This window comes from Emys orbicularis, chromosome 6, assembly GCF_028017835.1.
Source record: "Emys orbicularis isolate rEmyOrb1 chromosome 6, rEmyOrb1.hap1, whole genome shotgun sequence".
Taxonomy (NCBI): Eukaryota; Metazoa; Chordata; order Testudines; family Emydidae; genus Emys; species Emys orbicularis.
Genome location: NC_088688.1, coordinates 72,647,037 through 72,719,125, shown reverse-complemented (window position 1 = coordinate 72,719,125; position 72,089 = coordinate 72,647,037). Strand labels below are relative to the sequence as shown.

Here is a 72,089-nt window from a genome sequence, read left to right as displayed (position 1 = left end):
GCATTAAAACAAGTCCTAATCATTTGATACTTAGCCAAATTAGTTGTAGCTCTTTGGTAGTAATTGAATCTCCCACTTGTAGTTAAAGATTGTTGATCTAACGTGCAATTTCTGAGGCTGCTTGCATCTAAAGAAACTAAATGATTTCTTTGAATAGTGACACTGAAATATTTCAGTCATCTGTATTTTGTTGAGAAGAATTTTCCACAAAAACTGGGCTGCTTCTTTCCGCTATCTGAGCTATTTTAATTTGTATGAGTGGAAGTCTGTCCTAAAACATTTATCTTTAATTTGTTTAAATGTAATATCTTTGGGTTAAACCTTTCAAACTGATGCACCCATTTGTATCTGAATTGTGGAAGTTGGAGATAAGACCTGTTGGGGCTAATCTATCCTCTGCAGAATTGTTGTTTTCTAGTGCTTTGTTTAATCTGTTTTAATATTTAAGTGTTGTTTCTATCTTCTCCAATCGTAGGCTTTTGAACAATCTGTTATAGACATTGCTAGTCAGATGAGCTTGTTGTCTGTAGATGCACTCAAAATGTTCGTTTCAAAAGGGGGTAAAATGCTTGCTCACATTTAAATTTGTACCTCATTGTTTATCCAGATATAAATCAGTGGTTTCTAAATTCGCCAAAGGCTTTCTTTTACATTGCTTATAGGTTTGTCAATGTGATTTCAGGTGCTGTGAAAATATTTTGTTTTATATATTTTTACTTTGAGTTTCACTCAATCACATGAGGGTTTGGGACAGTTCTAAGCTTTGACTAACTTAATTCAGTGTTGGGAGAAGACACAAGCTCTGCTCGAGGGAGGCAACAGTATTCCTAAGTCTGCATTAAAATCCCCTAAATGCAACTGCAACAAAAAAATTTCTATAAAGTTGTGCTGAAATCAAACCTATCTGACTTGTTTCCACTGAAATTTAGAAACTAGGTTTACTATGAAGACTCTGTCTAAAACCTATAAAGAATTCTTAAATGCATAGTGTCTGTATCATAAGGATACAGCTTTTTTTAATTTAAACCTAGTACAGTGGAGTCGCATCTTACGCGGGGGTTAGGTTCTAAAGTCAGCGCGTAAGGCGAAAATCGTGTATAGTCAAAATTACCCTTGAAAATCCCTTAAATCGCCCATAAAGTACAGTACTGTATACTCAGAGGTGAAAGTAAGTCAGTATGGAGCCCTGGGCCCTTTAAATCACGACCCCGGGGCTCTGGCAGCGGGGCTTGGGAGGTGATTTAAAGGGCCCAGGGCTCCAGCTGCTGCAGGAAGCCCCGGGCCCTTTAAATCGCCAGCCTGGGGAAGCCAGTCTGGCACGGTGTACTGGCTCTTGCCGGTAAGCCGTACAGGCTTACTTTCACCTCTGACAGTATCTTTAAACACTAGAATCACACTCAGCGCCGCGAGATGCTCACACTATGAGAGGCATGTAGGAACTGAGACAGACTGAGGGAACAGCAGATTCACGTCTCCCATCTCATGCTCACTCCGGGGCATATGCTCATTGACTGGAATGGTGGGCGGAATCGTTATTTTTCTTTTTTTTTTTTTGCCGAGCGCGTATAATTGAATTCGCGTAAGTTAAATGCACGTCTGATGCGACTCCACTGTATGCTTTTCTCTCATTTCCAAAACTATGCTGATAAAGATTTGGAGGGGGGGGGGAAAAGGGTGGGGGGACATATCCAGTCCCCATTCTTATGCCACTCTGCAGCACAAAGCAGGAAGAAAGCTGGCTTAACGTGTCTGTGTGCAACACCCTTCCAGTCACATCGGAAGCAGGTGTAGGCTGGGACATTGTTGCATTCTGGCAATTCCAACCTGCTGGAACAGCTCCAGCCTGTTTAATGCTGTATTGGTTTTTCTGGACTTGAAAAGTGGGCCTAAAATACAGTAAATCTTACTGTTCTAACACAGTATTACTTTAATTTTATTGTCTCCTTGTCAGGTTCTTGTACTGTACCTATCACTGAAGTATCTGAGAAACTTAAGTAAAATAACTTAATTGAAATGAAACTTTCTCTCATGTATTTATATAAATTAATATGTTTGAAAAAACTTATCAATCTTCTACAACTGAGTGGATGTACAGTATTTTATTCTGAGTTATTCTTGTTTTGTTAGTGTGTAAAATCCAAGTTCATTCCTGTAGGCCAATATAAATTAATACTCTTGAATTGAACAACTTCACTGGTGAACTCCGGTTTATTACAGCTCTCTGTATCTTCTCTAGTTCTGGTTTAGTGAATTAGTTAAATTAAATTAAATACATCAGATCGAATGACTTGTAGAGGTGCTTAGATAACTGTAATACTAAGAATAACTTTCTACTCTGTTAAAGTGCCAATAATCTTTCACACTCCACAGGTGATCACTGGAGGGCATTATGATGTTGATTGTCGGCTGGAAGATCCTGATGGCATTGTGTTGTACAAAGAGATGAAAAAACAGTATGATAGCTTTACCTTCACTGCATCTAGGAATGGAACATACAAATTCTGCTTCAGCAATGAATTTTCTACTTTCACGCACAAAACTGTGTACTTCGACTTCCAGGTTGGAGAAGATCCACCTCTGTTTCCTAGTGAGAACAGAGTCACTGCACTTACCCAGGTAAAGGGCTGATTTAAAGTGACTTGATGGAAAACAAAAGATGGAGCAGATAAGGCTTGGATTTTCAAAGGAGCCTAAGGGGGTTAGGTACCTACATTGCATTGAAAGTCAATAAGACTGGGCATCTAACTTCCTCAGACTTCTTTGAAAATCCCAACCTGAGTTAACTAGGGAGCTCTATTAAATCAAAGACTTAATGTTGTTAACAATGAAATTTTGTCTGCTTAAAAGTTTGGATGTAAAACTGAGCTGCTGCAAACTGGAGTAGCAGTCATTAATCATAGAAGTAGAACTAAGATTTAGGGATTTACCTCCCAGTTAGCAAAGAGCAAAGTCATTCACAACAGGACATTGTTTAAGGAAATGATTAGGATGAGACGATGTTGGAGGAATACTACGTTGCAGGGTCAGGAAGGAATTCAACAGCAGACATAGTTTCTAGACATTGTTCTGGAAGGAAGTGGCAGGTAGGCAAGAGATGGCAAGGAAGCCTCTTTCACTATTTTTGTGCCTCTTTCTTATAGGCTGTGGGTCAAAGTAGAGTTTAATTGGACCTTAGTATTATATTGAATTTTGCATAATCTACTGTTTTGGCAACAGTGGTATGTGAATCTGTCTGTAGCCACAAGAGGTCCCTGTCTCAGCATGATTTGTGGAGATGAATGGGATTGCTGGAAAGAAATGTAGTGTGGATGAATAAAATGCACTTGAAAGGTTACAGAGTAAATATATTTAAATTCACAATATCTTAGTAATGGCAACTCATATTTTTATACCATCATGGTAAAATCTTGAGATTTTATACTAAAAGCTTATCTGCTTTTCCTCGACGATACTAACTGTTTAACTAAAAATAGCTACATATGATAAGATTAATAATTCTCTGAATTGTTTATATCACAGACAGGTATATTTTCTTAAGGAAGCTGCTGTGACTTCACTCATGTCTGAAAGTTGAAGTGTTGGTGCTTTGAACTTTTCAAACAGTTTGTTTCTAAATTCTGCCTTTCTGTAGAAACATCAAGAAACATCTGTAGAAACATCAAGTAGTAAAAAAAAATAAAAATAGGCATTTACATTTCATGCCTCTTTTTAAGGAAAGTAAAACTGAATAAGATAATTAGGAAATGCCCAATTTAATATTTAGATTAGAAATCTGTCCAGTAAGTCAAAATTATGAGAAGCAAAGAAAAGGCTAGCAAAACAAATTAACTAACTAAACGTGAAACATGTTTTATTTTCAATGTTATAGATGTTTAGGTTTTTTTTTATTTATGTACAGTAGGGCAGGAACACTGCTTCCCCATAAAAAAGGCTTCAACTGTGTGAAGTTTTATTCTTAAACCTTAGGTCTTATTTCTGATTTTGTTTTTTACATGTCTTTCTGTGAGCCTCACTTCGTTTCTCCTAAACACAAACCCATTAAATGTGTTCAGTACATTACCCACAGACACCTTGTGTGCTGCCAACTGGCAGCAAACTCACTCCAAAACTGCTATTTAGGTGAGTGTGCTCACCATTTCAGTACTTTGGAACCAAGGATATAAACACCATCCCCTAGCTATCTTTCTACTGGTCTGAGTGGACCCAAAGATCTCTCTTCCAGTGCGTTTCACAATCTTTGCTGTTGTCAAATGAATGTAGGAACTTGAGGACTCCTGAGTTCAATTCCAGGTTTTGTAGAGGAGTTTGCTCTAGTAATTAGAGCTGTCTGTCTCTCTGTCCCTCTTCTGCTCCTATCTACCCTGCCTCTTTCTGGTTCCTGTCCCCCACCCTCTCTCTATTTTTCCCTACTCTCTGGCTCCTGCAACTCCCTTTCCTCCTGACCCATCTAATGCTGCTATGGTCTCTTTCTCTCCTCATCCCTGTGTGTTCCAGTGTGGTTGCTTCCTCAATGTTGCCTGGGCACCAGCAGTGGGAGTATTGAGAACACTTGGTTCTTGTCCTGCACCATAGTGTCCCTTTGCTGCCAGAAGGAGCAACTACAGGGGAAGTCCTATTCAGTGCAGGTAGACTTTTCAGAGAATTTAGGGAACTGAGCATGTATGAATTGCGACTTGGACAAATTTTCACAGGAATGGCAAAAGGCATATCTCTGATACCCAGGTAGCCCCTGTCAAATATTAAGTCCTTGCTTCAAAGGCTCGAGGGTTTCTCAACAAATCACTGAAATACATTGTTTTGCCCATATTTTAAAAAAAATGTTTCCCTAATCTTGTTCTCTGAAATGGCTGACCCATTTTAGTTGAAACAAAACAAAAGAACAAAACACAAAACCTGAGGCAGACACTTGGCATAGAACATTTCAGCCTGAACAGTTAGTTTGGCCAAGTTCTAAGTAGCTGAAAATGGGGCCATATAATGGGAAATGTGAGGCAACTTTAATGATATATTTATGTGGCTGAGGGGGAAAATATTTAGTATATTGGTTAATGTGGGTTAGATGTGACAGAGCTTAAAAGCATATTAGTTGAGAGAATAAACATACTTGCATCTAAAATTACAGAAGTCCTGGCTATATATGCTCAGATACAGCACAAAAATAGAATTCTTCCAATGCTTTTCTAATTCAGAAATATTTTTTTTGTCTAGATGGAGTCTGCTTGTGTTTCAATTCATGAAGCTTTGAAGTCTGTTATCGATTATCAGACTCACTTCCGCTTGAGAGAAGCACAAGGTCGCAGCAGAGCAGAAGATCTAAACACCAGAGTAGCCTATTGGTCAATAGGGGAAGCCATCATTCTTCTAGTAGTTAGTATTGGGCAGGTATTTCTCCTGAAAAGCTTCTTCTCCGATAAAAGAACCACCACAACCCGTGTTGGATCATAACTAGTAGTGAAATGATGCTTCAGATCCACTGTACACTGTTCATCTGTAAACTTACTGTTTTCCAATTAATTGTAGATACAAAAGAACTAAAGATGGGCAACAGTTTTAATACCGTTTTACCCCTTCCCATTCATTAAAAATTACAAAAAGTAGTCAAAGTGAAAGGGACACCTTTTTATTTGAAATATTTGGAAAAGTTGAGAACTTACTATTTGATGTTTGTGTTAAGCATCCAGCAGTGATCTGTTTTTCCTTTATTTGTATTCACTGATTAATCTGTGGTATGCTTTGAAAAAAACCCAAATAGTTGATATGGAAGACAGTACATGTGAAAAATTGATATTTTAGCTTTTCAGGCTGAAGGTGTTGGATTAAAACCAAAAGCAAATGTGATGAACTGTAGTCACAAAGCATTGAACTGCATTGTTTTGATTTGCTCTGAAAAATCCAATCCATATATCTTTCTTTGCTGTAAAACTTGCAAGTTAACACTACATCATGGCACAAATACTGTTCTTCTATAGAATGGTAAGTCTCCACCTTTCACACTTGTTAAGTTTTATTTTTAAACAAGTTTGTTTAAAAAAAAAAGACAGACATTCTTCCTATATTAAAATATAATGAATTTCCTGTTTTATAATATTTTTTTTTATTGAACAAATTGTAAACTGAGACTACTCAGGAAGCCAATTTTCTATATTCTATTAAAATCAAAATTTCCAAGGCTTTTTTTTTTTTTTAAATAAAATGCAATAAGATAGGGAGAATCCTGTAACTTTGTCACTGAAGTTGTGTAGTCTCTGTAGTCATGTATGCTGCTGTGGCTCTTCAAAATTAGGCAACAGAGGTAAACTGGCTTGTTAGGTAGCACAGCACTGACACTGGACATGGTTGTGTGACATCTGTGTGAGGCACATACAAAGCTTTCTAGTAAATCATTATCCAGTCCAATTTGTTATTTATACTGCATTGTATCTCCATGGTTGTGATGCATTGATACATTGTTGCCTTGTGCATCTAACTGCCACTTCTGGTTTGCTAGTGGTCATGCAATGTTTCAAAAGTTTCAGGGTGTCTTTTTTGGTAGGTTTGCAGTCTACATTGTTATCATTGCTTGTGTTTTTAATAGATGCTGTATTGTGTACTCTGAAAAGTCTTGTTTTATTAGAACGTGGAAGTTGGCAAACGTACATAAATTGTTTGAACGAAGGTATTAAAAAATAAGGTTAAAAGCTAGTACAGACTAGTCGGGAAGGACTAAGGTAATCTTACCAATTCTCAAGTGCACAGGAGAAACAACAACTAACCTAAAAACACAAGAAAATGTAGGGTTTTTCACTGATTTTCCTCTTAATTCAAAAGAGGTTGTTAACTTAAACTGTTAAGCTAGCGCGCAGTAAAAGGAGTGTAATTCTGATTTGTTGCCAGTGTTGATCAGATATTTCCAACTCTGGAGAAACTAAAGTTTGTTATATATATATAAAATGTCATACTTGGGCACATGGCAAAAAACTCAGGGCCATCAACTTAAAACAATTTAAAATGCAGTGGTTGTAATAAAAGGAGGTTCTAGATTTATTCTTACTGTGATTAAATCAATTACCTGTAGTCTGGGACATCCAAGAAAAATTTGAGCTAATTCCTATTTTAGGGGTCACTGAGGTTGGTAGGTGAAAAACAGGATCTTAGTTTAAGGAATCTAGTTGATATTCTCAGACCTTGTATTGAATTTTTTTAAAGCACCTACAACTTCCTTTATTTGGAGGGGTAAAAACAATGCCAGTGCCTGGTTACAACTTTGCAAAAATAAACTAGTGCACAGACTCGTTTCCTGAATGCCACAAGCCTGTGCCTGCATGTGATACTCTTCCCTGATTGTGCTTGGCTGCTTTATTCTTGTGTGGCAACAAGCTGATCTTCTGCAGGATTCTTACAAACTTAATTGCATGCAGTAATAAAGCAAATGGGTTCAGTTAGGGCAAGTGTTGCACGTTTGCCATTATAACCATTTGATGAAAATGTGATCTAATTTTGACAGTGTCCCATTGTAATCTTCTGAAGCTTGAACTATCACTTGTAAGTAGATCAGTTAATGAGTAGCTTTAATTGCAATGAAAACATTTGTTTTAAAGATGTGAAATAATTTTTTTTCTACATCAGTTGCTTCATGTTACTGTTAAAATTGCTAAATGGTGTAGGCCAAATATTGGTTTATATCGTCACAGATTCTGTCTCTCTCGGTTTCTTTCGTGTCTTTTTATTTTTTCCTGTTTGAATGTGTAAAGTGGAACTGTATAGCTCAGTATACTTCCCACTACAGAGGTCTTGTGGAATTGACTGTTAAATTGAAGTTGGGTATTCAAACCAATCCTCCTGTATCTTAAAAAAAAAGCCTTTATTTTTCTGTTCTAAAAACATGGCACAAACCACATGTTTAAACATAGCTGTATATATTTTTTAGAATAAGTGACTGAATAAAATTAATAGGATATAATAGACACATGCTAACAAATCAACAGTGGGTGAAAAAACATTTTAAGGTGTGTGACAATTAAAGCTTCATCCTTTTTTATATTAAGGACATGGTTCAAATAAGAGGTGTATGGTACACAGCTAAATCATCCAGTGTTTGATAAAATACAATTTTATTATATACTGCAAAAGACACCAGTTTTTTACTATTCTTTGGATGTTTATGTTTACAGAATCTCTTCTTTTTTGTGGCCTGAAATGTCAATTCCTGTTTTAGTTTGAAAACATTTGTTAGTTTGAATAAGACAAAAGGCAGACCCTGTGAACATTGTATGGGAAAATAAAAATTAATATATGAACATGGTCTGAATGGATTTTTATTTTGAGACTGGATGGGAAAGGAGCTTTCTCAAAAGAAAACAAGTGAGATTGAGCCAGTTAACCTATATTTTAGAATAAGTATTTTTTAAAGTACTTATCCATTCATTAATTTATTAGATGCCACTTGATTGCTTGTTATCCACATTTCTTTAAATTTGAGATTGGATTACTGCAAGGCACTCCATATGAGGCTATACTTTAAGGCAATTTAGAGACTTGAGTTAGTGCAATACGGTTGCTTGCTTGTTAGCAAAGCATCATGAGTGCACTGCACCAGTGCTTTGTAACCTGCATCTATTGGATTGAGTGGAGTTTAAGGTGTAGTTTTGTCTTACAAAGAGACTTCCCTTTTGTGATACTGCCACAAGTATGAGGTTTAGAGAATAGTATAGTTATCTAAATGTAATTATCTAGTTACATATTTAATCTGTACATATCAAAGGGGATCTAGGGGTTATAGTGGGTCACAAATTGAATGAGATAACAATGTGATGCTGTTACGAAACATGTCATTCTGGGAAGTTTTAACAGGAGTGTCTTGTATAAGGAAATAGGTAATTGTTTAGAAAATGACCCACGAAGAAAGGTTGAAAGAATTGGGCATGTTTAGTCTAGAGAAGAGAAGGCTGAGAGGGGACAACAGTCTTTAAAATATATAATAGGCTCTTATAAAGAGGATGGCAATCAGTTGTTCATCTTCACCAAGGGTAGGACAAGAAGTAAAGGACTTAGTTTGCAGAAAGGGTGAGTTTTAGGTTAGATATTTAAAAAAAAAAATTAACTATAAGGATAGTTAAGCACTGCAACAGGTTACCTAGGGAGGTTGTGAGTCACCATCATTGGTGGTTTTTAAGAACCAGATAGACAAACATCTGTCAGGGATGGTCTAGGTACACGTAATCCTGTCTCAGTGGAGCCATGGGGAAAGGAAGGACTAACTAGTTGACTCTCTAGATCCCTTTCAGCCCTACATGTCTGTGTCTAAGGCTTTGTCTACCCTGGAACCTGAATGACAAAAGTTTTGTCGTTCAGGAGTGTGAAAAAAACACCCCCGAACGACACACGTTTTGCTGACAGAAAGCGCCGGTGTGAACAGAGCTCTTCTGCTGACAAAACTACTGCCGCTCATTGGGAGTGAAAGTTTTTTGTTGGCGGGAGAACTCTCCTGCTGACAAACAGCGGCTATACGGTGCGCCTTTTAGTGGCACAGCTGTAGCGGCACAGCTGTGTCGCTAAAAGTTGCGTAGGGTAGACATAGCCTAAGTGCCTAAGGCTGTAGGCTAAGAATTCTTACAAATTTGCTTTTCTTATACAGTATGTGGAGTTCTGATTATTATTATACCAGACTGCTGCTAAGAAGATAAATATTTAGTAAATGAAGCAAATCAAAAATACGTTGAAAACTATTCTATTCAGCATTTTATGTTACCAATCCCCTTGGTATGTGGGCACCTTCCAGAATTGTGTTTAAAAATAAATAATTTATGCCCTTCCATTTCTTCTTCTTCCCCATCTATATAGTATTCTTTATTGGTTTTTATACTGTGCTCATTACCACCATATCCCTTTAGGAGTTTGTTACATATTTTTGTCCAGCAAGTAATTAGTTGAAATGCTTTTAGGGAAGAGCAAGATTCAAGAGGTGGTTTGTGGTCATCCTTTGTTCATGGAATGAATTCCACAGACTCAACCCAGCTGTCAAGAAAGTTGTTTCCTGTATACCTAAGTGTTGGCTTTGAGATAGGACCAATGGAATCATCTAAGGAGACGAGGTGGTAGTAGGGTGAGGTAGCTCTTTGGTCCCTGTCTGTTGAGGTTGTTGAAGGACTGAGACATTAAACTTAACCTGATGTTGAATAAGGGAGTCATTACAATAGTAGCATATATGAGTAATATATCTTCAGTGTTGTATGCTGCTGAAAGTGTGAAGCTGCTCTTTTCCTGCACCAGTTAGTCTTTTCAGAGCCAGTGCTTCAGTCCAAGGCATTGCAGTAATCCCATCTGGAGGTAAAAAATGGTATCTGTGATCAATCAGGTTGTTGTTGGAAAGGATGGGATGAAGTCTAACAAACTGATGCTATGACTCCGTCAGGAATCTAAGACCGACTGCCTGGATAATTTGGAGAGAGCAGGGTAGTAGCCATCTCTTCACTATTTCATTATACCTACCAGTTAAATAGCTTTTTTAACTAGCAGTTTGCTTAGGAATGGGGGATTTGACACTAGGTGATAGCTAGCAAATTCCAGTGCAACCAGTGAAGGGTTGGCTAGGATTGGCCAGTTCAGAGTGCTTAGTAACAAGGAATGCTGAATTCCTTCTCTGAAGGTGGGGTTCACTTAGAGAAGGAGGTCCTATTTATTCTTGACTCACTAAATTTCACCTGCCTTTTTGGTGCCCATTCCTTGGTAACTCTTTACAGTCAGCTTTAGACTTAACTGTCTTGAATAATTTTGTATCATCTGCAAACATTGCCACCTCACTGTTTACTCCTTTTTCTAGATCATTTATGAAGATGTTGAACAGCACTGATCCCAGTACAGATCCTTGGGGGACACTATTTACCTCTCTTCATTCTGAAAACTGACCATTTATTCCTACCCTTTGTTTCCTATCTTTTAACCAGTTACTGATCCAGGAGACCTTCTTTCTTATCCCACAACTTCTTACTTGCTTAAGAGCCTTGGTTAGGGATCTTGTCAAAGGCTTTCTGGAAATCCAAGTTCACTACATAAGAACAGCCATACTGGGTCAGACCAAAGGTCTATCTAGCCCAGTATCTTGTCTTCCGACAGTGGCCAATGCCAGGTGCCCCAGAGGGAATGAAAAGAACAGGTAATCATCAAGTGATCCATCCCCTGTCGCCCATTCCCAGCTTCTGGCAAACAGAGGCTAGGGACACCATCCCTGCCCATCCTGGCTGATAGCCATTGATGGACCTATCCTCCATGAACTTACTTGGTTCTTTATTGAACCCTGTTATAGTCTTGGCCTTCACAACATCATGCTGTATCAGTTGATCCCTTCAGAAAATTCTAATAGATTGGTGAGGCATGATTTCCCTTTACAACACCTATGTTGACTCTTCCCCAACAAATCGTGTTCATCTATGGGTCTGGTAATTCTGTTCTTGATGATAGTTTCAACAAATTTGCCTGATACTAGTTAGGCTTACTGGCCTGTAATTGCTGGGAGCACCTTTGGAGTCTTTTTATTAAAAAAATAGGTGTCACATTGGCTATTCCCCATCATCTGGTACAGAAGCTGATTTAAGTGATAGGTTACATACCAGGTTAGTAGTTCTGCAATTTCATATTTGTTCCGTCAGAATTCTTGGGTGAATATCATCTGTCCTAGTGACTTATTACTGTTTAATTTATCAATTTGTTCCAAATCTCCTCCATTCACATCTTGGTCTGGGACAGTTTCTCAGATGTGTCCTCCAAAAAGAATGGCTCAGGTGTGGGAATCTCCCCCTCATCCTCTGCAGTGAAGACAGATGCAAAGAATTCATTTAGCTTCTCTGCAATGGCCTGGTCTTCCTTAAGTGCTCTTTTTGCACCTTGATTGTCCAAGGGGGCCCCACTGATTGTTTGGCAGGCTTCCTGCTTCTGATGTAATTAAAAAATATTTGCTGTTAGTTTTTGTCTTTTGCTAGTTGCTCTTCAAATTCTTTTTTGGCCTGCCTAGTTATACTTGACTTGCCAGAGTTTGTTCCTTTCTATTTTCCTCGATAAGATTTGACCTCCAGTTCTTAAAAGGTGTCATTTTGTGTCTAACCACCATTTTTATTCTGTTTAGCCGTCGTAGCATTGTTTTTTTTATTTATACATATAGTTTGAGCTCCCATTATGGTGTTTTTAAAAAGTTTCCATGCAGCATGTGGACATTTCACTCTTGTGACTTTTCCTTTTAATTTCCATTTTAACTAGCTTTCTCATTTTTGTGTCACTCCCTTTTTGAAATTAAATGCTACTGTGGTGGGTTTCTTTGGTATTTCCCCACTCCAAAGATGTTAAATTTAATTTAGGGCCTTTGAGTTAATTGCAGTTAACTCATGCGATTAACTCAAAAATATTAATCTCTATTTAAAAAATTAATCGGGATTAATCGCTATTTTAATCACACTGTTAAACAGTAGAATACCAATTGAAATTTATTAAATATTTTGGATGTTTTTCTACATTTTCAAATGTATTGATTTGAATTACAACAAAGAATACAAAGTATACAGTGCTCACTTTATATTTTTATTACAAATATTTGCACTGTAAAAATGATAAAATAAATAGTATTTTTCAATTCACCTCATACAAGTACCGTGCAATCTCTTTATTGTGAAAGCGCAACTTATAAATGTAGAATTTTTTTGTAACATAACTGCACAAAAAACCAAAACAATGTAAAACTTTAGAGCCTACAAGTCCACTCAGTCCTACTTCTTGTGCAGCCAATTGCTAAGACAAACCAGTTTTACATTTATGGGAGATAATGCTGCCTACTTCTTATTTACAATGTCACCTGAAAGTGAGAACAGACATTCGCATGGCACTTGTGTAGCCAGCATTGCAAAATATTTACATGCCTAGGGTGACCAGATGTCCCGATTTTATAGGGACAGTCCCAATTTTTGGGTCTTTTTCTTATATAGGCTCCTATTACCCCCCACCCCCGTCCTGATTTTTCATATTTGCTGTCTGGTCACCCCTATATATGCCAGATACGCTAAACATTCGTATCTCCTTCATGCTTTGGCTACCATTCCAGAGGACATGCTTCCATGCTGATGACACTCATTAAAAAAATGTGTTAATTAAATTTGTGACTGAACTCCTTGGGGAAGAATTGTATGTCTCCTGCTCTGTTTTACCCGCATTCTGCCATATATTTCATATTCTAGCAGTCTCGGATGATGACCCACCTTGTTGTTCATTTTAAGAACACTTTCACTGCAGGTTTGAGAAAACACAAAGAAGGTACCAATGTGAGATTTTTAAAGATAGCTACAGCACTTGACTCAAGATTTAAGAATCTAAAATGCCTTCCAAAATCTGAGAGGGATGGGGTGTGATACATGCTTTCAGAAGTCTTAAAAGAGCAACACTGATGCGGAAACTACAGAACCCAACCACCAAAAAAAGAAAATCAGCCTTCTGCTGGTGACATCTGACTCAGATGATGAAAATGAACATGCATTGGTCTGCACTGCTTTGGATCATTACTGAGCAGAACCTATCATCAGCATGGACACATGTCCCCTGGAATGGTGGTTGAAGCATGAAGGGACATATGAATCTTTAGCGCATCTGGCACTAATATCTTGCAAATAGTTACATTTTATCTTGCAACGCCGGCTACAACAGTGCCATGCAAACGCCTGTTCTCACTTTCAGGTGACGTAAACAAGAAGCAGGCAGCATTATCTCCTGCAAATGTAAACAAACTTTTGTCTGAGCGATTGGCTGAACAAGGAGGAGGACTGAGTGGTCCTGTAGGCTCTAAAGTTTTACACTGTTTTATTTTTGAATGCAGTTATTTTTTGTAGATAATTCTACATTTGTAAGTTCAACTTTCATGGTAGAGATTGCACTACAGTACTTGTACTAAGTGAATTGAAAGTTACTATTTTTTACAGTGCAAATATTTATAATAAAAATAAATGTAAAGCGAGCACTGTACACTTTGTATTCTGTGTTGTAATTGAAATCAATATATTTGAAAAGTGGAAAACATCCAAAAATATTTATATAAATGGTATTCTATTGTTTAACAGCATGATTAATCACGATTAATTTTTTTATTGCTTGACAGCCCTAATTTAATTACATTATGGTAGCTATTACTGAGCGGTTCAGCAATAATTCACCTCTTGAACCAGATCCAGTGTTCTACTTTGGACTAAATCAAGAACTGCCTCTCTCCTAAAGGATTCCAGGACTAGCAGCTGTAGCTGAGGCTAGGCCATGTAATTCACACTTGGAGGGAGGCCTCATTTCTTGGAGGATAGAATTAGGGAGGTAAACAGATGATTAGGCTGAAAACAGAACATTTGTGCTAAATAAGGAAAGTAAATATGGCAGTAGGCTAAAAAGACCAAATGTCTGAGCCAGCTAAGATAAAAGGGAGAACATCCAGTTCACCATTTACTCACAATGGACAAAATAAGTTAGGAATGTAGATAAGAGGTAAAGAGTAAATTGAGCATGGACAGAGCATGCTGCCCAGGGATTAGTTCCTGTAAAGTAACCATGCCAATCCAAAAACATGATGCAATATGTAGTAAATGCAATGTAATGTGTAAATACATATAATGGAAGAGGTTTGCTGTGTAACTTTGGATGTGTGGTATGTCCCATACCCACCCCCTATGCTGGAGTCTGCTCAACTCAAGTGTAGCTTTGCTGTATGCCAAATAAAGGAACCTGAGTGACTAAATGTGCAGTCTGAGTTTTTTGGATCCCAGAACTGGACAAGGTGTTCTAGATAAGCTGAGTGGAAAAGATCTCAGAGGGGATCCCAACAGTTGCTCTAAGAAGCAGGCAGTCATGGTTTGAAAATTCAGAAATTTTCTGTCTGCATCCTGTCCAGAGGTGGCTTGTTCCCAGAAAATATGGGGCTAGTTGAAATCCCCCATTATTATTGGGTTTTCTGTTTTTTGTAGCCTCTACTCTCCCTGAGCATTTCATAGTCTGTCATCATCCAGGGCAGGTGGTCAGTAGTATGTTTCTACTTTTATTATTCAAGCATGGCATTTCTATCCATAGAGATACCATGGTACTGTTTGATTCATTTAGGATATTTACTGATTTGTTTTATGCTTTCTTTCACATAGAGTGCCACTCCTCCACCAGTATAACACTATGGGCCATAAAGCTTGGGTAGAGGAACCCTTGCCTAACACTGAATATGGAGAGGCAGGCACCCAAGAATACAATCCATAAAGCTAACATGCTAAGAGGAGAGCTGCCTAAATTAGCCCATGGGAGGTGCTGATAATACAGCTGTCCTAAGCCCCACCACTCTCTGAGATAAGTGCTTTGGTCTGCTAGAGATCCATCAACTGGGGGAGAAGGTATTTGAGCAGGCCTGGTACCCCCTGGGTGAGTACCCTAACCACTAGGCTATAGAATCATTCTTTGTCTGCCCCATTAATATTTCAACTTGATCTGAGAGATGCCACATCCCCATTCAAATGCCTCTTCATTGGGCAAAGGGGGTTTTGAACCATGGGGCTCCTACAGTCTGGGCAAGTGCTCTAGCCACAAGGCTAAATGGGACAGCCACCTCCTCCCATGAGTCCTGGCTGTTTTGTGTGAAATTTACTTGAGGAGTCCAATCTGGTAGTATGCTCAGAGGTGGCCTATGGGATTGGGCCTCCCCCTATGATTTACGGGGCCGAATGCTTCTTTCCCAGTTTGTGAATTGCTGTAGGGCTTAGCTGGAGATAGGCATCTGAGCATCTAAAGTGAGGGAGCAGTATGCGGTCCTCAGGCAAGAGCCATGTGCCCAGCCACCTCAAGTGAAGCTGCAGAGTGCATGCCCAGAGGCAAAACCATAGGGTCCGAGTGACTTTAGAAGCCCGCAGGATTATGCAGCAGGCGAGCAGGAGTTTTGTGGGTCACAAGTGGTGCCTAAAAATGGAACAACGCCCAAGTAGCTTTTTGGAGCCTACTCTATAACCACTGCCACTCAGCCCAGAGGTTCATTTAGCCCAGTGCGCTCTCATTCGGTTATAGTGGTGGCCAGTACCGGATGCTACAGAGGAAGGTGAAAGAACCCCTGAAATGGGAACTGATGCAAAGCGTCTGAATGCCTCCAAAGGTTGGCTTATGCCTTGAAGCAGGAAGAGCAAAGGTGGGTGAGGTGATATCTTTTATTGGCTCAAATAGGGTTGGTGAAAGAGACGCTTCCAATACACCGAGCTCTTCTTCGGGTTTGTCGCTTTGCCAAACTGGGGGGAACTTTTTAATCTCACGTTACCAGGGGATGTTCTTGTGCGCACCTGTGTTCCAGCCGCTTTTCAATTCGCCCTTTATGAAAACCAGAGAACGGAGGCGGGGGCTGGCTCCCATGGTGCCCGCCATGTGGCGCCCGCACTGGGTTATGCGGCTCAGCCAGCCCAGCGCGGGGCCCGAGTCCGCTCCTCTGCTGAGGCGGGCGGCTGCTCCCAGCAGCGCTCGGCGTGACAGGGCGGGGTCCTGCCCGTCACACGCGGCTTTTGTTTCCCGGAGCTGATGGGGAAAGCTGTAGCCGAGCCCCGCCCCGGTCCCTCGCTAGCCAGCGCCACCGCGTCCGCCTGCGGGGAAGGACGAGCGGCCTCAGCCCGGTAAGTGACTCCGACGGGGCGGCCCAGACTCTACCCGCGGCACTTCCCTTCCCGGGGGGAGACCCGCCGAGAGCCTGGGCCCCGCCGCTTCCCCTGAGCTACAGCCCCACGGGACGCCCCGGCCAGACCCTGCGCGGCGCCGCGGTTCCCTCCCTGTCACAGCCCCGGCCCCCGCCGCTTCCCCCTGCGCCCGTCCCGCACCGGCTGCCCTACAGATCCCATGACACGAGCCGGCCCCTAGAGCCTCACCCCAGCGAGACAGGTCTCAGCCCAGCCTTCTTCCCCGCCGCCGAGCCGCGGGCAGCCGAGCTGCCCCCTCACTACTATGGAGGCAAAGCACAAGAGGCTTCCCTAACTTGCTCTGTTTCTTCGCCCAGAAAGAGATCTGTCTGTGGGGAGGAATCCTGGCACAGATCGGCCCCGGGGTCTGTACCAATTCTGCCAGTATAATCCCGGGCTGGGGCTGTTATTCTGCTGGAAGCAGGGGGTAGGGGCGAGGAGAAGAGTAAAAGAGACTAGCCGGCTGGCGAAGGGGTGCACTGATGGAAAAACACCGCTCAACAGCCTTCCCTGGGACGGCAATGTAAAAGTGTTTTCTCCAGCTCAATAGTTGAGTGTGGCAGGTGGCAAAAGCACTGCCTGCCCTCACTCTGGGTGACTTCTCCAGGGGGAGAACAGAGGTGTAAAACACACCTCCCTGTGCTAGCTTGGTGAGGGAATCTAGATCGAAAAGTATTACTCAAAACATTTATTAACATCTGAGATCAAATGAAAGCCCGGGTGTAATGGGCATAAGCAGTGGTGCAAATAAGCCGGTACGGTCCAGGGCCGGCCAGAGGATTCAGGGAGCCTGGGGCAAAGCAATATCGGGGCCCCTTCCATAAAAATACTATAGAATACTATATTCTCGTGGGGGCCTGGGGCAAATTGCCCCACTTGCCCCCCCCCCCCCCAGCGGCCCTAGTACAGTCAGGTACGCCATGCCATTAAGACATTTATTGCCAGCACGCCATACCGGAACGACACATTCGGTATCTGCTGCGCACCGCAGGGCTCTCCCAGGAATCACAGCGGCGAAAGCAGAATGTGGGGCCGCCGGGCAGCCCCAGGCAGGCAGCTCCTCTGGCACAGCTGTACCGCCCCCAGCCCTGTCCCCTCCGGCAGGGCTGTACAGACCCCAGACAGGAGATGTAGCTGTGGGCGGGGCTGTGGGACGGTACAGCTGCACCGGAGGAGCTGCCGGCGTGGGGCCGCTGGCCAGGCCCACCTTCTGATCCTTTCGCTGATGCGGTTCCCGGAAGATCCCTGCGGTTCAGCAGACACAGATTTCTATATAAATCTGACAGTCAGAAAAGGTGACTGGTGATAGGGGCACAAAGGGTCATGTGACCCTTCCCAGGTTTAAGTGCCCCCACCAGCCCGGGCAGGGAGAGGAAGGGATGGGGCTAGAGCCGGAGGGCCAGAGCCTTTCCTCTTCCAGCCACGCTGCCTGGGAGAGCCGTGCACTCTCCCAGGCAGCATCCGGGAGTGGCTCCGGGGCCTGGCCGCCAGGAAGAGCAGCCGAATATCAGCGGGAGCTGGCGCAGATCCCAGTCCCCAAGGTAATGTGGGATGGGGAGAGCGCAGGGGTCCCAGGCTGGGGCGGGGCATGGAGGAGTCACATGGGGAGGTCACGTGCCCCCCCTTTAGCTGGTGCCCCCCTTTGTGTCCCTCCGAGGAGTCGCCATACCGGTAAGAATTAAAATCTACTGGGTCTAAGAGGTGTAATGCCCGGGGTCAAAGCTGAAGAACATTGCAAATTTAAATTTATGGCAGCTTGCTAGCAGGGCCGGCTTTATGCCGATTCCCCTGAATCGGGCCCTGCGCCTAGAAGAGCACCTAACTTAGGCGCCTTTTTAATTTTTACTCACTCGGCGGTGGGTCCTTCACTTGCTCCGGGATTTCGGCAGCGAAACCCCCGGCCCCCCAGCCGGAGCGCCGGGCGGATCGCGGAGAAACCCCCGGTCCCGATCCCACGGCCGGAGCGCCGGGAGGAGCATGGCGAAACCCCCGGCCCCGATTCCCTGGCCAGAGCGGGCACCGCGCAGCGAAACCCCTGGCTCCGATCCCCCGGGGGAGCGGGGCCGGGGGTTTGGCCGCGCTCCGCCTGTCGCTCCGTCCCGTGGATCGGGGCCGGGGGGTTCACCGCACTACTCCCGGGGCTCTGGTCGGGGAACCGGGGCCGGGGGTTTCGTTGCACTCCGCCTGCCGCTCCGTCCTGTGGATGGGGCCGGGGGTGTCGCCGTGCTCCTCACGGGGCTCTGGCCGGGGGATCGGGGCCATGTCCTTCAGTGCTGCTGAAGACCCAGAGCGAGTGAAGGACCCGCCGCCAAAGTGCCGCCGAAGACCTGGAGCGCCGCCGGGTGAGTCATCCCTGCTGGGGCCCCATTGAAACTATTCCAATCGGCCCCACACTTCCTAAAGCTGGCCCTGCTTGCTGGTGTGGCCGTGCAGGTGTCTGCTTAGGTTCTGCAAATTATGCTTAAAATTAAATATTAAGACATTCATATAAAATTTTGTTTAAAAACATGATTGAATCTCCATTTTGACAACATAGGAACTTATTAGTTTTTATTAGTGCTGGTTTTAAAACTTAAAGGGACACTGTCAACTTAAAATGTAGTCAGTTCCAAAAATGAGTTAAAAGTAGTTTCAAGCAGTACAGACATCCCTGAGTCCCTTGCCTGTTTTGGAAGGTTTACAATTAAAATTTTGTATTTAAATTTTTTCTTTTCCTTTTTTGATGTGTGAAAGATTCACAGAAACAAAAGGGAAATTGACTATACAGGGAAAACATTGGGACCCATGGGTTACTTTGAGCATTTGACAGTCTTTTGTAATTTAACTAAAGTATTTTTTCTCTCCCCAAAATCTATCAGTTATAGCTCTTTTGGTGTTACTTGTAACAATAGTAGGTACAAATTTTCAGATCGAAGTGTGATTTTTAAGTTTACTCTGAGGAATGTAAGGTACGTGAAAGCAGAGGTAGCACCATTCTGTAGAATCAAGCTAGAAGCTAGGGCATAGTCTCCTTAGCTCCACTCTACAGCATTAAAAACTTCTCCTCTGGGAAAGGAGGGATTTGGGAGTGAGAGAGGAATTCTTGGGGAGAAAACGCCTAGAAACAGCTTTCTCAGGAGGGAGCTCAGAGTATAGTAAGGCTTGGAAGGATTAGATTTTTGTTGGTAAATGTCAGTAAACATTGATTTCACCATACACTCAGAAACCGATGAAAATACATTTCCATTGATAACTGAAATTTACAGGTAGGCAAAATAAGGAAAATACTGCATGAGAACTTTATTAGATTAAAAAATCTAGTGATTTAGACTTTTAAATTAGGGTTGTCACAAACGGATTAGTGAATAAATTCAAACCGGTATGAAGTAAAAATGGGTATGATTTACTTTGTATAATTTGACACGATGCTGACAGTTTGTGCTATAACAGTTTATAAAGCTTTAAATATTTGAATCTCAACGTCTACTGTCATTAAACAAATATCTGATCCCTGTGATTTCCTGCAACTGTGAAAAGTTAAATAAATAAACATTTAAAAATGCTTAAAAATAAACATTGATATTATCCATTAACGTTATGAAAAAAATATTCTGTCAAGCCTCACTATAGTTCATTTTCATTGAAACTAAAGGAAACCCTGAAAGGGAGTTTGTTCTGGACACTCAGCCCAGTGTGTGTGAGTTGTGGTGAGAGTGGAATGATTCTTTTAATCTATTAAAATAACTAACAAATTATTAATCAGCATTAAAAACTAAATATTGATATCATCTAGTGAAATTCAGAGAAGATACGCACAAATCCGTCTGAGCCTAGATATATTATGTAATATGTAACTTGGTTTTTTTCCGCTTCCAAATAATGACCACAAATAAAACAGTGTTTAGAAAGTGGTAATGGGATGAATTGTGCTAACCACTTACTGAAAAGAAAATAAGCATGCAACACTTTATGTTCGGGGCTTAGATATCACAATAGGCATGTTAAAAAGATTTCATATAGCAAAGACAAATTCCACTTTACACTGAGATGGTTGCTCCATGTTGCCTGTTATTAAGACATGTAATGCATAGTGAGCCTAGGAACCTGAGATTTGCAAAATCCTGGTTTACTATGAATTTTGTGACAACCAACAGCACTGTTGAGTCAGGCTCAAACCCAGCATTTTCTAAACTCCACTTGCAAACTGGGCTGTGGAAAATTCAGGATTCCCTTGTCAATGGAAATAAAACAATACTCCAGTATATTTAAACCTGATTTTCATTCAGAAGGGCAGATGCAAACACGGTTGATTCACATCCCTTTAAGGACTTTACAATTTCAAATGATTGAAATAACCTCCGTCCCTACAACATATAAAGATTCATTAGATAAAATGGTAGTTGGGAGGCAGCTCTGGTGGATATTGAAGCTCAGTAACGTTGCTCTCTAGATTCTGCAGGGCTGCAGTCTGTCACGCCTCCTGTGCAACGTATATATTTGGTTTCTGTAGGAGCTAATGAGATTGTTTGGCTGCTGGATGGTATGAAATGGGTAGTTTTTCTCCATTAATGAGTTTATTAGCTCTAAGAAGTTCACAGTAGAGTGCTTTGGGATCCCCATTTCTGTTGCATTCTGTGGGGGCATTGGTATTCCAAAGACTTATTTTTATCTACATCTGGAAAAGAATTTGTGACTGCAAAATTTCTGATATACCTTGCCTTTGTGACAGAGAATGATGATGTACTGTCATTTCAATCTAGGGCTCCCCCTTAATATGATTCAGAAGCTACAACTAGTGCAGATTATGGTTGCTTGCCTTCTTGATGGTAGCAGTAGCAAGGAGAACATTACGCTACTCCTCTGAATACTGTATTGGTTTCCTAATTATTTCTAGACACAATTCAAGGTGTTGGCATTAGTATATCTATTCTGTTTACCTAAAGTTTTTATGAAGCATCTAGCACTATCCTGTTTAAGTGATGCACAAAATATAGCGAGTGCAAAATCAAATAATGAAAAGGAGTTTTTTCTGCAAGTTCCTTTAGTTTGTATTTTTGTTTGTAGGATTTTATGTATTTACTTGTAAGAGCATAAATTATGGGGGAAGATTTTATCAAAGTGGTGTATTTTACATCTTCATCTGAACACTATCAGATTTGGGTGCAAGTAATTTAGGAATTATTCCTTCCTTCCTCTATGCTCCTTTTCCCTGCAACCCTCCCCACGCCCCAAAAAAATAACCAAACCAATCACACAACCCATCTCAATGATGCATACATAGCCACCTTTGGGCATGGATATGTGTTACTGAAAAAAGTATGACAGTGTTGTGTAAACCTTCCCCAAATGCTTCTCCATTCTGAGGTTAAAAAGATAAAATGTTATTCTAGCAAAAGTTAAATTACAGAAATTGGGCCAAATTGGCACTGTGTGCTTACTTTAAAAGTTTTAATTTTATTAAAAAAATCTTTTGGGAGAATAAGAAATTACATAGATACATTCTCCCTGTGAAGAAACACTCATTATCGGGCTCTGCCAACAAAAATATGTATTCGCCAAAGAGTGACTAGTAATAATCTGATCCTTCATGTTATGAGAATCTGGACAAAATCATCCTCTCCTCAAGGGATACTGCTGGCTGAGACTCAGCCCTACCTCTTCCCACTCTTGCTCTCAAAGCTCAGTGGAGCACTGCCCCGTGCAGAACTCCAGGAGAGTAGTTTCCTTCTGGCCAAGGGAAGGAGAAAATACCCTGAGCTGTGGCCTCACATCATCTGGATCTGATTCTGCTAATACCAATGTAAATCAAGAGAAACTCCACTGAGATCAGTGAAATTATACCACTGTAAAAACAGTGTGAAAACAGAATGAGGCCCTCTGTGTCTTAGGAGAGGATCTGCTGGATCTCAGACTCCTCTGCTCATTGGAATGGATCATTTTGGCCATGTATTAATTCTATAAAACATCTTGACATACATTTAATATAAAGGATGATGTATATGCTGATACTCTGTTGTAAATATGTGTCACAAGGTGGCGCTGTTCCAGCTAAAATAAAATCTGTTCCAATATTGCAAAGAAAAGAAACTGAATACACCTCTACCCCGATATAACGCTGTCCTCGGGAGCCAAAAAATCTTACCACGTTATAGGTGAAACCATGTTATATCGAACTTGCTTTGCTCCTCCGGAGTGCACAGCCCTTCCCCTCCCCCCCCGGAGCACTGCTTTACCGCGTTATATCCGAATTCGTGTTATATCGGGCCGCGTTATATCGGGGTAGAGGTGTATAAGCACTTTTTAAAAAAATACAGCAGGTATGGGCAATGCAAGATCAAACTGCTTTTCATTTAGGTACTTCCATGGTGGATCGGCCAAAATATTGGTTTAACTTTTTTTCTTATACTGTATCTGTTTGCAGATTTGTACAATTTTCATGCAACTTTTCAGAACAACTGCTTTACTCAGCAACGTTAACAAGGCTGTGGAGGACAAATAAATTGTTAAGGCAACAAAAGCTGGATTAAAGCTTCTAGGGCATGTTAATAAACAGGAATAAATATCCTTTGAAATGTCAGTTTTTTAAGAATATTTTTCATTAATTTGAAGTCAGTGGGGCTATTCACATGGATAAAAGTTTATAGGATTGGAGCCATATGGTTCTTGGTGAAATGATCCATTTCACAATATTATTTTCTAAAAAGCAAACATAAGATGACAATAGCTAATCTATTTAATACAAGGTAGTGTTGTATTATTGCAGAAACGTGTGTGCTTTATGATGCTTTTGTCAATACAAGCATTCACTTATCAAAATAAATAGGGAAGCATTTTAATCAATAGATATACAAACCAGTAGTTCACCTTGGATGAATTTAATTTTATTAAAATCCCAGAAAAGGTATCAAGGTTTTTAGACACTATTCTACATGTAAAGAGAAGTGTTTCAGAACTATTTAATAATTGCCATATACCCCTTAATTTTCATTAGTGCTATACTATTAACAGATAATAATCACTTTACATGTACAGATTTCTTGATCCCCTTCAGTGTCATTCTGCTAGGGTTCTGTCAAAGCAGTCACTCTATCGTTAGTAGAACATCATGACTTATGTGTCACTAAAGTAATATGGATGCCCCTTTATTGGAGCACACAGAAATTGAATCACACTTCTTATCATGTTCCAAATGAATAGCTAACGCTTTGTACAATACTTTAACTAAAAATATTCTGCATACTATTATCTGTTTTTTTAAAAAATATTTATTCACTTGCGTCAATGATGAAAACTTAATCTTTTTTAAAAGTACAAAAAGGTTACCAGTTTCCCTTTGCTTTCATTGTGCCATTTCATAGAAGTTAGAAATGGGGAAGATCTATTAAATTAAATAGTAAAATGCTAGCCAATACAGGATTGATCCCAAACAATTTATAGTGCTTTATCTAATTCAGTTTTAAAGTGAGACTAGCGAAGAGTCCACCACCACTTCCTTGCAGAGACTATTTTATAAATTAATAGTTTTCACAACCAGAAGGCTTTTTTCTGATATCCAGCCTAAATTGTTCTGATCTTAATTTCATTTACTCACCGGGCATCATACCATTTTTACCCATTCTAAACAATTCCACTCCCTCCTTGTTTTTTACACTCCTCATCATATGTTTATAAATTGTGTTATGATGTCTCCTTCATTTATTGTTTCACCAGTCTCTGCATACTTGCATCTTTCCTCCTAGAGTCACTTCTTCTAGTTCTTTAAACATTTTTATAGCTCTTCTACAAAGCCATATGTATAATATAATTATGTGGCTATGTGAGTCTAATCCAACTTCCATTGAAATCTATTGGAAGCTTTTCACTGACTTCTGTGGGAAGGGAATCAGACCCTAAATCTCCATTTGCATTGCATGAATCTACAGAAATAGAACTTTGTGGGAATATTTTTGGAATTCAATAAAATTGAAGGTTATCAAATGGCTTTATAATCAACTAACCATTGTCACATTGAATTCTGCAGAAAACCAGGAATTATGTGCATTTATGGGGGGAGCCTTGTTGTATAATTTAGATCTAACATACTATATAATACATGGGCTCTTGCTCTTCTATGAATTTACTGCAATTTGCTGACATCTTTCTGGTGAACATCTTTAAGGTGAACACAGTATTCAAGATGTAATCTTAGCTGAGGTCTATATAGTATAGTTGGACAGTTAACTCCCTGTTCCATGACATGCTCCTACCGTAGCCTAAAATCACTTTTTTCTTTGCTGAAATATCGTATTGCTCGGTCATATAATTTATTGTCAACTTTTGCCACCAGGTCCCTTTCAGCATTTTTGCTATCTTTCATTAAGATGTATAATAGCCCAATTCAGACAGTTCAGGTTATTTCTAGATTGCTATGAATGCCTTTTTTAGGTTGTCACAAGATTCAACAGCTTTTTACTTTTTGTTTTTTAGAATGAAATGAGTAGATGTTAACCACGTGAACACATCTTCTGACGTGTACATTTATCATAATGGGCAACACTAACTCCAAAAGAAATCCGCCCCCTCCACCAAATAACACAGAAAAGGGTACCAATGTGAGTGCAGGCCAGAGAGACTTCAAGCAAAATCATGAATTGTGTGGCCTGTCTCTTGACATAGAAGGGATCTCTACAAAAGTTTCAGAAATTCACAGCAGTGATGAGGATCCTGAGGATGTGTTTTACAAGTTTGTGATTCTGCATGCTCAGAATGATGCAGATGAAGCCAGCCGACTCCAGCATCTGCTACAAAATAATTTTTGTATTAAACCTGGAATAATCTTTGCTGAAATGCCTAGTGGTAGACATTTCTTACAAAACTTAAATGATGCTGTGAATAGGTCAGCATGGACTATTATTCTGTTGACAGAACATTTCTTGAGTGAGGCTTGGTGTGAGTTCCAGTCTTATGCCTCCCTGATGAATGCTCTTAACAAACAGCATAAATATAACTCTGTCATACCACTGAGGCCACTGAATAATCCACTTCCAAGGGAGAAGACTCCTTGTGTCCTGCAAGCCATTAATGCACTGGAAGAAGATAGTCCTGGCTTTGCTAAACAAGTGGAGAAGATTTTCCAGGAGTCGAAATATAGGCAACAGCAAGCAATGTGGAAGAAAGAAAGAACAAATGAGACACACTAGAGCTAAAGACATGCATAAAGACAGTTAAATTGAAGGAGGTAAATCAGTTGTTTTACTCATCTCAAGTAAGAGAGAGAAACCTTCTTTTGAGAAACTAACCCACAGAAAAGATGGTGGTAAGAGTTTCCCATAAAGGCATTATTGTTATTACTTAACACCTGTATGTTTTCAAGAGTATTATCAAGATGTGGCCAATCATCACCTTGACCCCTTTATTTATGATATGCCACTTTCCCCTACTTGTTTGTTTGTCTGGCTTCTCTTTATATTGTACGCTCTACTGGGCAGATACTGTGTCTTCTTTTAAGTTTGTACAGCTCCTCACATGTTGTAGCTGCTACTGGAAACAAATAATAAATAGAGTAGTACTATCAGTGGCTGCTACTGAGAGCCAACAGAAGTGACACAGGATAACATCCTGTAAGGAAGGCTATTCTATTAATAACAATCTTTATATCAGAAATATAAATGTTAGAAATACTTACCAGTGTTACAAAACCAGGAAAATACATTCAGCACCCTACAAAATATATGCTGCTATTTTAAGAAGAATCTCAAAATATGTGTGCTCTACTTTTGTCATGTTTGCAATTGTTAAAAAGCATATATTTTCTAATGATGCATCTTGACCAAATGGGTAGGTGCATTTTAAAAATTAAAATAAACAAACACTCTCAATTTCTTTTGACTAAACTTATTTTTTGTTCAAGTCTTAAAGAAAAAACTGGCAAAGTGATGCATAGAGAGATGGAACTTGGGAGACTGTGTGAAGATCTTAGAGATAAGATGTACCTAAAGAATTGCTCTCTGTAGCTCAAAAGCTTGTCTCTTTCATCATCAGAAGTTAGCTAAAAGATATTACCTCACCCACCTGGTCTCTCTTAGAGATAAGAATCATGCATTCATGTTGGAAAAGAAGAAAGGGAGAAATTTTAGAAGTTAAATCATTTTGAGTTAAAGTTTAAAACACTTCCAGTATCCCAGTTCTTAGGCATATCTTCCCAGATTTATTAAAATGGATTTACACTGGTATGTGTTTTGCCTTTACATGATAGAATTAATGCCTATGATTCAATTGTTTGATTAAGTCAGATTTAAGTGCACTTGTGTAATGTTGATGGGGAGAGAAGGAAGTATTCATCCAGTAGTAAAGTCTTTGCTGTTCCTAATGAAAGGGCAAGCATGACATTTGGGTATTTTAATATTTTTTAATACCCATTTCTGTGTCAGTGTTTCATTCTCTGAAATCACTTGTTCTGTGCAAGTGGTGACCGTGAACTTCTGATCAAAATCACTTGTCCTTCGCTGAGGAGAAAAAAACAGTAGGATTTGATCCTTGGCACAATATCTGTCCAATAGTGGTTGGACGTTAGGAGATCCTGTGTTCTAATCCTGGCCGTGCCACTCACTGACTTGCTGCGTGACTTCAGAGAAGCAATTTCTCCTGCTGCCTCAATTTCCTTCTTTGTAAAATGAGACTAATACTTGCACACTTTCCTGACAAAGGTGTTATGAGAATTAGTTATGTCTGTACAGTGCTTTGAACATAATATATATAAATGCTATGCACGATCAGGCCACATCAGCCTATCGTGTGGTAAAACCAAAGAGAGGTGAAATTGGGGAGGAAATCTCCATATGCACTCCCTCACGTCGCTCCCTTGCAACATCATCTTGCTGAGAAGGGGATTTGCCCCCATGGGGAGAAGGAGGTATATGCACGCTAAACCCATCAGATCCCCATAGGGCCCTCTGCCTCTACACCACCTGTAGTTCTGGTGGCCCCATTAGCTACTTTCATGCTTCCTTGATCCCAGGCCTTTGCCACAGACAGACCAAGTGCACCTATATTAAAGCAGCCTTTGGGTTGCTCTAAAATACAGCCAATACAGTAGCCTTCAGGGGCTGTTATGGCAGCTAGGAATCACCAAGACAATGGGAAGCTCTGGCCATGCACCCTACACTAACCAACTAGCAGGCTGTGATGTAGGAGCTGCTACAGTGGTTTTGTAGCATGCTAGCTTTGGGCTGCTTTGCACCAATAGAGTTACGCAAGGTGCCCCTAGTACAGCTGAGGATTAGGGCCTATTTATTCATTATGTGATATTTATGATGTCAGGGACTCTGACAACAGGGTGAAACTTCTTATTGGCTATGAATCTCTCGTCATTTATATTGTGTACCAAAACAATTTTTTACTTTCACAAGAGACCCCTGCTGACTGACCAGGTACTAAAGCTGTACGGAGGCTGATACTCCGCTTTGCTGAACACTCCGAAATGACTAAATACCAATTGTCTAGGTTGAAATGTTGTCAGTCAGGCCTCTCTAAGGTCTGGTAAGGTCTCCAGAAGAAGTCTTGCTCCAGTGCCCTTGGGATTTTCCTAGCCGCTGAAGAACCCCTGAAATTCCTTAGTGACCTAGTACAGTGTCCAACGCAGACAATGTTGACTACAACTGCTCAGCAACAACTAGAGCAGCTGGCAGCATCAGATAGACAGCTGAGTGGAGAGTGTGTAAAGACTGGGTTTAGGATTATAAAACAAAACTGGGATCAGCATGAACAGAACCCTGTTCTGTTGCCTTACAGTGCAGGGTACAATTCCTATCTACTTTCCTTAAAGGATTGGGTGGATCAAGGGAGGAGGATTTTAATTGTGAAGGGTTGGTAGAGCTCTTCTGTGTACATTGATTCATTTGATTTAATTACTCTCTGGTTTTTATTAAGGTTTTTAAATTTTTTACTTTTCAATGGAAAAATCACAATAGACAATTTTGGGTTTTTTTCTTTTCTAAAATTAAAGTTACCATCTGTAATGTACAGGATACCGTTAATATGTATATGCAACAACCTTAATATTAAACTGTGAAATCAAATAATTTAATGCTTTGCAATTTATGGGAGGAAACACACACAAGGCAAGAAGGAAAGTATGAAAGCAGGGGGAAAAGAAGGTGGAGAAAGAGTTAAGGCGATGCAGGAAGGGGAAGGAGGTCTGGAGTGGCCCCTGGGCCTTGGAGTTCCTTAGTCAAATGTTTCTAAAAGTGGAGCTCAGATTTCTTTAAACTCAGGTAGTTGGTCCCTGTGGAGAAAGTAACCCTTTGGCCGCTAGGTCAAAGAAGTCAAAACATTATTGTTCTAGTCGGTGCCATGATTTATTTTCATCTGTAAAATCATTCGCTTTGTGGCTGCTCTCAGAAACCATGAACACTATGCTGGAGAAAGGCCCAAATTCAAGGGTAAATATTCTAACGTAGTTCTTGGCTGATGTTTGATTGCTAAAGTCCAAAATTATTTTAATTCTAGTGTCAACTTCTTTCTGCATGTTTAACCAGAAGACATTCCCACAACACGTGGTACTGTCTTGTGTTTTTAAAAGAATGTAAAGAAAACTAGATAGTGACTGTGACAGGTTGGATCACAGAAACCCCCTTGGGAGCTGCCACCTGACGTACCAAGACTACTCCTGCTCCTGTTTTCCCTGCCAGCTCAGGACTCCAGCACCCTATCTTGCTGAACCAGACACTCCCGTCTGCTCCAACACAGACCCAGGGTCTGAATCACTTGTCCCAGAGCTGCAAGTTTACCTGAAAACAACTCACAGAAGTGTGCTTGTCTTTAGCACTCAGATGCCCAACTCCCAATGGGGTCTAAACCCAGATAAATCCGTTTTACCCTGCATAAAGCTTATGCAGGGCAAACTCATAAATTGTTCGCCCTCTATAACACTGATAGAGAGATATGCACAGTTGTTTGCTCCCCCAGGTATTAATACATACTCTGAGTAAATTACTAAATAAAAAGTGATTTTTATTAAATACAGACAGTAGGATTTAAGTGGTTCCAAGTAGTAACAGACAGAACAAAGTAAGTCACCAAGCAAAATAAAATAAAATGCACAAATCTATGTCTAATCAAACTAAATACAGATAAGTTCCTCACCGGTTCCCGAATGCTCCCTTTTACAGGCTAATCTCCTTTTAGCCTGGGTCCAGCAATCACTCACACCCCCTGTAGTTACTGTCGTTTGTTTCAGTTTCCTTCAAGTATCCTGGGGGGGGTGGAGAGGCTCCTTCTTTAGCCAGCTGAAGACCAAAATGGAGGGGTCTCCCACAGGTTTAAATAGACTCTCTCTTGTGGGTGGAGACCCCCCCTCCTCCCTCCTATGCAAAGTCCAGCTCCAAGATGGAGTTCTGGAGTCACCTGGGCAAGTCACATGTCCCTGCATGACTCCGTCTTTACAGGCCGAAGCCATTGTCCACATGGTATCTTGCATGTCTCCAGGAAGACTTATGTGGATTGGAGCATTCCAAGATGCATTGTTCTCCAAGTGTTTCCTGATCAGGTACTTAACCTGGCGAATTCCTTCCTAAAGAAGCTGACCAAATGCCTCCCAAAGCTTACTTAGAAACCAAGCAAGCATACAGCCCATATTCTTAACCTCAAGTAGAAAATAATATATATGTACAAATAGGATGAATAGATATAGTAGACCATAACCTTTACGGCGATATATTACATGGCACAGGCAGCACAAAACATATTCCAGTTATGTCATACATACATTTATAAGCACCCCCTCCCCATAAAGCCTTATGGGGTACACTGTCACAGTGACCCTAAATTAAAAATGACCCTCTCGCTACCTCTGCAAGCTTCCATGGGACAACTTGTACCCTGCCATTCCATGCCCTACCAAATTTGTGGAGACTCCTAAATCCTGCAGTTCCTTTGTAGCCCAAAGGGAGCATGTAGCTGATCACAATCTGCCATCTTACCAGGTTCTACTCAGGCCTTGTCTACACTACACAGTTTTGTCGACAAAAGTCAGCTTTCATCAACAAAACAGTGGAGGTGTACGCACTGAAATGCTCATCCGACCATGTAACTCCCCGCTATGACGACAAAATAAAACCACCTTGACGAGCGACACAGCAACAGTGTAGACACTGTGCTTGTTTATGTCACCCTAAATGGCCTTCAGAAGGTGTCCCACAATGCCCATTATGACCTCTCTGGTCAGCAGCTTGAACTCTGCTGCCCTGCATGCACCTCTCTCCCGTTTAAAGGCCCATGAATTTTTGAAATTCCTCTTTCCATTTGCTCAGCATGGACTGTTCACACAACATCGTCCCAGCTGATCCTGCTGGCTTTCCACAACAGACGCACTCCCTCATGGAGTACACCAGAGCTGTTGGGTCTGTGGGGAGAGGAGGCTGTGCAGTTGCAGCTTTGCTCAAGCCGTAGGAACTTTGATATCTACGGGCAGATTGCTTGTGGCATGTAGAAGGAGGGACACGCAGCAGTGCCATGCTAAGATCAAGGAGCTGAGGTGGGCGTACCAGAAGGCAAGGGACATCAACCATTGTTCTGGTGCAGTACTAAAGATATGCTGCTTCTACGAGGAGCTGCACACCATCCTGGGCAGTGACCCCACTGCCACCACCAGAAGCCCCATGGATACTTCAGGGGACTGGAGGCAACAACCAGTGGAGTCAACCCTGAGGACAAAATGGTAGACAAGGAAGTGGAGGAGGAAGTAGGACATGCGACAGGGTCATCTCGTGGCGTGGCAAGCCAGTGCCTATTTTTGACTCCGGAGGGGTCTAGCCAATCCCAGCATTCCAGCTCTAGCACACACAAAGCAGCAGAGGCAAGCTCTGGTAAGCATGCATTTTGCTTTGATACTGCACAGTGATAGGAGATTGAGGTCTCATTTACTTCGTTATATGGTAGAAGATGGACAAGGGATAATAGAGCCTATGCAGCTATGCAGTGGGGGGCTTGGCAGAAAAGTTTGTTAATGTACACAGGGATGTCCTGGGAGTCCTCCATAGAGATCTCTAGGAAACTTCCATGTAGGTACTCTGTAATCCTCTGCTAAAGGTTCCTTTGCAAAGCTGCCTTGTTTCTCTCCCCGATGTAGGAAACTTTGCCACGCCAACTGGAAATTATTTCTGCAGGGACCAAAGCGACACACAAGTGAGCAGCATATGGACCTGGTCTGAAGCCGCATGCATGCAGGAGATGCACCCTTGCATCCGGGGTTACCCTCAAGAGTGAGATACCTGGTTTGCTTACCCCAGCCTGTGGAAAAGGGTGCCGATATTCAGAATACTCTCCCTAGGTGCGTGTAGTGAGCCTCTTTGCCAACTACTCAGACCCTTTGTCCCTTCTTGCCCATTCATGCTTTCTAATCCTCCCCCCACCCTACCATATTTGGGACTCTTGCTGACCTGTGTGCTAGCCAAGGGACAATGAGAAAGAGGTGTATGTGACTTTGGTGATTCATGGCTTTGAGTGTACTCAATACTGTCTCTGTTCATTGTTTCTTTGGCTTCTGCAAATGTGCCCTCGAGGACCAACTCCTATATACTGGCGGAGCGCCTCCGTCAGACAAGGAGGCAAACCAGGAGGAGTAAGGAGGATATGTTTAGAGAAGTGCTGCAGTCAACAGATCCAGCATATAGTGAAACAAGAGCATGGAGGGAGACAGTTAATGAAAAACTCAGGCTGGATAACCTGGAAAGGAGACTGGGCAGGAGCAGATGGTATAGCTACTCAGATGCTCAAATCCCTCATAGCGCTGCAGTCTGAGCACATCCGTGCATGACTCCCCCTGCAGCCAATACATAACGCTGTTCCATGCCCTCCTCATACTCACCCAACACCTTCCTCGCATGTTCCCATTCTGTCGCCATATCCCTTGCACTCCACCCCTAGAGCCTGGTTTCATGGTGAAATCTGGAGTTACACACAGCTGTGAGAGCCTTAACGGAGAGAGACTGTTCATCATTGCCATGTCCCCTGTTTTGCAAAAAAAAAGTGTGTTATCCTTTAAATAAAAATGTATCTTTATTTGTTTAATGCACACCGTAGTTGCTGATAAAATTCAAACACAGTGGCTATAGGCAGGAACATTTGCTCACTACAATTAAAGCTCAGGAAGCAAGCATTACTAGGTTCATTCAAGGTGACAAGTAAATATTGCCTGGCTGAATGCATCACATAACGACACGCTACTGGGAATCATTGTCAAAATGCTCCTTCAAAGCCTCCCTGATTCAAATAGCCCAACGCTGAGCCCCTCTAATTGCCCTGGTATCTGGCTGTTCCAAATCAGCGCTCCACCACTGGGGAAACTTTTCCCCTTTGCTTCACCAATGTTATGCAGAACACAGCAGGCTGCTATGACCATCATAATATTTTCTTCATTGAGGTCTAACCTGCCAAAAAGGCAGTGCCAGCAACCTTTTAATCAGCCAAAGGCACATTCAGCAGTCATTTGGCACCTGCTGAGCCTGTTGTTGAAGCACTCCTTGCTGCTGTATAGGTTCCCAGTGTAAGGCTTCTTGAGCTACAGGAGCATGGGATAGGCATCATCTCCCAGGATCCCTATGGGCATTTGCACATCCCCCACTGGAATCTTCTGGTCTGAAAAGAAAGTCCCAGCGTGCAGCTTTCTATACTGTCCAGTGTTCCTAAAGATATGTGCATCATGAACTTTCCTTGACCAACCTGCATTGATGTCAGTGAAATGGCCCCAGTGAAACAATCCACCAGTGCCTGGAAGACCATGGAGAAGTAGCCCTTTTGGTTGATGTACTCCATCGCAAGATGGTCTGGGGCCAAAATTGGGATAGGTATGCCATCTATCACCCCACCGCAGTAAGGGAATCCCATTGCCACAAAGCCATCAATTATTTCCTGCACATTACCCAGAGTCACAGTCTGTAACAAGACGTGATTAATAGCCCTGCACACTTGCATCACCGCAACCCCCCCAGTGGACTTTACAACTCCAAACTGATTCACAACAGTCTGGATTTGCCAGCTTACACACTGCGATCACCACTTGCTTTTCCGCAGTCAGGGCAGCTCTCATTCTGGTGTCCTTGCACCGCAGGACGGGTGAGCTCCACACACAGTCCCCAGAAGTTGCTTTGTACATCCGAAAGTTCTGCAGCCACTGCTTGTCATCCCATACATGCATCACGATGCAATCCCACCACTCAGTGCCTGTTTCCTGAACCCAGTACCCACGGTCCACCCTGTGTGCAGCTGCTCCGTGAATGCCAGCAGCAATCTTGAATTCTTTCTTTCTGTTGTACACAGCAGAGCAGGCACCACAGATTCACTTTCTGTTTCCCAGCTCATGAAATACTGCAAGACCAGCCATGTTGTGTTCATAACACTCATCACCAGACTGGTCAGCAGTTCAGGATCCATGCTTTCAAGCAGAGATGGCAGGTGCACAGTTTACAGGGGCTGTTCAAAAACAGTGCAAAACAAAGTCGGAAGCCCATGGAATGATGGGACAGAAAGAACTGCATCATGGGACCACGATGTACTGTGATCTGTTCCCATATCTCCCAGCAGCAGAGCGTGGCAAGTTGCACAGTAGGATAACTATCCACGATGCAATACTCTCTCTGTCAATGCAAGAGCACTGACTGTAGACGCACTCCACCAACACAAGGACATGCACAACCGATGTAATTAACACCACATATGATCGTCCAAGTAACTTAAGTTGACTTAACTCTGTAGTGTAGACAAGGTCTTAGGCTTTGTCTACACTGCCAATTGAACGACAAAACTTTTGTCATTCAAAGGTGCTTAAAAAAGCCCCCCCTGAAAGACAAAAGTTTTGCCGCAGCAAGTGGCAATGTAAATGGCTTATTGTTGGCAGGAGCGCTCTCCTGTCGACAACACAAACCCCGCTCGTAGGGGGTGGAAGTAACAGCATTTACACTGCCTGACTTTTAGCAACACAGCCATGTCGCTAAAAGCTGTGTAGTGTAGCTAAAGCCTCAGTGTGGTATCCAGCTGATGACTGCCTGTATCAGTCCCTGGATATTAGACAGACAAGGTGGGTGAAGTAATGCCTTTTACTGGACCAACTTCTGTTGGTGAGAGAATGTCTTCTGACTGCAGAGGTGGTTATGGGCCACTCGACCTTGAATGGTCCCTCAGAATATGTACTATCTACTTCTGCTAAACAATCGGTTCCACCTTGCATTTAGCTGTGATGCTGGAGTACCTTTTCCAGACCCGAAGAAGAGCTCTGTGTGGCTCAAAAGCTTTTCTCTCAGTAACAGAAGTTGGTCCAATAGAAGATACTACTTCACCCACCTTGTTCCTGACAATTAAGTGAATGTCTGGCTGGGAGTTAGTGTTACTGACTTCAGCCAAATCAAACTTCTGTTGTCTGTCGTAAGCTGAAATTCTGTTATGATTTCTGTTCAGCACCACTTTCGGGTCGGACACATTCTAATGCCAGCACAATGCTATAAGATGCTCAGATACCCTAGTGCTGAATGTGGTATTAAAAAGGTACATAGAGATTTTTATGGCAGGGAGATGAAAGTAGTATCTGTATGAAGACAAGCCCAACAAAGACCCACATTATCCAAGTGTAATTATATTGTATGTATAATTATATATTTTGACTGACTATACTATAGATTATAAGTGATGCATTTTAATTTTCCTAAAGGCCTAACACAGTGCTAAGGCTATAATTAACATGACTAGGTTATTTAGTTGGTTGTTTCTTTTCTAAAAATGTACCCATTACAAAACTTCTGGAAGCATGTAGAAAATACCTATCAACCAAACCAACAAATGGCATAACATGAACTGTCCTCATTACTATCTCACCCCAGCCCCCATCCATCACTAAGACAAAAGGCAGAGTAAATACATAAGCCTTCCATTGCTCCCTGAATATCAACAGACTCTAGCTCTGTGGGACCAATAAAGGAAACAAATTCCAGAGCCAAGGGCCCTCCACTGGGAATGCATTTCAGCACTGCCACTAGTCCAGGGGGCAGCAACGTTTGGCACGCGGCTCGCCAGGGTAAGCACCCTAGCGGGCCAGGCCAGTTTATTTACCTGCTGACGCGGCAGGTTCGGCCGATCGCGGCCCCCACTCGTCGCGGTTCACCGTCCCGGGCCAATGGGGGCGGCGAGAAGCGGCGCGGGCAAGGGATGTGCTGGCCGCGGCTTCCCGCCACCCCCATTGGCCCGGGACGGCGAACCGCGGTGAGTGGGGGCCGCGATCGGCCGAACCTGCCGCGTCAGCAGGTAAATAAACTGGCCCGGCCCGCTAGGGTGCTTACCCTGGCGAGCCGCATGCCAAATGTTGCCGACCCCTGCACTAGTCCCTAAGAACTCAACTCTAAGCCTGTTAGGAGCACCTCATCTGATATATATTGTCAGGATGATACATAAGGAAAGAGGCAATCTCTGAATAGCCAACACCCAAAGGATTTATAGATATAAAATGAGAGCCCATGTAATCTATGGCACTAATAAGCTCCCTACAGGTAGCACTACAAAGCAAGCAAACAGCTGCAATCTGCTGTAACTAAAGCTTCTGAGGGGTCTTCGTGAGTAGCCCTATATAGAGTTCATTTTAGTAATCCAGTTTGGAGAGCACAGAGTAGGCATTCACATACTACATCACCTACATAACCTAGATAAAGGAAGAGTTGACTAAATAACTACTGCAAGGCCTAAATAAGAGTAAAAGTTGTAACTCCTTAGTCAAATGTACCTAGCAAAAGGAATTTATGGACACCACTGCCACCCAAGAATGCTAGAGAAGATAGAAATCCAGGAGGATTTCACAGATTACAACTCTCTTTGACAAAGGATAGGCACAACTCAATAGGCAGTTAAGTCAGAATGAGAATGACATCAGCATCTCTGATGATTGCTACTGCTGGAGAAGAAACTGGGCCAACCTGCCTTAGGCACCCAGATAGGTGACACAGAGGGGAGGGATAGAAACTGGGAGAGAGAGGAATGGTACAAACAGGATGTTGCAAGTCCTTTCTATATTCATTCCTTCACTCATTCCAGATGGCCTGTTGGGCTTTTTACGAACTGATGCCAGCACAACTTCCTCTATAAGTAGAAGATCCAACTCTCATTCTCCCTGCTCTACAGCAGTATATTCGGCCTCAGAGGACCAACCAGAACATCAGTATTTGGACCACATGACACCTACAAACACTGGGGTTGCTGATGATCCTCAAGCCAGAATGCAGCTATGCTTCTGAACATAGTTACCCTATCTACCCCTACTCTCAGTTTCTCTAGGGCAGGGGTTCTCAAACTTTTTTGCTGGGACCCCCTCTGAAAATATTTCAGGCTGTGATGACCCCCACCCCTCAAAAATTCCATGCCATGCTACCCTTACTTCTATGCAGCTGCTGGTGTTGGTGCTGCTTTCTGAGCTCTCCGCCCCCCCAGCTCTGAAGGCAGCACCACCATCAGCAGCAGCGCAAAAGTAAGGGTGGCAATACCGTACCATCTCACGACCCCCACCCACCCACCACAATAGCCTTGCAACCCCCTTCTGGGTCAGAACCCCCATTTTGAGAAACGCTGCTCTAGAGACAGGTTTAAGTCATTACACAGAGCAGATTAACAGGCAAGTTTTTATTAATAATTTAACAGGAAGCTACTCCCAAACAGGTCCATGGGCTAACTGGTCACGTGCTCACTTCCAGATAGCTACTCCCAGATGATTCAAAACAGGAAATATGAGCAGAAAACTAAACAGTAAACAGAAATGAGCCAAAACAGCCCATTGCATGTGAGCTCTGAACACACACTGCATTTCCATATATACTACTACCCACCTTGGTGCGTGCACACAACCGACTGCTGTGAATTTTGATTTTTTGCTAGGAATATGAGAGACACTAGTAAGTATGACAGTTTGAGAGGTCATGACTAGTATAAATTACTCAGCACTTGTGCTTTTGCAAACTTCCAATGACAGTTACAGCTGCAGATGTCTAAAATATAAAGACACTTATAGCAATCTGCATCTGAAGCCAAGGACTGAAATACTATCACAATGTTCTCAGTCAGTTATTAGCTTCTACAGGAACTGCAGTGTTTCAATCCAGATCGTTGCCTAGCAGTTGTATTCTGTTTTCTTTGCTCACTGTGTTCATACTACATGGTTCTTATGCTAAATGGAACATTTTTTTGATATTGCCCTCCTCCCCCAGCTTTTTTTTTTCTTCTACTGATGTTTATTTCAGGAAAATTAAACTAAAACAGAACAACACTGCATGGGTGCTAGCTTTCAACCACAATGTACCCTATTGAGCCTTTAAAGCTCTTTACCAGTTTACTGTGCTCCCTGAATAATCAGCTATGTAATTACTCTCTGCAGTGGAACTAATTTAGGGGTCCGTACCAATGCCCAGGGGGTTAGGTGTGTATACTCACATGCATCACGACGAGTCTGGTAGATTCTATTGTAAGGGCAATGTCCTGTATTTAGAAAGCAGGAGGTTTTGGGTGTGGTTCTTTACCCACTATGAAAATCTTAGATTTAACATGAAGATTTAATGCCTAGAGCTTTGTATCTCTATATTTACATTATGGGGTATATCCCTTCACTGTGCTGGAGAGCAAGGAGAGGAGAAGGTGTAGGAGGGTGTTGCATATGAAGTAAGGGTGGGAGGCAGAGGGAATCTGACATGATGTACAAGACTGCTCAGACAGCTACACTTCTGTAATGCACCAAGGACCATGCCACAGTCAGTAGGAGAGTCTTTCGAAGGTAAAAGGGTGTGGCTAGGATGCAAACACAGCAGAAAATTAGTCAACCAGGGCTGCTGGATCAATTTATATAGTGAGGTGCCAAAAGCCATTGAACCAAACTGTATATAAACCCGGTATATAATGGAAACCACTTCAAGCCAGGGAGTGCAGCAGCACTCTAGTTCCAGTGCCTATGCAAACAACTTACATGGTTCCTCCTTAGAGAAGCAGCAACACATGCCGAACAAGCCAGTTTGGTAGTCCATAAACATTCCTGCCTTACTATGGCAAAATACCTCTTGTGCTTGATGTGGCAAGCAACATGAAAATATCATGCTGTGCTGCTGTCTGCCTTCAAATTTGCTGCATTCAAACTGCAAGTTGAGTTGCTAGACATATACTATAGTTGAGATTTTCATAGCAATCTAGGGCAGCATTTCCCAAAGAATGGGACTGCAAAGGAGTAGTTGAGGGGGCATTGAAAATGTATAAATTAAGATGAATAGGCCTTTTACATCACATGTTTAGGGTTACTAGGTGGGGGGGAGGTGCAGAATTGCTTTCATTTTATCATAGTGGGGGCTCAGCTTTCAAAAGACTGACAAGTCCTGATCTAGAGAAGCCATTAATTTTACTGGTAGATATGTGTCTAAATTCCCTAGCTTGCTTTGAAAATCTCAATTTATGTTAATAAACTTTCCAGGATCTTGAATAATTACTCCTGGAAAAAAAATACTGATCTTATGCTGTTTGACTACAGACCATCAGAATAGTAAGCAGAAATGTAGATTAATTAGACAATTTCAACACTCTGGAGTTTCCCTTTCAGAGTATCAATGTACCTGCCCTATTTGTACTTTCACAGAAACATCCATTTCACGTGGAGCAGCATCAGTTTCACATGGTATACTTGAACAACCCAACAACGTGTATTACACAAGCCTTCTGCTACTAAACAAGTGTATGCCTTTTGGGGAAGGTCATCATCATCATCACTCCCATAACTGGTCTTTGGGGCACCATCACTGATGATAAATCAACCAATTGACTCCACCCCTGACGATTGTGTGTCAGTGCTTTGGTTTCTGCGAAGTCCATTCCTGTCCACTCTTTTATGTTGTCAATCCATCTCTTCTTCTATCTACCTCGTCTTCTCTTCCCCTGTACTGTCCCTTGGAGGATGATCTTGAATAGGCCAGATAATCTTGTTACATAGAATCATAGAATCATAGAATATCAGGGTTGGAAGGGACCTCAGGAGGTCATCTAGTCCAACCCCCTGCTCAAAGCAGGACCAATTCCCAACTAAATCATCCCAGCCAGGGCTTTGTCAAGCTGGGCCTTAAAAACCTCCAAGGAAGGAGACTCCACCACCTCCCTAGGTAACGCATTCCAGTGCTTCACCACCCTCCTAGTGAAATAGTGTTTCCTAATATCCAACCTAGACCTCCCCCACTGCAACTTGAGACCATTGCTCCTTGTTCTGTCATCTGCCACCATTGAGAACAGCCGAGTTCCATCCTCTTTGGAACCCCCCTTCAGGTAGTTGAAGGCTGCTATCAAATCCCCCCTCATTCTTCTCTTCTGGAGACTAAACAATCCCAGTTCCCTCAGCCTCTCCTCATAAGTCATGCGCTCCAGACCCCTAATCATTTTTGTTGCCCTCCGCTGGACTCTTTCCAATTTTTCCACATCCTTCTTGTAGTGTGGGGCCCAAAACTGGACACAGTACTCCAGATGAGGCCTCACCAATGTCGAATAAAGGGGGACGATCACGTTCCTCGATCTTCTGGCAATGCCCCTACTTATACAGCCCAAAATGCCGTTAGCCTTCTTGGCAACAAGAGCACACTGTTGATTCATATCCAGCTTCTCGTCCACTGTGACCCCTAGGTCCTTTTCTGCAGAACTGCTACCTAGCCATTCGGTCCCTAGTCTGTAGCCGTGCATGGGATTCTTCCGTCCTAAGTGCAGGACTCTGCACTTGTCCTTGTTGAACCTCATCAGGTTTCTTTTGGCCCAATCCTCTAATTTGTCTAGGTCCCTCTGTATCCGATCCCTACCCTCTAGTGTATCTACCACGCCTCCTAGTTTAGTGTCATCGGCAAACTTGCTGAGAGTGCAGTCCACACCATCCTCCAGATCATTAATAAAGATATTAAACAAAACCGGCCCCAGGACCGACCCTTGGGGCACTCCGCTTGAAACTGGCTGCCAACTAGACATGGAGCCATTGATCACTACCCGTTGAGCCCGACGATCTAGCCAGCTTTCTATCCACCTTACAGTCCATTCATCCAGCCCATACTTCTTTAACTTGGCAGCAAGAATACTGTGGGAGACGGTATCAAAAGCTTTGCTAAAGTCAAGGAATAACACATCCACTGCTTTCCCCTCATCCACAGAGCCAGTTATCTCATCATAGAAGGCAATTAGGTTAGTCAGGCATGACTTCCCCTTGGTGAATCCATGCTGACTGTTCCTGATTACTTTCCTCTCCTCTAAGTGTTTCATAATTGATTCCTTGAGGACCTGCTCCATGATTTTTCCAGGGACTGAGGTGAGGCTGACTGGCCTGTAGTTCCCCGGATCCTCCTTCTTCCCTTTTTTAAAGATGGGCACTACATTAGCCTTTTTCCAGTCATCCGGGACCTCCCCCGATCGCCATGAGTTTTCAAAAATAATGGCTAATGGCTCTGCAATCTCATCCGCCAACTCCTTTAGCACCCTCGGATGCAGCGCATCCAGCCCCATGGACTTGTGCACGTCCAGTTTTTCTAAATAGTCCCGAACCACTTCTTTCTCCACAGAGGGCTGGTCACCTTCTCCCCATATTGTGCTGCCCAGTGCAGCAGTCTGGGAGCTGACCTTGTTTGTGAAGACAGAGGCAAAAAAAGCATTGAGTACATTAGCTTTTTCCACATCCTCGGTCACTAGGTTGCCTCCCTCATTCAGTAAGGGGCCCACACTTTCCTTGACTTTCTTCTTGTTGCTAACATACCTGAAGAAACCCTTTTTGTTACTCTTAACATCTCTTGCTAGCTGCAACTCCAAGTGTGATTTGGCCTTCCTGATTTCACTCCTGCATGCCTGAGCAATATTTTTATACTCCTCCATGGCCGTACCACTTCAGCTTGCGCTTCTTCATAGTCGTCAGGAGGTCTTCATATGACCTAGCTCATTGGGTGATAATGTTGCGGACCTCTTCATTAGTGACATGGTCGATGTAGGAGATGCCCAGGATTTTATGGAAGTATCTCATCTCTACTACCTGTATTTTCCAGTCAAATTCTGCCGTAAGGGTCCATGTCTCACATGCATACAGAAAAATGGAGCTGACTAGTGCGTGCAGCAATTTCAGTCTGGATTCCAGGGCGATGTTCTTGTTCCTTCAAATTGGCTTTAGCTTTGCCACTGTTGCTGTTGTTTGTGCAGTTCTTGCCAGAATTTCTGCCTTTGATCCTTCATCAGTGATGATTGCCCCCAAATACTTGAACTGTTTCACTGTCTCCAGCTCTTGTCCATTGACAGTGATATGTGAGCTGATCCCGTCATGTTTGTTTGTCATCAGGTTGGTTTTCTCTGCACTGATTTCCATACTATATTTTGCGGAGGTTTCATCCGATCATTTCACAAGGTTGGCAAGTTCATCTTTGCTACCTGCCAAGCCATCAATGTCATCAGCAAACCGAAGATTTGAGATTGTTTGCCCTCCAGTGCTGACTGTGCATATGTGATCTTCTAGGGCATCAGTCATTATGCACTCCAAGTAGATGTTGAACAGTGTGGGCAAAAGAAGGCAGCCTTGCCGGACTCCAACAATGGTGCGAAACCACTCTCCTATTGTGCCATTGATGAGAACTTCACTGCTGGCCTTGGCATACAGTTGTTTAAAGGTATGAATAAGCTTACGACCAACATTGTACATCTTCATGGTTGCCAAGAGAGCTTTGTGCCATATTCTGTCAAAGGCCTTCTTGAAGTCAACAAAACGTGGTAGATGTCCTGCTGGTGTTGTAAATGCTTGTCACATAGAACACGAAGGTTGAAAATCTATTCTGTGATACTTCTTCCAGCACGAAAGCCAGCCTGTTCTTCAGCAATGATATTCTCCGCTTGTGGCTTCAATCTGTTCAATATGACTTTCAACATCACTTTGTGGGATGGCTAATCAAACTTATGGTCCAGTAATTTTGACACAATTGCAGGTTGCCTTTCTTTGGCAGAGTGATGATTAGTGACTGTGACCACATGGAGGGCCACTCACCGGTTTGCCAGATCTTGTTGCAGATCTTGGTGAGTACATCTATTACTATTTCTCCTCCGAATTTAATCAGTTCGGCTGGGATGTTGTCAATACCTGTAGCCTTTCCGTTCTTGAGTTATAGGTACAAACTTACTTCCAGCTGCTAACTCACATTAAAAGAAGCTAAAAATACATTAAGTATTTTCCTTTAATATCACTTTTCATGTAACCGATTGCTGTAGTTGCCACAGGGATAATATACAATCATAAATGGGAGATGAGATGTCTGGCAATTGAAAACAGAACAGTACTTATCCGCAAGACACACTCTCTTTTAATATGTGGTACATATTATCAGGGACCCCCTGATTTAGAGAATGAATAAATGCGAGACCAAGAATAACTCAGGGTGAGAAGGAACCCAGTGGCAGTGATGGAAATTATCACTTCACATGCTGTTGCTAACACCTATCTACAGCCAGAATACTGAGAGCATGTCAGAAGAAAGAACACAACAGTGTGCCTCATAAAACTTTAAACTGAGGTCTTGAAGGGTGAAGTGGTAACCCCGAATCTGTTTTTAGGAGGGCTTGAGGTACAATAGACTAATACATTAGTCTGGAGAACAGCAAAATACGTTAGATACAGCAAAATGGCTTTGGAGGATCCATTCTAGATCCTAGTGGATCCAGATCACAGTAACTTTAATACAATTTGGCATGATTACTGTCTCTGTTTTCTAGAAATAGAAGGCCAGGCATTGCAAGTGAGGTACACTCTCAACAGAATAGCGTGGAAGCTCAGGAATGGAATATCAGGGGATGATGCAGGTCAGGATTTAGCAGAATTGTCAGAAATATACCTACAGCCCTATAAATTCTTCACTTTCATGAGTACTACATTTATAAAGCTATTGAAAGAATTAAAAAAGATATATGGATGCCTAAGTATGGAAAGGAACTATGCATGGGAGAAAAGGATAGCAGAAGGGCTCCACACAGGTTGCCACTGCCATTTTATTTCATTCATTCATTCATTCATTCATTCATTCATCCATCAAAGCCTGCACTCAGGATTTTTCAATTACTTTTCTAAAATGTCAAGACAAATCCTTTATTTCCCTCAGAAATTTGCCACAACATTCCTCCAGTCTTATTTATACAATGCCAGTTCTGTGTCTACAGTTTCTTACAATCCAGTGAAGCAATGCTGGATCTAGTACTTACCACCATTAATATTCCCTTGGACATCAACAGGACTACTTACAGCAGTGTACAATGGCCCAGTCCTACAGTGAGTTTCATGCAAGAACAGAGGTCTTCCCAAGCAGGGCTCATTATTGGATCAGGGCCTCTGAGGAGTAGGAAGTGTGTGAAAGATTGTGTCCTACATTTTCTCCAGGTGATCATGTGGAATACTCTAAAAATTAGAAAGACAAGCCCTATTAGGTTATCTTATCTCCCTGCCAGCATAGAATTGTTCCCTACAGTATATTCTTTGTATATACAATCTACAATCTAGACTGTACAATATACAGTCTAACTTTAAATGAATAAAGCTGTGGGTTTCCACAAACTATTAGATGACTATTCCAATCCAAATCCAATCCTCATCACCAAAAGTTCATTGATATTAAGCATACATTTTCCTTTGCTTAATTTCATCCCATTACTACTCATGAAAACCCCTGAACCACCTTAAATATTCCTTCCCTCCCTTTCAATCTTGTAGACAGTTCTATATTCCCCGTACCCCTACCTTAGCAATTAACCAAGCTATAGATATTTACTTCTTCTAATCTTTCCTCATACATTAATACAACCAGGCCTTTAATCATTTTAATTGCTCTTCTCTGAATTCCCTCCAATTTGTTTTAATCCTTCTAATTCCAGGGTTCACAGAAATGTAATCAGTATTCTAGGTGTGGTCTCACCAGTGCTGTATACAAATGCACTAACATCAGCCTGGTCTATGATATGTTGCCTTTTTTATTGTATTTTTTTGTCACTATATTGCATTGCAAACTTATATCTACATTACTGTCCATCCGTTGTCTCCCATAGGTCTTTTTTTGGTATCACTACTATGTATCTATCCCCATCCCTTCTGTGGCTTACAGATAACACATTTGGTTATTACCTGGGTTGCCCCTATTCCCATGTTCAAATGCAATCTTGTATTTTGAATAGGCCTGATTCTATTCCCACTGAAGCTAATGGAAGCAGGATTAGTTCTGTATCTGCTCCTGACCCTCTTCTGTTTCCTCACCTCTGCCCTAGCGCCATGTCCCTCTCAGATTCTTAAAGGGGCTCAACCTGCCACCCTAATTCTACCCTTCTCAATGCCCTCAAAAGAAAATACTTCTACACCTTGAGTGAGGAAAAAGTATCTTGTTCCCTGCCCCCACTCTACCTTGCCCAATGGCTGCACAATCTACATGGAGCCATTGTGGCCTCTATTCTACTTCTGATCCACCCAACGGCTTGACACAATCCTCTGCTGCTGCTTGGTGTGAGAAAATGCAAAAGGGCGAGAATGGCAGGAGGGTAGGTTCTGGGTGTGTTCACAAGAGAGCTGACCATCTCTCTTTCCTAGCACTGCATTCTTCAGAAGTCCCAGGTTAGCTGGCCATTTCTGATGGAGCAAACAAATCAGGCTAGCCATTGTCCTAAGGGCTAACAAGCATTTCTGAATTCTGAGGACCCAAGTTTGGCATTTTTAGGGATTTATCCTGTGTAACAAATTCCACTGTATCATAGCATTACCTCATCCTGGGTGATTTCCTATCCACAATAAATTCAGAATTTGTAAATGTCCTTCAAGTGCATCTTCCAAGATATGGGACAGACCTGCACTATTCAGAACAGGTAGTAGCCTATCAACACAATAGACAATATTGAGAAAGAGAATGTGTAAATGCCAATGTTTCTGTATCTATCAGAGATGGTTTCTGTGGGAAGAGGGAAAGGAAGGGGTGGGAGAGGTCCAAGCAGCCTCCCTAATTCCCTCCCTACTTTTTTCATAAACATCCCTAAGTCTCAGAACAAGGCTGGCATTGCAGCATCCACTTTGAATTACAATAGAGCTTCACTTTTTAAAGTGTAGTTAATTCTATGAAAGGTGCCAGATTGATAGCCCCAGAAGCTGCCGAGGCAAGTAGTATGGATAGCAGCAGTGCAAACTTCCCCATGTTGCCCCACTAACATACTCCAATCATAATGTGAAAAGACCACTTCTAGGGCTAAGAAGAGAGTTTACTTTCTATGCTCTTTCAAATCCAGCCTCCTGCAAAGGCTGCTAACAAAGCTGACAGTCAGCACCTCACCAGTCCCCTGAGCCATCCAGTCCCCTTCCTGCATGCAGGCTTGCAATCCTGGATTCACATAGTGGCTAAACACACTGATAGCCACTATGCAAAACTCCAGGGGAACAGTCCAACACAATTAGAGTGACCATACATCCCATTTTGGCTGGGACAGTCCCTTTTTTAAGGCCTGTCCTGGCCATCCCAACTTTTTTGGCAAAACTGGGCATTTGACCCATTTGTTCTTGCCAAGTGATGTTCAGTTGGCAAGAGCAAACTGGACAAATACACAGGTGGGCGGCAGGGAGTCTTGGGCTGGTCCCACACGCAGGGGGATCTCTGACCAGCCCTGCGTGGGCAGGTGGCACGGGGGTGGGGCTTGGTGGGTCCCGCATGCGGGGGAGGGGGGAGGGAGGCCTCGGGCTGGCCCCGTGCATGCAGGAGGCAGAGGGAGCTTGGGCCTGGTGGGGGGCCTTGGGCCAGCACTGTGCAGTGTCCCATTTTCCCTTTGTGGAAATATGGTCACCCTAAACACGATGCTCAGCTCCTACATTTCTGTTGCCTCTGTAGCTCTCAAAGCACTTTACAAAGTGGGAAATCATTTTTCAGACTGGGGAAACTGAGGCAGAGAGGTGCAATGACTGGCTTAGGATGGACCATGGCTTTGCCAGACCCCTCTCGTCCCTACCACTTAGTGGTGCTGGAACAATTTGTATAGTGGGGGTGCTGAGAGCCTTTGAATCAAACTGTAAACCCTGTATATGATGGTCACCACTTCAAGCGGGGGGAGGGGGGGTCCTACAGCACCCCCCCGCTCCCCTAGTTCTAGCACCTATGCTACCATAGGTCGCCTTCTGTATTCCAGGCGAGGGAGGCAGCACACGCGGCTCCACTGGGTGCCCATTAGCCCCCTGGTGAGCTGCGCTGCAGGGGGAAGGCGCGAGCCAGCTGCAGGGAAACTTAAGCACCCTCCGCCCACAGCGGAGCAACTCCCCCTCTCTGTGCGCTCTCAGCCTAGCTTGAGCCAGGCGACGCCCCGCCCCCCACGCGGCAGTCCGCCGCTTTAAGTGGCTGTCTGGGCGGCGGCCCCTTCCCTATTGGGGCTCCTGGCAGAGGACACGAGACAGCTGTTCGGCTGCGCCTGGGCGCTGGGCTGGGCGCTCGCCGAGGCTCGTTGCTGTGGGGACTCGCCTGTCATGGAGGAGCTGGATGGGGCGCGGGGCGCGGCGGAGGCTTCCCGGTGAAGGCGGCTCCGGAGAGAGGGAGCCGGCGGGGCGCCCGCGCCTGGGGAAGGTAGCTCGGAGCCTGTTCTGGGCGGGCGGGGTCCCTGGGCCCCAGCCGACAAGGAAGCAGGTCCGGGGGGGCTGGGAACCTGCCTGGGCAGGGGCGACGTGGGGCCAGGAGAGGTGGCGGGGGGCGAGGGGCCGGCGGGGCTGCCTCCCCCGGGCGGGTGCGGAGCCAAGGTCGGTCTAGTTCCCCTTGCCTGGTCCCAGATGTGCCCCCGCGGGCGGTGAGCCGGGTGCATCGGCTCGGTCGGGGGCTGCTTGGCGGAGGAGCCAGGCCAGAGAGAGCGGTCGGCGGCTCCCTGCCCGGGTTGGGTCCGGCAGAAGTTGGTGGAGCTGTCGCGGCTCCTTATGCAGCCGGCGCGGGGGGGGTTTCCTGCAACCCGTGTGAATGAGGCAGGGGGAGGATGAGAGCTCACTCCCGCCAGCCTCCCGAGAGGGGGCGCTCCCCAAAGCCCGGGGAAGCCCCCAAAGGTGGCACTTCCTTTCCTCTCGGGAGAATTGGTGCCGTGTATAGCACAAGCAGTGGGCGGTCAGTTTGAGCAAAGGCGTAGGAAAGTGCCATTGCATTTAGTGCGGTGGTTTTCACTCTTTTTTTCATTTTGCGGATTACTCAAAAATTTCGAATGGAGGCATGTACCCCTTTGGGAATCTTAGACAGTCTGGGGATCCCCAGGGGTCTGCGGACCACAGATTGGAAATCACTGTTCGACCTCCTTTCTCGCCCCCCCTAGTCCTAGTCCACGGACCCCCCCAGGGTTGAAAACCACTGATTTAGTGTATTAAAGAGGCAAAAAAAAATTTGTTTCCAATTTTTTTTTCTCTTGCAGGTTGCTGAGCACAGTCTGTGTAATTGTTAGGACCTAATTCAGTTCATCAGAGCCTTCATGTTTGTTCACAGAGATAACACAGATCTAAGAAAAGGGTGTGGGTCTTCTGTTTGGACTCTGTAGTTCCAGTAGTCCCATTATCTGTGACACTGAAGGATAAAAGCGGCACAGACTAAATGGATCTAAAGACAGCAGTGTTCAATGCAGCTCGTGATGGCAAACTGCGGCTCCTTGCAAAGTTACTGGCAAACAAAACTAAAGAAGAGGTGGCCTTGCTGATGTCTGAAAAAACTAGTGGTGCTACACCACTTTTGATGGCAGCCCGTTATGGACACCTTGATATGGTGGAATACTTGCTGGAGCATTGCTGTGCTTCTATAGAAGTTGGTGGCTCGGTAAATTTTGATGGTGAGACCATTGAGGGGGCTCCTCCATTATGGGCAGCTTCTGCTGCTGGTCATTTGAAGGTAGTCCAATGTCTGTTAGATCATGGAGCATCTGTCAACAACACAACACTGACAAATTCAACCCCACTTAGGGCAGCCTGTTTTGATGGGCACCTGGAAATAGTAAAGTACCTTGTGGAGCATAAAGCTGATTTGGAAGTATCAAACCGACATGGGCATACATGCCTGATGATTTCATGTTACAAAGGACACAAAGAAATTGCTCAGTATTTGCTTGAAAAAGGCGCTGATGTTAATAGAAAAAGTGTTAAAGGTAAGATCAATATCCTATTTTTCTTGCAGCAAAGTTCCTGAGACTATCTAGTTGTTACCTTTTTTTTTTTTTGTAGGAGACCACCGTCCAAAAATGTTCATCTGACTTGATAATGTAAATTATTCAAAGTGCTATCAAGAAGTTGAAATTATAATGTTATGTTTATAGTTTGTATGTAGTTATGTAAGTTTTTCAGTTTGATCTTCCAGTGTACCTGCTGTTTCATTACTTAAAAAAACAGTTACTAAATTTCATTCTAAATCAACAAGTTTTAATTTATAAACCCCAGTTTTTAAAAGATTTTGCTACATAGATTCATACTCCTGGCTAAAGTGTGTATGTAAAAAACTAATTGGCTTTTTGCTGAAAACGTAGTGGGTCATGTGATAACTTTTTAAAATAGATAAACTTATATCGTGCAAAATTTATTCATTTGCAAAACAAATATATTGTGCACTGAATAAAATTCACTGGCCTGCACTGTTAAGATCAGAATAGGGAAATGGAGGAAGTCTTTTCTGTATTTAAAATTTCCACCCCTGATTCTTGAATTCTTCAGTTGATCTATTAGCTACAGTAACTAAGAAATGGGAATTAGGGTGAAAAATAAGGACCAATGCGAGTGTGATCATGCCAAAAAAGAGTTTCAGTAAACAGTGGTGCTGTTATCACAACAGATGTCTTTTTGCTTCTGTTTACAATGGTCCTGCCACTATTGTTCAAAGTGAAGACTTCTGCCTTTTTGCTATGATCATAGTTGCATGGACCTCTTGTTCTAACTGTGGGCATGTTGCTGCTTTTTAATTGCATCACCAGTGCACTTACTAATGTTGTATTGACTCACCAGGTGTATTGGTTAGTGCAGACTACCACACATTTTTAACCCCGGAAAGATGGTCCGTGTTTGGACAGTTGATTTCTGATATATGTCAAGGGTATTTCCCCTTAAAGCCTGTGTATGACATAGTGCTTCTAATTCCTGTTTCTGGCTAATTTTATTGTTAACAGTTTCCCAAACATGAAATATAATTTGACAAGTGACCTTTCTAGTATATAGTTTGTGTGATATCTTTAATACTTGTTTAAATGAAGACTTGTTAGCAGAAAAAAAGATGAACACCTAATTGACACTTTAACTGACTGAAACCAGGTGGGTGAGGTAATATCTTTTATTGAACCAACTTCTGTTCGTGAAGGAGACAAGTTTTCGAGCTTCCCAGAGCTCTTCTTCAGATCTGGAGAGGGTAACCGGAGTGCGTCAGCTAAATATAAGGTGGGACAGATTGTTAAGCATAGTGACTTAACACACGTTGCAAGAAACCACTTCAAATGAAGTGGGAATTAACACCTCTGCTTGTCTGTTCTGCCAACAGAAGTTGATCCACTAAAAGATATTACTTCACTACCTTGTGTCTCTCATATCCTGGGACCAACATGGATACAACAGCACTGCAAATGTTCATTGACTTAAAGACATACTGTACAAGTGAAAATATGTGGGGAGTAATATAAAGAAAGCTAAATGCTAATTGATGGTAGAAATATGAGATACACAGTGGGCAGATGTAATAACTTACTTCTGCTTGTAAGAAGAATAACTTCCAAGCCATAAAGCCACTCATGAGTCCCTATGGACTTGTGTATTGTTCCAACTATATACTGGGGGTGATTACCAAACAGCTGCGTAAAGGTCTGATGTATCATAAAAGCATTTATTTAGGCCACCCCTTTTTCTCTCTCTGCCAGTGGACTGTTAAAGGTCTCAGACTTACTGATCCTTAATATCCTCTTTTATACCAGTATGCAGACATTATTTGTTCTTTGCTCTGTTTAAACGACCATCATAGAGACACCTACCTATAAGCATTTCTGGTCTCATCTCCTCTATTATTTTCATTTCTTCTCTTCACTTTATTCAATTTCTGCATGACTCATGACTTAAGCACAATTGCACAAGTCTCACCCATTCAGCAACACCCAAGGGAGACAATATTTTGTGAACAGCAGAAGAACACTGCTGCTAAAGGCACTTGATATCATAACTATACACCTCTCTATTATGCCAAGCATTCACCTTTCCTATAGTATTGTCACACAACCATAATCTAAAGATGAGAGCTTTTAAGGTGAGATTTTTGAAGTGCTACAGCATAGCTGATCCTTGTGTTGTTAAAAAAGTGAGTGTCAGATTGGATTTGTTATAGCCTAGTAAAGGCTATTACATTTTTTTAAAGTGTGCGTATACATATATAGTGTATTTTTATGTAGTATGCCCTGCCTTTTCTTGCTCTTTGGAAATAGACTCTACCCGTTGCTGATGACATCAGATGGAGGCTCCTCTCTCAGCTGTCTACACTGTTCAATATGTCTGTTGTTGAAACAGTATTACATTAACATGCATTAGGGAACTTTTAGTGCGCAACAAAAGGGTCTACATGGGCTGTTTTTTGACCAAACTGTTGGTGAGCTTTAGAATTCACACCCCTCTAGTGCTCAATACCATGCTGTGTAGATGAGTCCACAGAGTTTTCTTGCTTCCTGAAATTCCTTATTCTGAGTAGTGCTGGCGGGGAAGAGAGAATCTGGCCAGGCATATCTTCAGTTCCTTCTCCCATTTTTTAAGAAAGTGTCACCTTGATGGTGAGTAGAGAGGCCTCATAGTAGGAGGCAGGGAAAGAAAAGTCCAGGTTGCTGCTTTTTATGGACAAAGAAACCAGTTACTATAGATGTCCCTGTTGCTCTTCCTACAACTACTATGTTCTTTGGATATGTTAATGTTTACTTGTCTCTGCTCACAGGAGGGAGATTTTAAGGGAGTGTATCTACTACAGCCTTGTCTACATTACGGGGGAGATCGATCTAAGTTAAGCAACTTCAGCTATGTGAATAATGTAGCTGAAGTCGACGTACTTAGATCTACTTACTGTGGGGTCCACACTATGTGATGTTGATTGGAGACGCTCTCCCGTCGACTCCCCTTGCGCTTCTCCTTCAGGTGGAGTACAGGAGTCGATGGGAGAGGGATCGGTGGTCAATTTAGCGGGTCTTCACTAGACCCACTAAATCGACTGCCAATGCATCGGTCGCCGGGCGTCGAACCCCCCGGTAAGTGTAGACAAGCCCTAAGTATCTGAGGAGTAGGTTTTCCCAATATTCTTTTACTACTGGCTTGCATGTGTTGAATCTTGCCCCTGCTTCCTAAGCTGGCAGTTGGAGGAGCCTTCTAGCGTTTGCCTCTGCCTTACACCTGCTGAAGCTTTTCTATTTAATTATTTGTACAGCACTTTGAAAATGTAAAGCTGTCTAAGGTTATGTCTACACTACCGCTGTAAGTCGACCTACGCTATGCAACTTCAGCTATGTGACTAACGTAGCTGGAGTCAACGTACCTTAGGGCAGGTTACCGTGGGGAGGTCTACGGGAGAAACTCTCCCCTCGACTTACCTTACTCTGCTCATTGGAAGACAAGTATAGGGATCGACTGGAGAGTGATCTGTTGTCGATTTGGCAGGTCTTCACTAGACCCACTAAATTAACTGCTGGTGAATCAATCTCCGAGCGTGGATCCTGGCTTTAGTGTAGATGTAGCCTAAGACTGCTAAATATATCTTCATTAAATGGGGTAGAAAGCTGCTGTTATAAGGAGCACCAGAGGCTGTCTTTCCAATATTTTCTTGAAAACAGGAGGGAGGGGGCATAAAGCTCCAAACAATTTAAATATATAAATGTGAGTTATAATGTACAGTAACTCCTCACTTAACGTTGTAGTTATGTTCCTGAAAAATGCAACTTTAAGTGAAACAACGTTAAGCGAATCCATTTTCCCCATAAGAATGAATGTAAATGGGGGGGTTAGGTTCCAGGGAAATTTTTTTTTGCCATACAGTACAGTACTATGGTTGGGAGGTGCCCCCGCCTTACCCCACGCAGGCACAGCCCACTGGCACTGAAGACAATGAGGCAGGCAAGGAGGCTGAAGGTGCTGTAAGCTAGGAGAAGCACGTTACGCAGCGGCAGCTTCCCCCACTCTGCAAGCACCAGGGGTGGGAGCCTCAACCCTCAGCCCGCCGACGCCCTCCCTTCCCCCAAGCTCCCACCCTTAACCCGTCTCTTCTTCCCCCCTCCTCCCCCTTTACTGCGCACGCTGCGTCCTCGCTTCTCCTCCCCCCCGCCTCCTGCCTGTGGCAATCAGCTGGCTTGCGGCATTCAGAAGGGAGGGGGGAGGAGCGAGGACACAGCGCGCAGGCTCCCCCTCCCACCCCTGCCTCCTGAACACCGCAAACCAGCTGATTGCCGTGGGCAGGAGGCAGGGGAGGGAGGGGGAGTTGTGCCATGTCCTCGCTCCTCCCCCCTCCGTCCTGCGCGCGGCAATCAGCTGGTTTGTGGCATTCAGGAGGCAGGGGAGGGATGGGCAGCCTGTGTACCAAGTCCTTGCTCCTCCCCCCTCCCTCCTGAACGCTGCAAGCCCACTGATTGCCGTGGGCAGGAGGCGGGGGGGGGGGGCTAGGAGGGGGAAGGCACTGATCCGCGGGGTCTGCCTGCGGGCAGGAGGCGCTGTGGGGGGTGGGGGGGCGTAGGGAAGCTGATAGGGTGGCTGCCAGCTGTGGACAAAGCAGGCAGCCAAATGACGTTATAGCGAAGCATTGCACAACTTTAAATGGAGCATGTTCTGTAATTGAGCAGGGACGTAAGATTGAAACAACATTAAGTGAGAGGACGTTAAGTGGGAGTTACTGTACCATGCATGATTCTCCATTTACCCCCAGACCCTCACTTCTGGAAAAATGACAACCCACTTGTTAGTGACGAGTATTTTAGGGCTGGGGAAGATGGGGTAGGTTCTTAGAGCTCCAAAAATCAGGATGGCAAATTTCAATGAAAAGATGGATACTGAAGCAGTTAAAAATGATGGACTTCACTGGAATGCGTGAGTAGTCTAGCAATAGCATTCTGGACTACTGAAGCTTAGAAAGTGGAGATTTGGGAACAGCATATGATGAAGTGCAGTAGTAAAGATAGTAAGTGATTAAGACAGGAGGATTTCAGCTGAGTCAAGATCAAGATAAGAGCAAATGATAACAGTGCCTCATAGGTGGTGATGGCAGTGGGCGAGAGGAAAAAGTTTAAAATGCACGACAGTGCTATACTATGGAAGATGATTCAATACTCAGAAAATTTCAGAGTTATAGGCCATCTTGGTTCAAGGTGTATTCAACTTTCACTTTTTACCACCATTTTCCAGAATCCTCTTCTACAGTTTCCACGGATTCTTATGGAGGATAGAGGCAAGAGTTCAAATAGTCACAAAGGAACTTGTTTAGAAAGTAAGGGACTATTTTAAAATATTTTATTTAGGTCACACAAAAAGTATGGATGAGGGGGAAAATGACAAATAGGACTTGAAAAACCTTTTTGCCCACTCAGGATTGTGTATGGATGAGGGAATATCTACAGTTTCTGTAAAACTAAAGTTTTAATTTGAAAAACGAAACTTCCAAATGTGAACCAATTCAGCACTGTCTTCCTAATGTTGTAGACTGTTCCAGCATAACTACTCTTGGCTTTAGCAGCAGCAGGTTGAAATTAACAATACTGTGGTAAGTTTCATAGATGCTTCTGGACAGTAGAGGAACTGTCAAGAATCATGTTGCTTGGGTAATCGGTGACCAGATGTCCCAATTTTATAGGGATAGTCCCAATTTTGGGGTCTTTTTGTTATATAGGCTCCTATTAACCCCACACACACACACACTCCTGTCCCGATTTTTCACACTTGCTGTCTGGTCACCCTACTTGGGTAAGCTATGAGTAGTAGCACTGGAGTTTTTCGTGGTGAGGACCACAAAACCAGACCCTAAGTGAAGGACAGATCTCTCAAGTGTACTGGATTTTTCAGGACTGTTCTGCAATTTTGGATGAATTCAGCTGACTGTTCTCCACTCCACTGGGAAGAGTGGCAGTGTTATGTACACACTAGGCAGCACTCCCTTCCCAGAGTCAGAAATAGGACTCAAGAATCTTGATCCAAGCATTTTGCTATTGAATAGCTGTGTAACCACCTGGCAAAATGTGTGTGGCATGCCTTTCTAGTGGCTGATTAACTACAGGAGTAAACATTTTTTCTGTTGAAGTGGTAGTGGTCTGTGTTGATCTCTGAAGGCTGAGGATTCAAACCCTGTTGATGATCCATGTGGGTTCTTTTTAAAACACTAGTTTATTTAATTCTCACAGTAAGAAAACCTTCTGTAAAATCTGGTTTTTAATGTAAAAACCATTATAAGTGGTCAATTATAACCTAACACTCAACAAAACACAGGTGTTATATTTTGGTCATTTGTCATGTTACAGATTGACAAGGATAAAGGATGAGGGGTAGAGTAGTGGAAATTCCACCACCCCTTTTCATTGGCCAGGATATTGGGGTATAGTTGATGGACCCTGTCTAACAGCCATGAGGCTCTGTATCGTGGTTGGGTTGGGAGGGAAAGAGAGCTGCTGCTTCGAAGGATATGAAAGATAGTCTGAGCGGAGTCCAGGAACAGCACTCTTGTGTTTCTCAACAGCTGGGAGTAAGGAGTCTCTTTAACTAAGGCATTGCTCCTGGACCTTATTGACAGCCTTCCTTTCCCTGTCTCCTCTTTTCCTTCACACCCATTAATCTCTGGTGAGTAGGTGTCTGGCAAATTTTTCCCTGCTTACCAGGAAGGGGTAGAGAAGACAGGTGTAATGGGTCTGTCAGCATGAGAGATTTTTTGGAGAAAATCATGTTTTGCAAGCTGTAAATTCTATTATGGCTGCGAATAAGACCTGTACCATAAGAACGGCCATAGTAGGTTAGACCAAGTATGGTTCATCTAGCCCAGTATCCCATATTCCGACAGTGGCCAATGCCAGGTGCCCCAGAGGGAATGAACAGAACAGGTAATCATCAAGTGATCTCCTGTCGCCCATTCCCAGCTTCTGGCAAAATCCACAAGATGTCATTGATGTAAAATCCAATATAGCAACTCTCTAAATTAACAGAGAGCTGCAGACTTTGTTCAGTTTATTTTCTCCTATGGATATGTATACAGACTTGAATCTGTGGCTAAGTATGAAGACTATATTAAGGCTTTAACTTAGGTGGAGACTGAAACATGTTTAACATTCCCTAAGCTGGAGGGGAAAAAAGCAAAATCGCTGCCTCTAAATACCTGTTAGCTCCAGAAATGATGAAATAGGGTAGAGCCACTCTGATCTCTTCAAAATCAGCATGTGGTGTATTGTATATTAAAAATAATTAACCTAATTGTAAACATCAAGAAGTCTGACAGGTTTGTTTCTCTTCTGGGTTTTCTATCTTGCCTGCTTGCCAAGCTTCATTTTGAAAAACAAGGCTCTGCTTCCTGGCAATAAAGGCCTTGCTCTAAATGTGTTCTGTGTCTTTTTCCTGGATGTATTACATGACACATTGCATTACATTTGTGAGGATATTTTGAGCATGAAGGCTATGTGAAACTAAACTGTAGCAGGAATGTATATTACCCAGCCCAATAAATTAAATAGTGAAAGAAGATGCAGTTAAAAGAAGGGAAATGTTTAGTTTGCATTGGGGGAGGGGTGTTGAAACTAAGTGATTCAAATACTTTTATACTTCATAAATGTTGAGACATCAATAATCTTGAAAATACAATTTAGAGAGAGATGAATCTGTGAACAGAAAGATCTTTGTTCCATAGCATTTATTTTTGTGGTCTGAGAAATTAGATTAGATTAAAACATAACCATGAAGACTTGTTGATATTAGTAACTTGTCTATTTCATTATCCCGTTTGATTTTTTTAAGCTTATTCATGAGGGCACAGCTTTAGTTTTCTTCCTGCAATACCATACTATAAAAATTCTTAATGTTTACTTATGGTGGTTCAGTTGAGTATCTTCCAGATAAAGCCATAATCAATAACGAATGGGGGCACCAATTACTTAGATGATTGCATTATTTTATTCATATTTATTTTATAATTATAAAGCAGTAAGTGTAGGAGGAGAAGTACACATCAATAAAACGGAGGTCTAGATCCACAAAGGGACTTAAGCATTGTAACACCTAATTTTTAGGCCAGATCTGCATTAATGAGATAGGCTGGACTCAGCTGTGTTGCTCAGGACTATGAAAATCCACAACCCTGAACGATGTAGCTATGTTAGGGGCCTAAGATGGGTTAGTCCTCTCATGAAAAATGAAGAAGGTGGTGTTTTTCTCCTTATACACTATAGCAGGGGTGGCCAAACAGTGGCTCGCGAGCTGCATGCGGCTCTTTTAGTTAAAGTGTGGCTCACAGAGCCCCCGGTATCTCCCCATTCTCCACCTACCAGACTCGGGGGGACCTCGGGGATTCTGCCCTGCGGTGGGGTAGTGGGGCTATGGGCTTCTACCAGAGACGACTGGTGCCTGCTGTGAGTTGGGGGGCACAATTTAAAGGTTCGCTCCCCCCAACAGCTTGAATCACACCCCCAAGATACTCCCCCCTCTTACCGCAAGTGGCCCCTCCCTGCAGCTCCCAGGCGTTAGCTCCACGTGGACAGGTAGCGGCAAAGAGCCTGGAGCTGCAGGAAGGCGCCACTGCTTTAGCTCTGTAAGGAGAGAGAACCGCGAAAGCAGCAGCTCTTCCTGCAGCCCCCAGCTGTTTGCTGCTGCCTCTCCCCATTGCCACAGCTCCCAGTTTGTCAGCTCCAGCAGCTGCCTTGCAGGGAGGGGACCCGGTGGCACCATGTGACTGAGTGGGGCCAGCAAACCCTGGAAAAAAATTGTGTGTGGGGGGGGAGATCACGTGGGGTCAAGTGCCCCCGCCCCATGCGTCACCTCTGGCTTTTGCCCATCAGGGAGGGATTCTTGGGGCTTCAACCCTGCAGGGTGTGCCTGCTGGGGCTCAGGGCTTCAGCAGGAGGAGGCTGAAGCCCCAATAGGCACCTGTGTGGCTGAAGCCCTGGAAGGCATGCCCCAGCTCTCGAACTTCTGAAGATTGTTGTATGTGGCTCGAAGCATCAGTAAGTTTAGCCACCTCTGCACTAGCCTGGTGGTTTGGGCATTCACCTGGTATGTGGGAGACCCATGTTTCAGACCCACTGCTTCAATTAATATTTACTCGTACAATTGGAAGAGTTTCCATAGGAGCGATTGGGAGACCTGCCCCAAAATATCCCACAGCCCAGTAGTTAGGACTCTCTTCCTGAGAGGTGGGTTCAGATTCCTGTTCCATGTCAGCCGGAAGAGGTATTTGCTCCCACCTCCCAGATGAGTCCCTAATCACTGAGCTGTTTGGGTATAAGAGGAGCACCACCTCCGCCATCTATGGAGTTAGGCGCACTCTGAGAATACCTACTGGATTGACCCCCCTGCAAGTGAGAGAGGTGGGAGAATGCCTAGATTGCAATTCCTCTGGAGTTCAGGCGTGAATTAGAGTGCCAAGCCACTCGGTGGCATTGGGACCTAGGCAGATTTGTTCACTGGCAAAAGTTTAGGTGCCATAGAACTTAGGCACATCCAGAATTAAGTGGCAGCTGAGAGAGGGTTTAGAGGATCTCAGTGGCACCTCAGTGTTGGATTTAAGTGCCTAAAGTCCCTTTGTGGCTCTACCCCTGAGGTTTATATACATATCAATATGTTTATATAATCAGTCTTTAAAACTAAAGTAATAAATAAATTTACTAGATGACTTATTTCCTTTATGTGCTTTGCTTGAAGTTAGTGCAATATAAACACTTAATCTTTAAATCAAGAAGATCATTAATTTTATTGGGTCCTGAACCTGTGAAGATTTATGCACTTGCCTAACTTTACACATTTGAATAATTCTGTTGAACTCAATTTGACTACAAGTGTGTGATGTTAAGCATCTGAACCAAGTATTTTCAGGAGTGGGGCCTTGCATGTGAAATGGTAAGAATGACTTAATTTTAATTTTCTAATATTGTTTTACTAATCCAGAAACAAGATCAAGCTTTAACTAAATCTACTTAATACATTTACAAAATGTTCATTCAAGTCCAGCCAAATCACTATCTGTTTTACCGCGTCTCTTCTTTTCCCTTCCCTGTCACAGGCAAATTATTTATTTTGGAATGATTTGCCTCTGATAGCGACCTGGATGTGGGGGAGAAAAATAGTTTCATTATAAATGTGAATCTCCAGATGTACTTTGGTAGCACTGGAGAGTTAAAGAATTAGTTGCACTGAAATATGTAGCATTTGTGTATGCTTTTTCATTGTGTTGGCTATTTTAAAGAGGGTCTCTAATATAACTGTAAAATGTAAAGACTCAAAGCCAACTGAGATTTACTCTCTATTTGGGAGGACTAGGTGAGAGTTGAAATTCACTAGTATCTTAATTTTTTTTTATTAGTAAAGGAAGTTGCTGACTTCTTTAGGGTGAAACAGTGGTGTTGTGCAAATAGGAATAAATTAAAAAGCTGTTGCCCGTTTTAAAAAAAACAAACAAAAAAACCCCATGATTAACAATTTAATGTATACATGCATCCATTTCTCTGATTAACAATTCTGGTTACATTCTGTTCTTTCCGGTAGTTTGAGGAGAGCATATATGTCCTTCAGAATGGCACATGCTCATGTTCGTTGTCATACTGATCCACGTGAATATCCAGAATCTAGATGTGTAGTCAGATTCCATAACTCTAGGAAGGAAAAGGAATTAGACATGGTGTAAGAAAACTAACTTGTAAAAGAGAAGACACTGATTTGAATAGAGATTTCACTTTGAGCCTTCTAAGGTGGTGATAGTATCATAACTACATTTTTTTAGAAAGACTTTAAAATGTTTGACACCATTTCTTTAACATACATTAACAACTGTTGTATGTTGTTTCCCTTGGAAAAGTGGTGTATGGAAACTACATATCAAAAGAGAGGTGCTTCACATAGCTGACAAGGCAGGAAAAGCCTATCTCCTCATTTGATCTAGCAAGAGAGTTATGATGCTGAATTGGTTACAAATTAATTTTGTGGCAACAAACTAATGTCATGCTTGTGACTTAGCTGCAGTCTCACACTGAAAGAATGCTTACTTAAACATGCACCTATAACAGGGAACAGAGAATTATTAGCAATATAACTAGCCTTTTGTATGAATATTTTTCTAAACAAACCATCCTCTCCTCCACTCTAATCCCTATACTCCTCAGTGTGAAAATTCTTCACAGATGCTAACCAGAGTAGTCTGCTTATTATCCACTTAGTGGCTGTTTGTCATATTGATATTTGAGCCACTTTATAGTCTTAATTAATATTTAACATTTGTACTTTTTATTAATAGGTGTGTTTTTGTGATACTTTCAAAATTCTTTGGTAAAGCACGGAATATCCTTCTTAAGGATAGAACTAGTCCTTACAGCCACCACCCCATCCTTCAAATTCCCCCTCAAATTGGCAATTGATGATTACTAGATAGATAACTGATAGACTTTGTTAGACTGTTGCCCCTTTTGACCTGAGCAGCTAATCAAAGTTTGGGGCCCTGGAGATGTTCCAGTTGGAAGTAGAAATTGGTGATAATCAGGTATTTCTTTAATACAGTTCTATTTATTTACAAAGTCCTGTGTTTCTGAATCTAGAAGGAACCAAGAACAAAAGGAGCAGTTTCTTTAGCCAGCCCCAGACCCAAAAGTTCTGTCTTGCTTTTTCCAGGGTCAGACTGTGCTTACTGGCTCCTGTGTCCTATTAGGCTTTTTGTTTTCCTCTGCCTTTTCTTGCTGTTCTTGTCTGTGAGCGGCCTTAGTATCTGTGTGTTCTCTCACTCCCACACAAACACCTACCCAAAACAGTACTCATCCCAAAAGCTCCTGGGCAGGTTCACACACCCCTTTTGGTTTAGGGTTGACTTATATTTACAGTTATGTTAATTGAAGAGTGAGTTCATACTTCTCAACCTCAAAGATGCTTTAACCCAACCCATAACAAGGTTTCACCGAGTTCACAATATATTATTTCTAAAATGTAGCCAAACCAAAGCCATCTCTCTGTGCATCTGTCTGGCCAATGTAAACGTGTATTCTTGTAACCTTTCCCCTAACCTCTCCTTGTGTCCCTTCTGATTGTTACGAACACTTGTTGCATTTCATCTTAATTTAGTTTAAAGTTTAGGGCTGGTCCACACTGAAAACTTACATCGGCATTGCTACATCTCTCGGGTGTGAAAAATCCACACCCCTGAGGCACGTAGCTATGCTGACCTAACCCCAATGTAGACAGCGCTAAGTCGATGGAAGAATTCTTCTGTTGACCTAGCTACTGACTCTCAAGGAGGTGGACTAACTACAGCAAGGGGAGAAACCCTCCCGTCGCTATAGTGAGTGTCTAAACTGAAGCACTATTGTGAGCTGGTGCTATAGAGCCCTGCAAACCCGTGGATATCTGCTGAATATCTGCGGGTATCAGCATCCGTGGATTACGGATCAGATGCAGATATAAATTTTGTGTCCGCGCAGGGCTTTACTGTGCTGTTCTAGTGTTTTAAGTATAGATGTAGCCTTAGAGCAGGTGTGGGCAAACTTTTTGGCCTGAGGGCCACATCTGGGTATGGAAATTGTATGGTGGGCCATGAATGCTCACAAAATTGGGGTTGAGGAGGCGGGAGGGCTCTGGCTGGGGATGCAGGCTCTGGGGTTGGGCTAGAAATGAGGAGTTCACGGTGCGGAGGGGGCTCTGGGCTGGGGAAGGAGGTTGGGGCACGGGAGGGGATCAGGGTGCAGACTCCGGGAGGCGCTTACCTCAAGCAGCTCTTGGAAGCAGCGGCATGTCCCCCCTCCCTCTCCAGCTCCTATGTGGAGGTGTGGCCAGGCAGCTCCGTGCGCTGCCCTGTCCGCAGGGGCTGCCCCTGCAGTTCTCATTAGCCGCAGTTCCCAGCCAATGGGGATGGCACTTGGGATGGGGGCTGCGTGTGGAGCCCCCTGGTTATCCCTAAATGTAGGAGCCGGAGGGGGAGACATGCTGCTGCTGCTTCTGGGAGCCTTGGCACGCGCGTGTGGAGCAGTCTCCGACCCTGCTTTCCTGGCTGGAGCGTGGGAGCAGGGCAAGCCCCAGATCCCACTCCCCAGTGGGAGATCGAGGGCCAGATTAAACAGGCTGAAGGGCCGGATGTGACCCGCAGGCCGTAGTTTGCCCACCTCTGCCTTAGAGGCAGAGACTGTCTCTTACTGTGCTTATACTGTTCTCTGTACAGTTGGGTCCTGTAAATACTATTGTAATACAAATAATTAAAAAACAAAACCCAACTACTTCTGGTAGTTCCAGCCTGATAACTGGTAGAACAATGGTTTCTTTCAGCATAGGTAAAAAGGAAAATTATCTGTTTGTAGATGGAAGTCTAGTTTGAGAGGGCAGTGAGATTCTCTGTGGAATATTCTACTCTTTTCATGGTTCTCTGTGTGTCCATTTATGGTAAATTCATGAGATTGTAAAGATGTTTGATTTAGAGTTGAATCTATTCAGCTAGCTGCTAATTTTAGTTTTAAGTGTTTTGGGTTTTTGCAATGTGTCATGACAATGTATGTCTCTTGCAGTGTTGTAGCCGTGCTCCTGCCCCCTCTGTGCCCGTGCCCCTGCCCCTCCACTTCCCCGCCCCCAGTCAAGCCAGAAGCTGGAGAGGGCCTGGGGAGCCTGGAGCCCTCAACCTGCCTGGCGTGGGAGGGCCCAAGAGCAGCCCCATTGTAAGACCCTGTTTTCAGTTACTTATAACTTAGCCGTACTTTAACCATTCAGGCTGAAACATTTTATGCTGGGTGTCTACCTTGGGCAGAATTTTGTTTTGGAAAGTATCAGTGAAAACAGTTTAACCATTTTCAAGAAAGAGGTTAGGGAAAAATGTTATTTTGCCAATATTCAAAAGTTCTTACACTTGTTCTATTGAGAAGTTTTAGTGCTTCCATTCTTTGGAGGAGGGAATCAACTTGGGGTTAGAGGTGCCTTTTGCTGTTCTTGTGAAAACTCCCAAGAATTTGGCTCAGTTGTAAGCCTCTGGAAATACAACATTTTCACATCTTCAGTAGATCTTTGTTAGAGGCTGGTAGCTAAATTCTCCCAAGTTTCTATCTACAGTGAGCATGCCCCACTCCAGGGCTGAGCACGATTTTTCCTGGAGTTGTCCTCCCCACTGCCGGGGCCACAGTGGTCCTGGCCACTGGCATTGTGAGCAGTGAGACACTGTCACATGTGGTCTCAATTCTCCTCCTGCTGGTGCACAAACAGTTTGGAAGAAGAAGCACAGAGATTAAAGAGGGAGCAGGCTCTGGAGATCAAGGCAGAAGGGTCTGTAACTCCTAGACATGCTTCCTTCTAGAACCAGAAATAGAACTTTGGATATCTGAGTACCTTTGTTCTCTGCTCTCTAACAAATACATGTAAAACCGATTGGCTAAAAGTGTCCCATCCTTCCTCTAGTGGCTGGTCCACATAGAGTATACCAGCCTACTACTTCTGTTGGTTACTCTATTAGCTCAAATGGTAGAGATCTGTGATTTGGATCGAATATTTCTAACACTGCTGATGACCCATATGGACAGTGAGAATGGTTCTACATGATGACATTTGTTTTTTCAGTTTGCTTTTTTAAAAACCTGTGAAATTATAATTTAAAAAAGAAAGCTATAATAAACTGATGTTAAAATGGCAAAGTCTAGTACTCAAAAGTTAGGAAATGCCAGAATTAAAGTTACTTGTGCCTCCTTAAATTGGCCTCCTTATGTATATGCATTAGGATGCAGTCTTTAATTATATGATTATATACTATTTTTTCTAAATGCTCCCTGCCTCATTCAGTGCCCAAGTTGAATGGTGGTCACTGAATAGGTAGCTATTAAATATTTTTTTTACCCTTATTCATGCCTCTTAAGAATAGGTAGTGAAGAAGAGTGACTGGAGGGAGTCTACCCTGCTTGGTATTCTTGGTCATAAAAGGTATGGACTTAAGGCTCTCTTCCATAAGATATCACTACCATAGCTGTGGTCCTAATGATGCAAGGAGGGATAGCTCAGTGGTTTGAGCATTGGCCTGCTAAACCCAGGGTTGTGAGTTTAATCCTTGGGGGGAGCCACTTAGGAATCTGGGGCAAAAATCAGTACTTGGTCCTGCTAGTGAAGGCAGGGGGCTGGACTCGATGACCTTTCAGGGTCCCTTCCAGTTCTATGAGATAGGTATATCTCCATATATATATATTAAGGAAAGTTCTTCCTGCTAAGCATATAGCAGGCACTGCTGGAAACAAATACAAGGAAGAGAAACTATGCTGCCTGTGACAGAGTAGCCTGCCCCTTAAAGGCAGTAGTCCCTAGTGGTCAACCAACCTCACCAAGAGGCATGGCTCTTTACGGATTTGAAATGTCCAAGATAAGGATCTTAGGGGGATATGGATAGAGAGGAAGAGGTCCTGGGAATGAATGGTGCTTGGGAGGAAATCCCACCACTGTATCTTTAAGGGGCTTAGGGGAGGAACCTTGCAAAGACAGAGGGGCAAAGCTCCCCTCCTCACCCAACCAATCTGGAATTAGCTGGGAGATAGGGAGTAGCATATATGCTGCCTTTACTACCTCATAATAAGGCAGACACCAGCAGTAGAAGATGGGCCTGCCGACCCCCTGAGCCTGAGGGCTAATTAGGGGGAAAGTGCCAGCTGAGAGAGGAACTGGCTAAGGCCCTCCAGGGCACTAAATTACAACCCAGATCCAGGAGAGCTGGGAATTTCTTGTTTAAAGAGAGGGATAATAAGTGGCTGAATTTCCCAGCTCCAGGAAGAGGGCTGGGGCTCCTGCTGTAAGGAGAGAGACAAAGACTGAACGGTAACTGAGGGGGTTGGGAACAGAGTTCAGAGGGTGGGCTTCAGAGGAAACCCTGAAAGCCAGAAGAACCTTTTGTTTATTTGGGACTTTTGTTATGGACTGTTTTCACAAGGTTTTATAATAAACCAGCCCAGGGAGGGTATTACTGAGTCAAGAGACCTTGAGGTTGACTGACTGGGTTGTTGAGAGGGAAAACAGGGCGTACCTGAAATGCCACCCTTTGCCTAAGGGGGCACTGCAGGGAAGTCATGTCCTGGGACACTGCTGTCAAGTTGACATGACTCCAGTGGGTTCCCTTCTGGTAAGGGACATACCTTGGTAGTAAACATAGTTATCCACATAAACTAAATAGCAAAAAGACAAGATATTCTCAAGAACATTTGACATTGTTGAACTGTACAAGATGCCCTGGGGACAAAAGTAATTAAAATTGTCATAAGTGCAAGTGGAGTTGGGGGAAAATTTTTTGTTCCTTTTGTGAAATAAAATTTGAAAATAGAACATAAGGTATGAAAGTCTTTTTTTCATGTATGTGTGCAAATTACATAGTAAATCGAATGTGTTTAGACTGGTAGGACACAGTTACAGGAAATATCCTTGTCCCAAAATTCATGTGGAGATTGCAAGACTGTCGCTTTGATTTTAGTTCTATTTTTGGGACAGTTAGCTTGTTTGAAATATTATGGCAGAGCTTTCATCAGAAGGCACAGCTGAGAACCTGCCAAAAAGGAACACGGGAGAATGACACTTCCTTATAAACTATACAAGTAAAATCAGACTAAAATGAATAGATAGAGAACACCAAGGAAAAAAGCACATTGTGAGGATGTGGATATTTAGTTGACAATGCAACCAAAATCAGTATTAAAATTTATGTTTATAACACTTTTTGAAAGACAACTTACTGGACTGGACAAGTGTTGAAATGAAATATTTTTTTATTCATAGTTTTTCATAGTATTTTGTAAATTACAGGCCTGAACCTGAAAACACTGTCAAGTATAGTACTTCTGCTGCTGGAAATCAATAGTGCCACTTCTGGTAGTAAGTAGTAAGCATAGTAGTAAGTGCTGACAAGACCAGGATCTAGGTTGTTTTTTTTCCATGAAAAGATTAACATTTTGATAAGCTTTATGGCCATTGCCAATTTCTAGTAGAATATTTATTTTCACAGGAGAGTCATCTGTCTTTTTGGACTAAACCATTTACAAAGTGATCAGTAACATTTGAGCATTTTCCATCCTTTGTTTTACAGACTGTATTTTGTATAAGAGAGACAGTTCTATTATTTATATTCCCCACCCAACGTTCTGATCCTTCCTCCACTCCATTACTTGGTTCTCAAAATATTTTATTTTGTGCACCACCAAGAAAGGATCTGAAGACTGCAAGTGCTCCACAAAACATTATATTATTTTGTGAAGTGACATCTTATACTAAGTTATGGATAATCCCAGTTGTTGTTTTGGTCTCACTGTCCTGTATTCCCTGTTAATTCCTAATGAAGTCTTAGGGCATCCATCAAGGAGGAATCCTCTGGACCCATACATGGTTGCAATAAGTAGAAGAGAGATATCTGTTAGAATAAAAGCCCCATAATCCCATCTTCTTTTGAGACCTGTCACTGGAGTTTGGAAATCCCTGGCAAATTGGGTAGGCTAATCGGGGACAAAAACGAATTTTCCCTACACTCTCAAGGATGGTAGGGATGATGTGACTAAATTAATTTCATACAGTGATGAGAAGTCGAGTTAGGACACTGCAAATGTATCTTAGTGAACTATAGTTCATTCAAGATTAACTGTCGATTAGAGAAGTCATGTAAAGGTATGTAGATTCTGTAAATGACTATCTGAAACTATAGAGACAAGGTGAGTGAGGTAATATCTTTTATTGGACTAACTTCTGTTGGTGAGAGAAACCATAAAAAATATTACCTCACCCACCCTTCTCTCTCTTATCCTGGGACCGATGCAGCTACAACACTGCATATAACAATATTTGATACTATGTCCTAAGTAGGTGTAATTTGAAAATGTTTGTCTGCTGTGCTAAGGAAAAGGAGGGTCTGTCAGAGAAATTGGTCACCACCCTCTGATACTGGGATTGATCTACAATCTAACATAGAGTGGCCTGTGCAACAATGACAGCTGGCTGTAGTTCTAAGAGACTACACCAATTGAGCATAGCTGGAGCATAGCATATGCCAACTATACCTATTCCCAACCCTGACACACCACCTACATTTGGGTTGAATGTGAGTGGGTGGTGCAGGAGGCAGGTATATTGGCTTTGTATCAGCTGGGACTTCCCCCACACCAGAGAATTTCCTAGCTGGCCAGATTTAGAATTTTTGTGCTCTTGGGTGGCACAAAGCCATTAGAATGCAACTGAGCATCTGGCCCAGAGAATACACGAACAATATGGAGCAGGAGAACATGGTGAAGTGGCTGGTTGGAGCAACAATAATCCAAGCTGCAGCAGCTGTAATAGTAGGTTCCAGTGGAAAACTATCATTTCTTCTGTTGGGAAAATGACTGACAATAAGATAATATACCTAATTTCCTGTGGAGTGATAGTTCCACCAAAAATATTGATCAGCTAGCAAGGAAATAATTCTAATAGGTTATATGATCCTCAATTGACTTCCAGTTAATTCTGATGCTGTAGGAAATGTACTGTTTGCTAGAATTTTCACTGCAATTGTAGCTGGATTTTTGTGTGAACTTTGATACTTTTCTAATTAGTGTCCTGTTAATGCAATAGGAGTCATGTGTTAAAATGGAACACATGCATGTACCAGATGAAGAGCTAAAGAACAGCTTGTGTTAAATTGTGGACTTTTTAAAGAAATCAGCTGTATTAAAGACATTGTTTGGTTATCTTTTTTTTGCTGGTGAAATGTACATATTTAAACTAAGACATTCAGCTACAGTACTTCCGGAGTGTATGAAAGATTTGGTGGACTGTAGCTTCTAATGTTTCCTTTCAACTTTGCTGCAAGCATGGCTTTCGGTGAAATGTCATTAATGCTTGCTGTCATTTTTCTGGATTCTTCCCACACACAGCGTTAGAACACTTAATACATTTTACAAGATACACTTGGAGTGTGGTACTGATGGGAAATAATCCATAGTTAAAAATACATTCTTCAGGTGTGTTTTACAATTTCCACTCTTGTGTAGATGACACCCATGATATCTTTCAAGAAACAATGTGCTAATTTTTTCTTCTATTAACTTATTCTTGGCTTTGGGAATCCTAACCAGAATAGCAGGGGGATAAAGCTTGGGACTTTAGGATAAAGACTAGGTGGACAAAATATGTTATATGCATTTTATTTCATCAACCCAGTGTCCGTAGAATAATTTAATCAAATACAAAGGTGAGAGTGTTTGAATTTATATAGATTAGACAAAGAAATAGCCATACACCTCTACCCCAATATAACGCTGTCCGCGGGAGCCAAAAAATCTTACCACGTTATAGGTGAAACCACGTTATATCGAACTTGCTTTGATCCGCCGGAGTGTGCAGCTTCCCTCCCCCCCCGGCTCCCCCCGGAGCACTGCTTTACCGCGTTATATCCGAATTCGTGTTATATCGGGTCGTATTATATCGGGAAAAAGGTGTATTTCCTAGATCATTTAAATGTTATGACAGCATCAAAAAGCCTCCATTGGGATTGGAGCCCCATTATACTAGTGTTGTACAAATATAGAAAGAAAAATCCCTGCCCTGAAAGGCTTACTATCTGAAGACCCAGATGAAAGGTAGGGGATGAGTGTACCGTGTGCAAGTAAATGAACCTGTTGAAGAGTTGGCATAAGTTTATATGTATTGGGTTTTTAAAAAAAAATCAGGTAGAGGAAAGGAGGAAGGATATATGAAAAGTCTGGAAGGATAGAGGTAGCATGTTTAGAGCTAATGTTTTATCCTTAAAAGCAAATATGAAATTACCACAGAATGGAGGATTCAGGATTTGTTTTGTTTTTGGAGTAACGAGACAAAAGTTTACTTGAAACATCTTTAATTTTATCAAGTAACTTTGCACTTGTATAGCTGATTGACAACCTTGGTATTTTAATTAAGTCCAGCGTATTCCAGCTATTAATTTGCAGCTTGCCTGTTTTGACATGTATGCACTAAGTATTTCTCCTTTAGCTGTTAGTATAGCTCTATAAATTTGCCATGATTTTTGTGCAATTATGATTTTCTTTTCTTGTCAGGAAATACTGCATTACATGACTGTGCAGAATCTGGAAGCTTGGACATCATGAAGATGCTTCTTAAATACTGTGCAAAGATGGAAAAAGATGGCTATGGAATGACTCCCCTTCTGTCAGCCAGTGTGACAGGTCATACAAATATTGTGGACTTCCTGACACAGCATGTACAGACCAGTAAGGCAGAACGTATTAATGCTTTGGAGCTTTTAGGAGCAACATTTGTGGACAAAAAAAGAGATCTGCTTGGTGCTTTGAAATACTGGAAAAGAGCTATGGACATGAGGTACAGTGACAGGACTAATATCCTCAGCAAACCTGTGCCACAAACACTAATTATGGCTTATGACTATGCCAAGGAGGTGAATAGTGCAGAAGAGCTAGAAAATCTTATTGCAGACCCTGATGAGATGAGAATGCAAGCGCTGTTAATTAGAGAACGTATTCTTGGTCCTTCTCACCCAGATACATCTTATTATATTAGGTACAGAGGTGCCGTCTATGCAGACTCTGGAAACTTTAAACGATGCATCAACCTATGGAAATATGCTTTGGACATGCAGCAAAGCAATTTAGACCCCCTGAGCCCTATGACAGCCAGCAGTTTACTATCATTTGCTGAACTCTTTTCCTTCATGCTACAGGATAGGGCAAAAGGCCTCCTAGGCACCACCGTTACATTTGATGATCTTATGGGAATACTGTGCAAAAGTGTCCTCGAAATAGATCGGGCTATCAAACAAACTCAGTGTCCACCTGACCAAATACAGCTGAACAAAGCTCTTTCTATCATTTTGCATTTAATTTGCTTGCTGGAAAAAGTTCCTTGCAGTCCAGAACAAGACCATTTTAAAAAGCAGACTATTTATAGGTTTCTTAAACTACAGCCTAGAGGAAAGAATAACTTCAGCCCACTTCATCTTGCTGTTGATAAGAATACTACATGTGTGGGTCGTTACCCTGTTTGCAAATTCCCCTCTCTACAAGTTACTGCTATACTGGTGGAATGTGGTGCTGATGTAAATGTCAGAGACTCTGATGATAACAGCCCCTTGCACATTGCTGCACTGAACAACCATCCAGACATCATGAATCTTCTTATCAAGTCAGGTTCACACTTTGACACCACAAACTTGCATAAACAAACTGCTAGTGATTTGCTGGATGAGAAGGAAATGGCAAAAAATTTGATCCAGCCCATAAATCATACTACATTGCAGTGTCTTGCTGCTCGTGTTATAGTGAATCATAGCATATGTTATAAAGGGAACATCCCTGAAAAGCTAGAGAACTTTGTGTTGCTCCATAGATGATAGTGTGACAACTGTTGAAGCACGAGTTGGTGACATTAATTGTTGCTTTCTCAAGCACTGTTGTGATACACCAGCGTTCATTTAGCTTGACCTATCATGTTCTCATTGGCTAAAGCATCATTAGCATCAGATCTGCAGAATTGGCTACCCAGTATTTAATATGAATATGCCATATAATATATTTTGTGGATTATTTAGAAATGTAATGCCATATTTAGACTCTCTCTTAAAATTGTCTGCCAAAGGCTTGTCTACTCTGGTTTTATTTGCCTGTTGGGTGTTTGGGACTGAGATTAATATTTTTCACTGGTGTCTTTTTACTATTACTGGTATGTGGATTTTATACAGTTGGAAGGTCATCTTTTTTTGTTTTTGCTTGTGCATTTCTACTCAAATTCTGTTTTTTCTATGAACTCATTGCTAAACTGAACAAGTTGTATGGACTTGTTAACATTTGCAATTACCATAAGTGCTTTATCTTCTCTATGCACTGGCTTAAACATGACTGTTGTGTGTTAGCATATTTCTATGCAGCAGTTGGCCAACTTCAGCTCAAACAGCATTTTTTGCAGTTTTATGGAGCTTTTTCTGAGAACACTTCCTTCACAGCATGACAATTTTTGGAGCTATGTGTCAATTGTCCAAACTTTTTGGGTTGATTTTTATTCTAGCTGTATCTGATGCTTTCTCTTAGTCCTCTGGAAATATGTGCTAAATTCGGGAGAAAAATCTATTCTTGTTCTCTTGGTAACCCAGTTGAGATTTAAGTCTAAGTCATTCTGATGCATCATGCAGCAAAGGGAAGAGTCCTTATCATGTACATCTGACTTTTTCCCTCTGCACTAATGTCTTGTTTGTGCTGATTGTGTGACTAGATGTAGAGAGTTTGCTCAAATTTTTAACCTCAAACTTAATAATACACTTGAATAAGAAATAAATTGAATGTATGCAGTAGTCTGAAATTACAAATCAACTTCCTTACCTACAAAAGGAACTAAAGCATGTTGGTGGCATGATACCTGTCAAACCAGGTTTAGACATCTAGTATAATTATATTACCTTGGCAGAGAGCCACTCATTATAATGCATCTCAAATTCCATAGCAGTGTCCCTTTCCTTCATTTTAAATATACCCTTTTAGATAATTTGCATGCATTTTTCACCTCTCGTATTGTCAGCCATACTTAAACACCAGAGGTTGTGGTGTGTACATAGCTTCTATTGAAAGTTACCTATTTTTATAATATTTGCACAACAGCTTAGCTATCTCAGCAGAAAGGGCTCTTTCAACTTGATTAGAAATCCACAAGTGAAGATTCTAAATGAGTAAGATTCAGGTAATTAATATAATTCAGCACTTTATTGTTGATTCAGAGTAAAACTTATTCTGGCACATTAGCCCTACAAACGTTTTAAAAATGTTCTCAAGAGAAAAAATTATTTTGGGTTGAGTAGAGTACAACTTACTGCCAGTTCAATGGTCAAGCACAGTGGCTGTCATTTGACTTGGCATTTATTTTCAGTGATGGTCAGTAACCATACTTAATGGGTTTTTTTAACTCCAGAAATTCAGTGGGTTTATGTGGACTTTCATCAGATTATGAACTTGCAAAGATAATAGCAGAGGAATTTCAAAAGCCAAATTAATGACACTAAGGTGACTTGAGCTTAGTGGTTTGTTTTTTAATTTTATTTTAGAATATTTTTGTCTTTGATGTTTGTGAATTGCATTAGTGATGAGCACATCCTTGACAGTGTGTAAAAAGGCAGTGCTTTCCTTACCTTTTGGCTGTTTAGGTATTCTCTCTCTCCTTCTCTTAGCTTGTGATGGAAAGTGAAGCGGAGTGGCTGGGTCACCCTCAGATCTTGATGACTTTTAAACAGCCAGCAGTCATGTCAGAAGCACTGTCGTTTATACATATTTCAA

General features: G+C 42.5%; 3 protein-coding genes across 3 annotated transcripts in view; all 3 read left to right on the top strand.

Moving 5' to 3' along the window:
- TMED7 (transmembrane p24 trafficking protein 7) overlaps nt 1-6,506 on the top strand; it is an 8,485-nt gene extending 1,979 nt beyond the window's left edge. Inside the window, exons 2-3 of the mRNA XM_065406134.1 lie at nt 2,371-2,616; nt 5,209-6,506. Coding sequence (XP_065262206.1) covers nt 2,371-2,616; nt 5,209-5,445 — 483 coding nt within the window. The 3' untranslated portion in view covers nt 5,446-6,506. The remainder of the gene's footprint in view (nt 1-2,370; nt 2,617-5,208) is intronic.
- Nucleotides 6,507-16,546: 10,040 nt separating this feature from the next.
- TICAM2 (TIR domain containing adaptor molecule 2) lies at nt 16,547-26,487 on the top strand. Its single transcript, XM_065406135.1, has 2 exons — nt 16,547-16,622; nt 25,128-26,487. Exon 2 carries the CDS (start codon nt 25,187-25,189, stop codon nt 25,838-25,840), a length of 654 nt encoding a protein of 217 aa, XP_065262207.1. The 5' UTR covers nt 16,547-16,622; nt 25,128-25,186; the 3' UTR covers nt 25,841-26,487.
- A 21,766-nt stretch (nt 26,488-48,253) lies between these two features.
- FEM1C (fem-1 homolog C) lies at nt 48,254-70,162 on the top strand. Its single transcript, XM_065406938.1, has 2 exons — nt 48,254-48,797; nt 68,853-70,162. Exons 1-2 carry the CDS (start codon nt 48,254-48,256, stop codon nt 70,160-70,162), a joined length of 1,854 nt encoding a protein of 617 aa, XP_065263010.1.
- The last annotated feature ends 1,927 nt before the right edge of the window (nt 70,163-72,089 follow it).

What these genes read in the sequence shown, in the direction of transcription:
- FEM1C (XM_065406938.1), top strand. Translation starts at nt 48,254, where the DNA reads ATGGATCTAAAGACAGCAGTGTTCAATGCAGCTCGTGATGGCAAACTG. An exon ending in TAATAGAAAAAGTGTTAAAG is followed by an intron (nt 48,798 to 68,852) that starts GTAAGATCAATA and finishes TTTTCTTGTCAG; the next exon opens with GAAATACTGCATTACATGAC.
- TICAM2 (XM_065406135.1), top strand. Translation starts at nt 25,187, where the DNA reads ATGGGCAACACTAACTCCAAAAGAAATCCGCCCCCTCCACCAAATAAC.